Here is a 72,089-nt window from a genome sequence, read left to right as displayed (position 1 = left end):
CATGGAAAAATGTACGCCTGTCAAAACTACCTGTCAAGCATTGTAGTTTGTACTACAGTGCTTGAGAGGTAGTTTTGAATACTTTCAAGTGTCCGCCCCCCTCCTCAGGCGGGCAAGGAAAATCTACCCCCAGAACCTTTAGCCAGTTAAGAGGGTAGAAACCTTGAGAGGGACCACACATGAGGGGACCTCCTTCTAAGGCTGTTTGGAACATGGGGGCCGCAAAACAGAAATTAGTTAAGAGCTGAATTTGCAAAATCACAGTGGGTTCACAAGTGTAGTTGTTGTAAATTGTAGTCCTCATTATATTTGATAGTAATGATGTGAACCTACTAAACCACTGTGGTCCTGTGTGGATCTCTTCTGTATATGTCTGTATTTTATGATTTGAGAGACATGTGCAAAATGAGGGCAAGTGGAAGTGGAAGAATTAACATCTGCCAGATTCAAATGGGTTGTGCCTTTTGCTGTAGCACTAATGCCCAAAACTGGCTTTTCTGCCACTGGCTTGACTCTTGCTCTCTCTGTCCACAGCACACGTCGTCCTCTGCTCCTCTCTGGTGATACGTTCCTCTGAATCTTCTTCTCCTCTGGTTCCTGGACCTGTGGTGTTTCTGGCCTTGCCTTTTTTTGCCATTGTGTTCTGCTCGCTGGAGACCTGCTGCTGCTTTTTTCTTGTGCCACCTTCTTTTTCACTGGTGACCCTTTCCCGGGTTCAGGAGACACATCTTTACCTCTGGTTTTATTCTGTGTGATCTTTGGTAGAACAAGCTTATGCGTAACTATTGGTACTGCGGTATGGGATAGTTTAGACGGCATACAGGCTCCTCTGGCTTTTGATGCAGAGACATCTGCAGGTGTGGAAGATTTCTTTTGAATTGGTGGTAGTATGGGCTGGCGTATTTCTGGCATTTTCCTGACATCATCAGTGGTTTCTTTACTCAGTGGCAGAGTAGGACACCTCACCGACGATACTCGGCGTGTCTTCATGGTGACATCTGAAGGGGGTGGTAAAGTCTGCCTTTCTCCTTTAACCACAAGGAAAGGTGGTGGTACGTTCTCTCCAGACGGTCTTCCAACACAGGGAGGTGGTGTTGGCTTTATGGGAGTTGCAGCTGACTTCTTGTCTTTTTCTGACTGTGCATTTATTCTCCCTCTCTTCTTTAGTTTCTCATCAATGTGTTCAATAGAAGACACCAAATCTGTGTACAGCATCTTTACAGCCTCCTCTATTTCAGCCTGAGATGGGACTTGCATTGATGCTGTCTCTGCAGTATTGATTGGAGTAATTCCCTTCATCTTTCTCTGGAAGTCTTTCTCTGGAAAAAGCAAAGACACGACATTAGTGCACATTACATTCTTTCCAAAACACGTATCATGAGTGATAAAATTCATTGTTTTTAATTATTTTTAGGTATGTCTCAATTTTGCCCTCAATCCTTTGATCTTGTGCCAAAACTTAGACTAAACTAGACCTAGATTCAAATTCATGGTTACTTTTTGATATGTTTTACAGTCAAGAGGGGGTTAACTTTACTTTTTGATTTGTCTTAAGTTTGATATGAGATGTTTAGTGTGGACAGCCTCTTTGATTTTATATGTTGCTGAGCAAATATGACTGTTTACTATTGCCTCTAAAATTCATAAACTCTTTAGAGGATTTACACACCAGAGCTAGCTCGCACAGCAGTAAAACAACACCTGATAAATATCTACTTATTCAATAAATATTGGAAGAAAATTAATCTTATTCACTATTTTGAAAGTAACTGTGGTGCACTTCATGAAATGCTTCTATGACTGTTTCAATCTGAAAAACAGAAACTAACATGATTTGACTGATCCAATAAAAGCCCTTGATTAAATTACCTCAGCAGAAATTATCATTTTAAAAGACTATATGTGATATATTTGAACAGTAGCTTACCCCACAGCTCTTGGTAGAGGAAGGTAACATCTCTGGGATCAGCTTCGGGGTGAGATTTCCTGAAATTAATCATCTCCGCCAAATACTGCAACAAAAATTCTGGGATATCGGTAGGTTGCGATAAGAGTGTTGCTCTGGTGGCACACTGTATAATGCTCTTGAGTCCATATGGAAACCATATCTTGAAACTCATTTTGAAGTCTCTCTTTGTGAAGTTCTCTTTCGTACTGTCGACTCTTAGACCGTCTGATCTGAACTGAGCTTCTCTTTGGTAAAACACTTCCTTTGGAATTCTTTTGTAGAATCTTCTGATGTATGTGTTCTAAGTTCTGATGACATAACAGTTCATAGTTTATGACTGTTCTCTGTGTTTTGTTCAGTTTATTTTAGGATTAGTTTATATTAAGTTTATATTATATATAATATATATCAAAATATTCCCACCCACTCCCTTCTATTGCCTGTCTGTCTATTACAGTTTTAGGACAATATGTAAAGAATTTGTTTTTGGGAAAAAAATCTATAAATAAAGAATGTAAAGAATTTATTTTATTTTTCTGAATAAATTATTTTCATGTGGTCTTAATCCTCTTCCGTACCTATCTGTTAAAGCAATAATTGTTAAAAATGTAATATCATGATTATAGTGACCAAAATAATCACAGTTATCAGTATTATCAAAAGATTGCTAAAATGCTTTGAAAATGTTCAAAAAGTTATCACACACAAACTGAAATAATTTCACTTCAAGTTCTATAATGGAAACCACAGATGAATAATTAGCAGCACTTTTGCATGTTTGCATTTAAACATTCAAATATTAACATTGTTTTAAATGGAAAAGTTAAAGGTTCTGTAAACACAATTAAACACGTGTGTGTTTTATTCTCTGTTCTGTTTTTGTAACCGCGCTGGAAACGTGGGATGTTCATGCTTTTGAGCCCCCCTGTTAACCTGTTTGCTAACAGAATTTCCTCCTCTCAAGAAACCACTTTTTCGTCTAAAAAGGCTCCAGATGAGATGAGACCAGAGCACAGGTCAACTGGCCCTAGTGACTGCTGGCTCAAATCCCGGATGGCCAGTGGTGGGTCAAAACATCCAGAAAGTTTTTGCCCACTCTGTCAGTGTCTTTACCTACCAGCAACAGAAGTGCCTTTACCATCAGTGTAATTTGTGTGACCGCAGATAAAGTCCAAGGCTGAATTCAATCCAACTGTGGAGCCAATTCTGCTCTGTCTTTACTGAGATGGAGAGCCCTGCAAGCTGCTAAAGGGCCCCAGCTTGAGTCTGAGCTGGTTTTTCTTCACCATGTGCAAGCAAATTGATTCTACGTAAACATGTCTGTTTTCATTAGTGACAGCTACAATAGCATGAAAACATTAGCTGACTTGCTGTTAACAAAATTATGAATTTATTCAGCAAATGTTGCTTCGGCTAGCTGGCTAACTGTCAGCATTGCTGTGGAGCATGTCACAGCAATGCTGGTGTGGGTTAATGGTTGTGGATAGATGGTAGAAGGGTTTTTTTGTTGGCTGTCAGGTACATGCAGCAATTTTATTCGGTTGTGCCTCTTGTTGTGTGTTTAGTGGCCTCCTTCACTCTTTTCGAACACCCGCCTGACGAAGCATTTGTTTTGGTCTGAGATGCTGGCGGTCTAGTGTGACATCCAGTGCCAGTGATGATCATTTACAGAAATTCCAACAATGTTGTCACATTATAGTTATGTGAGAAATTCCTTATAGAAGAAGATGATAAACTGGTCTAGACAGTACTCCGTTTCAGCGATGTGTAAATGAAATCTACACAGAATGAATTCTTAACAGCTAATGGGCATTCAGCTAGCTGTTAGGCTAAAGCGAAAAAAATGCAACTTGACACCGGCTCCATCACATTTCAGACCTTGTTCTCTCAGAGGGCTAAAAAATGTCTGAAGGAGCACTGTCACTGCCTTCTGCTATATTATAACTGACACAATACAAACCTTTGTTGTATGCTGTGCATGCATTTGGGAGACTGTTGCTGTTGTTTTTCTAATGTGAGTTAGATTAACCACAGTAATTAACCACAGTTATAGTTATAATTAAAATTTAAACGGTTATATTAACTGTCTGGCATATTTACTGTGACTTAGCATGAAACCAGTAATCATTTCATCTCTTGATTATGGTTTTGTTAGAGTTTGGAAATAAAATTGTTTGAGTTAAGGAAAGGTCATGGTATTAAATGATAATAAATGTTCATTTTGAGCATGATTATATATTTATGTTTTTTAGTCAAAAATATAAAAGCCAGATTCTTTACCACTTTGACAGACACACAGAGGTATTTGCATCTTGGAGGCCAATCCAAAGCTGGATTTGAAAAGTTAATGCAATACATAATAATAAAATAATATAGATAATAAAGTACTCACATGCTTATATGTACAGTGATAGATGACTTAGTCACTGTAGCATCACCTTTTTATGGTGGCCTTGAAAGGATAACTTGATGTGATTGTAGTGTCAAAGATGGGGGACAAAATCTACAGCTCCCAGTTTGTGTGAAAATGCATTCTGAAACTACGGTGCAGCTAATATGAGGCTTCAGCAGTCTGAGTTATACAAACCAACTAGACATCTTTCAAAGTGACAGACTTTAGCTCCCTGTTTATGTCCTCACTGTCTCTTAGTTGGAGAGAAAGTAAACAAAGGGTTTATTTTGTGCTTAAAAGATTTTAACTTTGGATTATACCCACTTACCTACACAAAATTTTCTTGATTTTTAAGTAACACTTAAACTGGGCACTGTTACCTCAGTTGTTCCTTAATTTCAGACTTAACTGTCATTCAGCCAAGACAGCAACATTAACAAAACTTTTATACCAGAACTGTAATGGTTAAACTGTAGCAACAGCCTGTGTAAAATGTACAACAAATTATTTTTAATGACGTTCTTGATGCTCTGGGATATGACGTTAATGGCTGGCATTCCTCGCTGTTGTTGCTGCCTTTTGCCACAAGAAGCTGGCGACGACTTGTGAGTGAATCTAGATAACGGCCGAGTGCTGTGTGATGTGCAGTGCGCAACGCTTGCACATACTTGGAGAGCTGAAAAGTGGGTCACCCAGCCCACTGAGATTCAGCCTGTACCATTCACTGATGTGGAAATAAGTCTCCTGCATCAGGCCCAGCTAGCAAGGCTGCACAACCAAACACTGCCACAGCCAGCACCCAGCTTTGTTGTACACAAAGCTTAACAAAGAATGAGTCATTTTTACCAACATCTTTGCTTATAATGAAGGAACGCAGTCTTTGTTGTGTAATTTTCCACACATGCTTAAAGGATAATGGGTTGTGTTGAGGTAGAGATACATGTTGTGTACATAGATCTGTTAAAAAATGGCCCCTTATAGATTCTCCTCAAGGATTCATAAAAGGACATTCCATTTTTAAAAAAATGATAAACTATTACAATTTAGTAAAATATGACATATGTGATGTAGTTCTTGTGCTCTGGAGACATTTCACCAATAACTGATGACAAGCTTAATTTGTGCACAAAACTTCAATCTAGCTTTTTATTGTGATTATGTAGCATTGCGGTTATTGTCACCAGATGAACCACGTGCCAATAAATGCTATTCTTTGTGCAAGGACTGGCTCTATGACTTTTCATCAAAACCACATAAGTCTGTCAGCAGCACTGGCAGCCAAGTTTATGTGGCTAATTCTGTCTGAAATGTGACTTGAATGGAAAGTCTACAATGTGGATTTAATGCACTCTGTTTAAAGTTTTTTTTCTTGGTTTTGTTGTTAGCTGAAATGCATTTCTCTCTCTGTTTAATGCACAGGCAGACAGAGGAAATGCAAATCAACTAGAGATATATAACTGTTTTGCTAACAGGCATAAATACTGGTAGAATTATCCCTTGAGTCCAGAGGACCTGTGTGTTTATATGACTCTGCCAGGCCTGGTGTAATGTATGCAGAGATTTGAGCTCCTGCAGCTTTGACATCAGGTCAGAGTTGGATATAATGTAAGGGCAAGTAAAACCCTTGTCGGATGACTGATGGCCAGGAGCCAGCACTTCACTCGGAGCAAGCCTTCACTGGCAGGCTACATGCAGGCTTTAATCCACATGCACTGCCCAAAGCTGAAGGTTTTCATTGCCATGGCTGGCTCACAACTATAGCTGGATTGACTCACTGTTGGCCCAGTGTAAAGCCAGTGAGACAGGCATGCTGTCAGTCCATTAGCAGATTCAAGGCATCCCCCTACATGGGCATCTTATCAACTGTGGGCATGCGTAGTTTGGATTGTAAGTAGGACAGGAGAACAGAAAAATGAAGGATAACAGTTATAAAATAAAAACCTAAAATAAAAAACATTACATTAACACTTTCAACAGCATAATAAGGCTCCTGCCTCCTTCATCCAATCCTCTGACTTATCTTGACAAGGGAGTGAAGGACGCATCATTTCTTCACTTTAAATTCGAGTGTAATATCTTGCCCCTGGTTGTAGTGGGGAAAATTGGTATACAGGGGGTTTTAAAGCTGCTTCCTCTCTGGGGTCCTATTGTGGCCAGCCAACAGTGAATGGAGAGCAGCACACAGAACCCAGGGGAGAAAGGAAGCTGGGGCAAACAGTTCACAGCCAGTACCGACAGCTCCCTGGTTTCTCTTTCAGCCATGACCCTGTGAGCTCACCTTTCACAGCTACTTCATTGGGTATATGAAAGCTTATGTAAAGCGCAGGGTTTAATATAATTCCAGAGATATACAGTCCAAATAAAGCAGATGACTTCCTCCACATTCATCCTCCTCTCAAATCCCCCTCTCCCTAACTTCATTCATTTATCTCCCACCTTCTTCTACTTCATTATCCGTCTCCGCAGGCTGTCTCTGTTTAGTTCAGGGGAATATTTGATTGGCAGGTTATAACCTGCAGTAGGACTGACATTGAGAAAATTTCTTATCTGCAAGTAGTGTTATTCCTTACAGTAATTTCAGAAAATTGCTAAATGGACGCAATGCAAAGAAAGCATGGATGTACAGTATGTGCATGCAGAATGTGAAACACTTCAGAATCAGAATAACAATTAATTTTTTAGAAGCAGTGGAAGAAAACTGCTTGAATATCAAATATACAAAGAGTAGAATATATATCCAGAAGTACATTTTAAAAAGAACGCTCTTATGTATTTATATATTGTTTTCTCTGTTTCTTTTTCTTTTTCTTTTTTTTAGAGGAAAACAGTGGGAAAGACAGCAGAGATAGAATGACATTCAGCTAAGGTCATGTGCCAGACCTGCACCCATGATGTCATCACCACATGTAAGACACCATGGGGTTTTTATATGGGTATTTAAAGCAGGAATAGTCCCGAGAAAAGGGGATTGTGGTCAATATAATGCTTTTAGTGTAAGGAGTTGAATTAAGCAATATCTAAACAATTGTAGAAATGTTAGTAAGAAATGTTTTAACAAGTACAGACTGAGTGGGCATGATGTTTGTCTGGCAAAGAAATGCAAGACAGTGTTGGGATCTTATGAAGTGGGGTCGGTAAGGCCGAAATGACCCCATTATGAATAAGAAACATCCATTCATAAATAGGTATTTTGCAGTTTATATTCTGGCCCTTGTGTTGGAGCCTGATATTCTGTTATCTAGTGACTACCTGGCTGAACTATAACCCCCACTTTCTACAAACAAAAAAATCAATTTGCAAATACTTGCTTACCCAGGAGGTCTTCTACTTTCTGCTTTGAACTGTCAGAGAGCACATACAGTTCGGCAGTGAAGCAAGTGGAGCTGATGCTGAAGGTGGAGACTGTAGTAGTGTAGTAGCAGGCGCAGGAAGAGGCAGAATGAATGGGCTGATTCAAGAGCTTCACACAGTTATTTCCCCATAGGCAGCGAGCTCTACCTCATTAGTGCAGCCCTCACCTGACTCTGTGCTCCATTTGCCCGCCCCTCCGATGAAAAATGAGGCATGCTGAACTAGCCCAGAGACCTCTCCGCTGTTGGAGGATGGAAACACCATATACACACTAACAATACAAATTACACATTGCATTGGCAAGCACAGTGTGCGTGTTTGTATTTGTCTATATGCTTGTGCATGGATGTGTGATATTGTATACGTGAACTGTCTCAGACCTCTGGAGAGGAGCCTCACCCTCTGATTAACAGTGATGAGTGGCTGGAGATAGGGAGTCCGACCCCTCTGTCGCTCAGCGAGAGCTTTTATCTAACTCTTCAGGGGATTCTGCCATGTGAGGTCGCCTCAGCGCTCCTGTCTTAAGTCTCTGCCCTCATCTCCCCCTCTTATCTCCATCACCTCCCTCTGTCTTTTTTTTCAGTGTCTGTCTGTCTCTCTCCCCTGTGCACACATACACACACAGAACTACCCATCCATCCAAGACACAGACACAGATGAACAGATGTTTGGCAATGTGCGCATACTCCCAAACACTCACTTTTTGTATTCGAAATGTGCATATTTTTGTAATGATGGAGTAATATTTAAAAAAAAAATACATTTTATTAATTTTTAAAAATTTGCAGGGATGTTGAACAATCTATACATGAGTGCACAGCTATCGTCAACACAGGTGTAAGGTCAGGGCAGCACATGAGGCCTGACACTTGAGCATCAGTCTCTCCTACTGGGAGTGGCACCAGGTTATATGCTTCTTTTCAAGGAAAAATTGGAAATGACCACACTGCCCTCAAGTGGTTAATACAGGAATGGCAGGTTTAAGTATGACTGATTATTATCCTCAGGCTATGCTGGATGAAAAGGGTGGGGCACAAAGCAACTGTGGGCTTGTTACCAGGCTGAAGTGTGTGTCCAGTGGGAAGCTAGGTGGCCAGTTATTACTATGCAGGATTTATTTAATTGTAGTTTGGGCCCTAGAGACATCATATTTTGTGTATAGCCTATTGCTCTTCAATGGAGCTGGGACAGTCATTTTTAGAAAGTGGCTCCATTCACTTTCCTACTCTTTTAAGTAATATAACTAGCTGTATTAAATAACTGTCCTCTAAGAAAGTACCCCTTGTATAATATTTTCTGATTTATAAATGTGGTATAATGAGTAAAAGTTCTTGACTCAGTGACAACACAAAAACGTGGACGTTACAGCATTTAATAAAACAGTTTGACATTTTGAAAATATATTGATATGCTTCTTGCCAAGAGTTAGATTAGAAGATTAATACCACTACCACAGCATTAAGACTGGAAACATGGGGAGCAGCCAGCCAGGATCTGTCCAAAGGTAACAAAATCCGCCTACCAGCACTCCCAAGCCTCGCTAACATGTTATGTATAAAAATAAGAACCGACCAGAATATTTCTTAAACAAGAGCAGAGATTTTCTGGAGTGTTGTAAGCTTAGTGAACTGGCTGTTAGCTGGAGCTTCATATTTACCGCATAAGAGTGCTATCAATGGTATCAGTATGGTAGCTCTTGGCAAGTAAGTGAATGAAGTTTGATGGACTTGGACTCATGGTGACCTTACAAAACATGATTTGGGCCATGTGAATGCAATATCTCGAGAACTCCTCAAGGGAATCCCTTGAAACTTGGCACAAATTTCCACTTGGGCTCAAGGAGGAACTTATTAGATTTTGGTGGTCGAAGGTCAAGGTCACACTGACCTCACAAAACATGGTATTGGCCTTTTGAACATAATACCTCTGTAACACCTTGACAGAATTTCTTCAAATTTGGTACAAACATTCACTTGGACTCAAGGATAAACTGATTTGATTTTGGTGGTTACAGGTTATTATGACAATTATGACAAAATTTCACACAAGTGGTTATTATTTTATATGACTGGATAAACAGAGATGTAATCTGAAACTAGTCTGAGTCATGGAGGCATACAACCGTGATGTGGTATTATAGCTGTTAATTTCATTATCTCTACATAATCATATACTAGGCTTTGCTTGACAGTTTTTCACAGTCAAGAAGGTGAGATAAATTTTAATCTATGCAAACTAGCACAAACCAAGACATCATGCCCTGAGATATAACATAAAGGTCAAAATGAATGCAATATGACAAGATATAACCAATGTTGGCATGCTCCCTGGTATCTAAAATGTCATTTTTAGGAATGTAAAATGCCAGGAAAAGCTTTCACACAGGAATTTGAACTGACTGAAAATTTTTTGTAGACAGAAGCAATAGAAAAGAAAATTAAGGTGAGATTCCCCTTGGGCTGTTGCCTGCACAGTTTCGTAGACACAAGAATCAAACTGAGTCTTGTTTTCCTTTTTCTTTGATGTTTATTTACAGAAGAGTAGTTTCCACAGACATCTTGAGAGTTGCTGTAAGTTTTGACATTTTCACATATGGTAACACAGTGGAAATATTTCTACAAACCACAAGTACTACCTATCCTGTAACTGATTCCTCTGAACAAGCAATTTTTCTATCACAAATCATGGCCACCATTGCCACGACTAACACTGAGTAATGCATCCGTCATTTTACAGACTAAGAAAATTGCACTTCTAGAAATGTAAAGATGACAGCCCAAATTTGCTCATGGCCCAAGAAGAAGTGCTAATCTATTACGTGCTCCTACAATTTACTCCTACAGTAGCGTCAGTGACATGAATGAGGTTCGGTTCGGCACACAATGACTACAAAGGTGTGTGAGTAGCTGCAGAGCATCGCTGGTGGCACATGACCACAGAGTCTGAGTCCGTGCTTTCACCTTCTGTGAAGCACAACTGAGCTGGTATACACAAAACCAGAGAAGAAGATGTACCAAAAAAAGCACAACAATGTGACATCACTGGACAAAGCAGCTCACCACAAAGCACCAGAATGTACAGGGAAAAGCCAGAGACAGAAATACACTGAGTGATTTGTACAAAACAAAATATCATCTGTGCATAAGTGTTTCCTTGATTTACGTTCAAAATGACAAAATTTGCTTTTGTTTGACAACAAATGACATGTATCTGAGTCAGATATGCTGGCATGATCCTCTACAATTTTATGCAAAGATGGGGCACCTGAGTAGAGAAGACACAATTATTTCTAAATGGCTGTCTGCACTGAAAGGGTATGACCTGCCTGGGGAGGACGTCCCTTTAGCCCTTCTCCCTGCCTAGGACTTCAGTCACCTAGGTTGTGTAGAAGTGGTATTCTACCAAAAACTGACTTTTAGGCTGTTATTCATCCAGACATTTTTTTGTAGCAGATGAGTCAACACGTTTTAAACTCTAAACTGTAAACGCTTGGCAATAACTAACTATTGCAGAATAACAATGTAAAAGTCAATTTGGATTACTTCCACTGACATTTTTTACCCCTTCACCACTAGACTAGACCATCCAGGCCACTGTAATGAGTAAAGACTCACACTGAGGTAAAACGAAACAGCCTATCCTGTTTTCTATGAAAAACTTGGCTCACAAAACTACAGGATGCTTACATATATATGTTCTACTCATTATAAAATGTGCAGTATCAAGAAACTGATCAGAATCAAATCAACAAGTTACCAACATGAGGTATACTGTTTTAATAAAACCCTTACAAAAAGAGGATGAAATAAACATAATTAGCAAAGTAATTAACATCTCTAGGAAATGACAGCGTGAGCAATTGTCCTCCAAAAAATCTGATTGTTCTAGCCAACAAAAAGATGAACAAAAGGAAAAGAGTTACAAGTATTTCAGAGACAGAGGTTAAAAGAGCTCCTATAAGGAGAGCATACATCCTTTATGCTGGAGGCAGGCTTTATGCTAATCCCCATTGCAGATCCTCTGTGTCAGCTCCACCCACCATAATAACCCACTACTGCATCACGACCTAAAACACAGGCAAAATGGTGTGATTTAACTGAAATATATGCGGGGAAAAAAACTACATGAAAACCCTAATTTTAAATACTGCTACTAAGAATTTTCAACACAAGATTTCACATTAGATTTTGGCAGCTATATTATCATAAAATGTAACTCCTGCATCACAGATGTGATAGTGTCTTGTGTAACTGACTAGCATCCAAAAGCTGCAACTCACTGGCACAAATCAACTCATTTCCGGATGTGATGAACAAATGTGTGCACTGGTGTCAAGAATGTACTTAATCTATAACTGGGCAGAGGAGCATCAGCAAATAATACATACTTTCTGTTAGTCTACTTGAGTGCCAAATGGCTGTGGTCTGTCTGCAGTGACAACAGAGGCTTTTTCACAAAATGAACACCTTCCATGTTGGACGAGAGAACAGCTGCTATGTGCAAAGCAAAGCTTGCTTTTGACTTGTGAGTCAGAAATATACATGCTAAATAAAAACTGAGTGTATTATTTTCTTCACAAAAATCATAGGATGTGAAAAGTGTGTGCAAGATGAGGATCAACAAGAAAATGATTTGTCGCCATGACTCGAAACACTATCTTTACTTTCCCGATTCAGTGATTGCCTCCAACTTGTTGAAAGTCCAAGCAGTTCTGCAAACACTGCAGCTTAGTCTCCAGTATCTGCAAATGCTGTGGTGAATGGAGGAACTGAACCTAGGTCTGGATGAAGCTTGTCAGAGCAGCAGAAACACAGACAGTGGGGTTTTAGCACTTCTTAAGGTAGCATGGCTGATCATGGCTGACCTGGACTGAGAGAGGTATGTTTAAGATATCAAACTGGAATGCTTTTAAGAATATTATGCTTCTCTCTGGATTGAGGACATACAAGTGTTTGAGGATGATGAGAAACAGTTATCAATATAGAACAGTATCAGTAAAGAACCTGGGTAAAAAAATATGCACAGCTTCGGTGGTTTGCTTTAGCTTTTACTGTAAATAGGGCAAGCAATTCCTCAAACCACAAGGCAGAAGGCTGCGGCTGCATTGCTCTCAATACATTTAAATTGTCATCCGAATCCATGATGCCACAGTAAGTGCTTCAGTGTCACCTGCTCTGACATGACTGATTGGACCACATATAAAACATGCTTGCCACTTTAGATGAACTGAATGGTGCAGCAGCACTTTGCTTTCCACGTGAGCTTTCTTTTGAATTGCTCTTTATGTACCATTTCAATGGTTTGCCAAATAGCAAATATTTGGCACTCACTGTTCAGTGAGTGCCAAATATTTTAGATGTATTTAGGAGAATAAGAAGGTACTTAATAAACATTTCTGTAGCTGACAGATTGTGAAATCTGAATTCTCCTCATGTAGCAAACCTAACTCATGCACCCTTAGATGAACTTCCGATTACTGTTTGACCCAGGTTTGCTAATGACACATTCACTTCTGTCCCTATATGATTGGTAATGCAGTAAAAAAAAACATTAATCTTGTTGTGATGTTAAGTACATACAAGGCAAGGCTAAAAAAAATAAATCTCTTTGAGGTACCAACCATGCAACAATAAAAGTTTTACAGCAAACACAATAATGTTAGTAAGAAACACGTTGAGGATGTTTCATACATGTCATGAGGAACCATTTACATTTCTGTTGCTGATGTATTTGAGTTGAGCTGGTGAGATTTTTACAGTTGCATGGACATGGGGAGAAACACAGGCAGGACAGAGGGGGTTTCACTCCCTTTTCACTGCTGGATGACAAGAGGAAAACCACCTGAGAGAAGATGAGACATCACATACAGTAGGGCTGGATTCAATGTTCTCCTTAAATCTGTCAATTTTGTGAGAGAATGGTATTATTATTATTATTATTATTAACTGACCCCAACTTTTCCATTGTCTCAGAATCACACGCTTGTATGCCATAATACCATCTACAGACTATATCACACTCACACAGAGTGGCCCTGGCCTTTTCTTTCCATCACAAGTGAAATTGGTTAAATGAAATGTCTTAGCATCCATAAAATATTTTTTTGATGGGAAGCACCTATGGGAACCAGCTTAGCTGCTGTAATTTTTACACTTGTGCCACCTGCAGGCAATGAGCGTTAAGTCATGGTCACACCAGTATAAAGACACACTAGATAACAAGCTTAACTCTAAGAACAGCAGAGGGCTAAAGCAGGGCTTTGAATTAATCAATACATTATAAAGCAAATCATGTCACACAAGATACTGAACCTAACCTGTCTGATGAGTGGAATAACGTCTGTTTCAAGTTTGATACTAAATCAAAAACACAGCTGTTGTGTTGTTCTGTTACTGTATCTGAGTCTGCTACCCCACCGTTTATTTATCTGGGAGCACGAGGTAAGAAACCTGTTGTGCAGGTAAAACAGTAGAAGGCTGCATGTCCCGATCTGGTATCATCTTTAACTGGTCCCTTGCACAGCAGAGGGCACCAGCACGTTTTAAATCAGCTGTCATTGTGCTTGTGCCTAAGAAACCCAACCCAAGCAGTGTAACTGACTACAGACCTGCTGCTTTGACATCTGTTATCATGGAAATCTTTGAACGCCTGGTATGTAACCATCTCTCCAGTGTTGTCTTTTCAACACCTAGAGGCCTCTGGCACCTATGAAAGGGTTCTGTTTGTCGATCACAGTTCAGCTTTTAACACTATACCTCTATTGAGGCTGTATGACAAACTCCTTCATATGGGAGCTGAGCAATCCCTCTATCAATAGGTCCTTGACTTTTTGTTGGAGAGGACTGAGCAGCAGTTGAAGGCATCCTTACCGACACAAAATCTGTAAAAGTACTGAATCATGAATCTTTTCTGTAGCTGGTAAGGAAACTGTCAACTTGCTAGCCACAGTTTATTCAAAAGAAGTATTTGTACTATATGCTTCAGCTCTATAACTATTGCTCTTTTGTGTTTTTTACTCTGACACAGGAGTTTAAATAATAGTTAATGGCAAAACAGCTAATAAGCTATGATGGCTTCCTCCATTTTGGACTATCTGGCTATATATATATCATATTCCATAAAACATCCGCTGGGCGCACAAATGGCACAAGTGTCAAATTGCAGGAGCTATTTCTTTTCTTGTCTATAGCTGGTGTCAGTCAAACCACCACCAGCTTGTTTGACTGGAACTGCAACTGGAAGAATTTGGCTAGACCTAGTTTCACATGATTTGTATCAGAGACACAGTATGTTCTTGTTTTCTGTTGGGGTTCAACATAATACTGAGTGAAACAATCTTTCAGTGATCTGAGAGGAGGTTTCAATGCACTACAGCGACATAATTTCCTGCTGAACATAACACAAGAACATACAGTCTGTATAGGACGATTATTTCTGCAAATACCGAAGGCTGTCAAATCAGACGAGAAAAAGATCTTAAAAAGGTGCTAGTTACATATCACTAATAAAACCACACTGGAAACCATCCTGAAAAGAAATGAGGTAGTGCTGTTGATAAGGAGTAGGGATGCACCAGTTCCCCTTCCACACTAAAAACCATACTGACTCGCTCAGTTTCATATTGGTTAATTATGAAAAGCAATATGATCCAGTACTTAACAGCTTACATTGAACAGTTTAGGGTCAAAGTAAAAAAAAATTGGAGCAATTTTTTTTTTTTTTTCAAACTCCTTTTGTATCCGTCTAGAGACTGGAGCATTGTGAAATCTTCCCATATAGCTGAATCAGGCTTGTCGAGTCAAGTTGAATTTCCATTAAATTCAAAACATGGCAAGCAGTTCGTATAAAAAAAAAAAAAATCATACTGAGCTGAAAATGACAATTGGCTCCTGCTACCAGCACAGTATCTAGACAACATATGGGCATTGGTGCATCCCTAACTGGGAGCCAAACCAGAAGAGTGGTCTACAGATGGGTTGTTGTAACATCTCGTCTAGTTCTCCCACCAACATAATTAAACCAGAATGAATATGCAAATACTTTGATTCCAAAATGAGATATCCACCATCTTTATAAAAACACTCCACTTTTCAACTGAGTGTCCCTGGTTTACAAAATCACACCACCTGGATATATGGCATTTTGGAAAGGAATACTTCATGTGTACCAAATCTGTATATTCAATATCTTTTTATATTTTAAGTGATTTTTTTCCTTAATGTTGACATGTGTTTTGAACCTGTTCTGAATATAATAATCCATAGAAATATACAGAGGTTATAAACGCACCTACAATATTTAGGCACCTGAGACCCCCACACTCCAGTCAGGAAATGTGTGTGTTTATGTGTGACCAATTGAGATTCAGTGAGATACCATGGAATTAGCTATGCTTTTACCTTTGAGTGTGTGTGTTTGAGTGTGTATGTGTGTGTTCATGTGTGTGTATGTGCACCCTGAGACAGCAGGAGGCTGGAGAGAGACACAGGTGTTCTGCACTCTGAGAGTGTGCAGATACTCTTTAAGGCTTATTCCTCAGTGCCACAGCAAAGTAGCATCCACACGGCGAAGCCCAGGGAGACCCACTGAGCCTCTGCTTCCGATCCTTCCATCCATGATTATAGCCTGTCCAAGTGCTCACTCACTCAGGGAACGTTCCAGGCTTTTTCTCATTCCTGAGTGGAACAGAGCCACGTGCGACACAGTGGGAATAGCCTCCTTCAATCCACTTCCATCTGCTTGGTTAAGTTAAATCTTTCTGTTCTTTCCTATGGACAGGAAAGGAACCCAGAGGAAAAGTACGGCTGCAATGCTAGAGAAAGCATTCCCATATACAGTACTCTACCACTAAAAATATACTGTATATGTATACTGTATATACATGTATGAAACAATGGACAAACAAGTACTTATAAAAACTTTGCAAGAAAAAGAAAGAAATCCAATAATGAGGTGCATAAAAATAATCCTTAGGGATTCTTCCTGGGTACTTTTGAAAGAAAATCAGTCTTACGTGTCTGTTATGTTAGTGTAAGGGTCAATGCCCTACATGCAGACGCTATGGGCACAGATAAGTGTGTGCTGCTGAGGTAGAGTGGACAAGGCCGGAGCTGACAAAGGGGGCTGGGGACAGCCCGACAGAGATGGCCTTCCCTGGTGCAGAAGGGCAGTGTCTGGAGTCCCCATTCTCCAGATGCTCCGACCTCAGCACAGACCTCACAGTCTTAGGGGAGTGGAAGCCATTGGTTAGCCCCACGTCCTTCTGTGGCTGTATGTCTGCAATCGGCTGGTCTCCTGGGACATCTAGCTCCCCATTGTGATTACCCACCAACTTAATTGAGGGAAAATTTGAGGGGCTTTGCACCAGCGATAGTTTTTCTAGAGGTTCCTCCTCTCCTGGCAAGCTTCGCAGGCTCAAAGGGGAATATCTGTCCTCGGATAATGAGGGTCCCCTGGTGGTGTTAGAATCCTTCTCCCTCTCGCTGCCCTCTTCCTCTTTGTCCCCCCCAGGATCTGACAGCTCAGAGTGAACGATTACTTCTGCCTCAACCTGGTTACTGCACACGGATGTGCACAGGTGATCTTCAAAGCCCTGCAACAAAACCATGTCACTGTTACTTCAGGCACTTCAGACATCAGCATTTTTCACAACAGACTGTTCACTAAACCAATTCTTTGAACAGATATTGTCCAATCATTGCCTTAGCAACTGATACTGGCCCATCGTGGATTTTTCCACATGCTGAAGTGTTGTATATGATGCAGTAGTAAGAGTCATACTCAGTATATTAAGAGTTTTGTGGGTGGTGTATTTATTACTCCTTCCAAAGCCCAAAACACAAATTAAATTGTGTGTTAACTAGCTTACCACAGTAACTACAGTGGTAGCCAAGGAGCATTCATTAACTGGTTTACACATAAACCCTGTCAGGGGTCTGTGTAATATAAAAGATGAGCTATCTCTAGATTATACTCTGCACATAGACAACAACTAACACATCCACTGCGCTGTCTCACTCTCCAGCAAATCCTGCAACCTTTGCAAAGTTACCTGAGAGAGAGTTACATTTGTTGCCAAACACAAGTAGTCCTTTTCTCTTGTAACATTAATCGTAAAAACATAGTATTCAAAAATGCGAACAAATTTGTAAGTCATAAACAGCAAAACAGTTAGAAAGAAACAGTCTGATCTTACCATTTCCTTTATCATACTAATGACTGCTATAAGCTTGTAGCCATTTCAGCCAGCAGAATCAATGGTCATCAACATTTTGCTTATATCTTTGTCTGAAATCAAGCACCCAATGTTTGCAAACATCAGGCAGAAATACCATTTGGCTCAGTGGTGCTAAAGCTAAAGCTGCTTGTCATACAGATACGTAATTGAAATAGATACAGTACTGGAAGTAATTGTACTTAGTTCTTTCATTTACCGTGCCATTATCAGCAAGTAACATGTTGAGAGCTCCATTAATGAGTGTTGGAGAGTCTTCTGTTATGGTGTCTCTGTATTTAGTGATTCTATTGGCCCAGTTATGACTCACAGAGCCGTTCCAAGCAGCCTGCAAGATGAACAGCACAAAGAATGCATCAGAAATTAGAACAAGTATCTCTCTATCAACACATAAAAAATAACAGAGTATCCAAGGCCCATGTGGAAAAGAGATCCCCCCCTTGCATGTTTTGACCTTGGGTTCAGGTGCAGGGGCATCGTCCCCTTCTCCTGGATTAGCACTTGCCATCAGGCTCTGCTCCTCTGGGGCCTCTGCTAGTGGCTGACCAGACTCTTGGCTGCCTGGGGGCATCAGTGTCTCCAGCTCATGGCTATCGTTGCACTCTGGCAAGTTGGAGGGTATGGGGCAGGCTCCTCTTCTGTACTGAGGGGTCACAGCTGTGGAGTCCAGGCCCCCAGATATCTCTCTATGTGGAACAGAAATTAGTTGAGTATAGGACATTATAGAAATTTCAATTTCAGTATAGTTGCCTGGTTTGTGACATGGACTTTCAGTTTGTAAATAAAACTAGATAAATTGGGAAGGGAGATGAGCGCATCAGTACAGTTCAAGTACTCACACTGTAGTGTTAATATACCTGGATTTGCCATTACGAAAGCTAAAACACATGCAGAGGAGGATGCATATCAGTCCCAGACATACACCGACTATGATGCCTGTCACTGCATGGATGTCCAGCTCTGTTACAATGTCAGACAACATGGAAAAGAAGAAAGAAAGAGTTTACACATGGCAGAATCATTGCCGATGCCAAAAATACATACTGTATTCATGTTCATATTTGATCTATTGCCAATAACTATATATTGCTCATATGCAGAACTCCATCTTAAAAAATACAAAGAATTATCATATCTAGGTTAAAATATATTTGAGTCAGGCCTGATGTAAAGAGGCTGTGAAAATGTATTGATTTCTTCATTTAAGTCAATGTTACTTTGGCAAAGTGATATAGGGCAACATTCAACTCAGAAGAGCAGACCTTCATTGGTATTCATTTATGCTGGGTAGCTTTGGCAGTCTGGACATGAAGAGGAAACAGATGGCCGGAGCTCTCACCCACACACCAGCCACCTCAGTCCCATTCACACTGCATACTGGCAACACTATCGCTGCCCATGTGAACAAAATAAACCTGTTACTCTGTCTTTTTATTAAAGGTTTGAGTAAAGATTTTATTAAATTGTGTTCATATATATTTTTCCAATCATCTCCAACTCACTATGCATATATATAATGTCAAATATATGTATATATATTTTTGACCTTTTTTATGTAAGAAAAAAAGCAGGCATTTCATAATTACAAGTACAGCTAAAATGCTGACTGAGGTGGACATGCTTAAACACAGCAAGTGACATGAGAATAAAGAAAGTGCTTTTCACAGCACAATTTGCTAGGTACAGGGAGCAGTAATTCAAAGATCTCCCCTGGGGGTCACTGATGATGCTGCCCCTTTGATATCCACACTTAATATTATCCTCAAAATGCACTAGCATAGGAGGGGGGAAATAACAGTGTCCTGCAGAGCTGTATTTCTCTGCAGGCAGGGACAAATTGCCTACTTTAATAGGAAAGACTGTGTGTGTATGTGTGCATGAGTATGGCAGTGTGTGTGTGTGTGTGTGGCCTTGTGCTGCTATCTTTATGAGGACCAATTTCAGTTTTTTTCATAGTGAGGACATTTTTGCAATGAGGGACCTTTTTGGCAGGTCTTCACTCCTTCAAAGGACTGCTTGAAGGTTAAGACTTAGTTTTAAGTTTAAAGGGTTAGGTTTGGTTAAAGTCAGAATTAGGTTTAGGGTCGCAGTTGGAGTGAGGCATTTAGTTGTACTGAATACAGTTGCAGGACAGGGAATGCGTGAATGAGGGTCGGCGAAAGTCCTCAAGAGTATAGAAAAACAAGGGTGCGTGTAAGTCTTGCGCAAAAAAGAATGAAAATGAGGAAATAATAGTAAATGTGTTGTTACTCGTGTTTTCTATGTACTGAATGAAAAAAATATCATAAGAAATCATTAATCATCATTAAAGAATAATTGATGAAGGTTAGATAAGTTAGTTTTATGTTTTTGTTTCTTTCCCACACTGACAAAATTCCTCTCTTAGTGCCTCCTCTTCCTTACTGCAAGTATTACTTCTTTTCCTATTATCATTTTTACCTACACATCTACCACATAATATGTACCATATTTCTGAAGGGGAGTGTGAACATCCTTTACAGGTGAATAAGGCCCTGGCCCCACCTCTGTAGATGCACCCAACCTAAAAAAGTAATGAGTGCCACTGGACAAACCCTGGACCTCCACGCTGGTAATGCTCCCTGAAAAAACAGGCAGAGAAATATTGTCAAGATACATCTTCAGTCAAACAGATTTTATTGTACCAAGCATTCAGGTCATTTCATGGCAGTCAGCACCCACCATCCTGAGAGAGATTTGTCCACAGATGCTCAGGCTGGCTGAGGTTGCCACTGTATAATATCATGTAGCTGGTGATGATACCATTAGGCTCCAGTGGAGGGCGCCAGCTCACCAGCACAGATGAAGAGTCCAGAGCACTCAGCTGCAGCTCCTCTGGAGGTGTGGAGGGCCCTGAAGGAGAAAGCAGGACTAGGTCAGTAATTAGAACCTAGAAATGAGACCTCGCAGCTGGGGCCTGTATATTGCCTTTGTGGGGGATTTGACATGTTGTGCAACAACCATCTGCGTCCTCATGTCCCCACCACCTGGGTACAGGAGAGAGGGGGCAAGGAGGGCAATGGGGGAATGGGCTGGGGCTCAGGTGATGATACATGGTAGGGGAGAGTGTGACGAGGTGACTGGATGTAATAATGTCATTAAAAGCGCCCCACTCTACACTCGCCACCCTTACTTGGCTGGCAGATAGAGCTGCTGGCCAGCACAAGAGACAATGCTACACCTGGGTGTTTTATTACGGCCAGTCATCGGTCATCAATGCCAACTTCTAATTCCCATGTTCACTGGCCACTGACCAGCGGACACACTGATTTGCACAAGCGATTACACAAAGCTGGCCAGACTAAACTAGGTGCCTGCTTAGAGCTCCCGTGGCCACCAGAGGGACCCCAAGGGTGCTTGAAATGTCCCACAAGAGAGCTTGAGACAGGCGGCCCTATGTGCTCACTACGCAAGTTATGAAGGGCACCGCAAATTACACAAGGGCCCTGTCTCCCCCTCATTTCAAAGTGGGTGTCAGTATCTATAACTTCAATGAGAGGATGAGGCAGAACCCTGGTCACAAAAGAGAAAAAAAAACACCATGAGAGTTAATTGCAGGAACAGCAATCAGGCAAACATGTTCTCTCCTCCCAGAATTTGGATGTCAGCAAATAACAGTAATGTTAAGTTCATGTGCATCTCTCTCTTGTCTGTCTAACCTAGCCGAGCAGTTTATCCCTTGGTCTGTCTTTGTCTTGCTTGCAGCCACTTCCAGGCCTGAGTTCTGTGATTATGAGAGTGAAATACAACTATTTATTATGTTTGATAAACGCCAACAGGCAACAGTGTTTATAAACTGCAGCTTGGAAAAGACAGTCATGCACAAAATGAATTCTGTGCTTTCCCACAGCAACCTCTGTGGGGACCAGTCCAGACAATATATGGGTGTGATGGCACTCGTCCTCATAGGCTCAAATAATTTTAAAACAGGACAATAATATTCTAGTCTCTCAGTCAAGGTTCTGTTACAACTCCACTCTAAGATGGAAACAAAGGGATTGACACTTAATATTGATTAAATATTGAATTTAACCACAAGTATTCATCCAAGCCAAGGTATGAAGTTGGTTTACACGGGCTCACAGGTCAGGTAAGAGGGCCCTTCAGCAGAATTTTGCGAGGGGCCACAGGGAGGTCAAGACTAGCTCTGTGAACACACATGCACTTGCATGCACAGGCACTAAAGCTCACCCTCACACACGTATATCCCAGCATTTTAAGACTTCAAAAAGGAAAAATTGAACATGATTGCCTTGGTAGCTTGAGACCAATATTATAATAATCACTTAAATCATATATAATAAATCTATACATAAATCTATAATTTAAAAGTCCTTTCAGAGGCAATTCAAAGGGAATTTGAAGTGACTGATGAATACCCTTAAAATTTAAGCTCATACTTTTTTTTGATTCAAACAGAAAATGTTCACTCTACCTGATTTTATTCCCACACATATATACACACGTGCAGATGGTGGCTGGTAACACTTTCCTTTTTTTTGTGTAGTTCCCTTTGAGCAGGTTAAGTGATTTGTTCAAGGGCACTGCAGAGGTTTTGAGGGAAAGGAGTGTTTTCATTCATATGTATCACATGAGTGAAAAAAGATTTTAAGCACGCTCGTGAGTGAATTCTCTAACCAAGTATTCTCTGAATGCAAAAAGTGTGTGTCAGAATGCTCCCAACTACTGTAAGTACACTGCGGATTACTCATCATGTTTTAAAGCCTGGAAGGAGATCGTAAGGCTTTTTGAATGCTAGCTCATTAAAAAGGTAAAGACATTAAAACAGGAAAGACAGTTAAGTGACTAAATTGACAGGAGCACAGCGCAGACTCACGGTCAGACAAAGTGGACTCCTCCACTGTGGTGCTGAAGGGTCCCCCAACATCCACTCCATTAGACTGTACTGCCAGCTCATAACGGGTGAAGGGCTTCAGCGCCCCGAGCAGTATCTCCCGAGCAGAGCTGAAACACACAAACAGGGGAGAGTCTTGAGTGTGTGTCGTATATTTTATAGTCTACATCAACAGAAAAATGATTCATTTAATTTAGTCTTGTTGTAATCGTGTGGACCACTCTAGTCTACAATATCTATTAACTTTATAGTTTATACTTAACTCTTATCACCTGTTTGCTGCTTGGCAATTGTTAACTACATTATGCTTGTGAGTTTTTGAACACTTTTTCAGCCCAGAAACTCCATACCCTTGCCTAAGACAATTCATACAGGTGTATAAGGCAATATCAATGCAGAACCTATGTTATGTGCTGGTTGCTGGTGCCTCTTAGACACCTTATACTGACACTTCACTCTGACTGCCACAAAAATGATGGTTAATAAGGGTCTACTCAATGCTATTCAAAATATAATAAGAGTTTTCACGAGAAATAAATGCATTGGTTTGTTTGGTGGTGGACAGAAAACATTTTTAAAAGAAAATAAAGAGGCCAAGGTGCTGTTCAAGATGAAAAAACAGTCAACAAAAAGAAACATTCTTCTGGCTCTCTTAGGTAGAGCAAGGAGAAAAGCCTGAACTAAAACCCTTTATTTAGGGGAGCAACTCAATGACTTTAACCCCAGACAGAAATTGCCATCGCTGGGTATTCACTAGTGTGAAAAAAGCAGATGCCCATCTTAGTCAAGGAACAGCTGAAGAACATTTCTATCTGGTGACCAAGTAAAATCATGTTACTTGGTGTTTAATTAATCAGATTCAACATATTCAATTCAACAAAGATGAGTTTACACACAAGGACAGTGGCGCTGAGCTTTGTGCTGTAGACCTTACTATACTAGGTTATGCAGAAAGTAGTATTGTAGCACTGGTGTTCTGACCTGGTGTGGTAGGAGACCAGGGAGGCGTTTGTGGTTCCCGCTGGGCTGCAGCGCACCGTGTAGTTGATGATGCGTACGTTGCTGAACAGAGGTTTCTCCCAGCGCAGCCAGATGGAAGTGGAACTGTTGGCTGTGGCTTGGATGCTGCTCGGGGGCAATGGAAAGGGGTCGGGGGGTGGGGGCGGTGGTGGCGGTGCTTTAACACACACACACACATACACATTACTTGCCTTGAATCTCGGAGAGTGTAAATATCTTTTGTTATTATTTGTTACACTCATTTATTCACGTATACATGCACACGTGTGAAGAGATATCTCACTTCTGTCATGGGCTTTGTCTGTTCTTCCCTTCCACACTGCAGCTGCTCCATCTATCTGCTTGTTGAATGCCCAAACCCTCACCTCATACTGTTGGTCAGGGACTGACACATACAAACACACAGTGAGAGAAGAGGATGGAGTGAGGGGAAGAGAGGGACGAATAGAGAAAGAGAGAAAAGGAGGACAAACAAATAAGATTAAGAGATAAAATAATTATAGTCATACTTGCTGTATATATGTTCCAAGTAAACCTAGAGAGCATCTTACAAAGACAAGACTTTGAAGTACTGTCACCTGTCACTAGGCCCTAGATGTAATCTAAATGCAGTCAGTCCATTAGAGGTCTCTCTTGATGCTGCACCTGCATCGACCACGAAAGGCAACTGTGCTACAACCTAAATTCAAAAACTAGCATGCCATAGTGTCTGTTTGCTTATTCATCCTTTCATTCATTCAGTCCAGTTATTTGTGCATACACGTTCTAACTGCTGTCATTTCATACCTGCCTTTCTTGCCAGTAGAATCACATGACCTGCTCCTCCTCCCCACTCACCTGGTCCCCATTCCCTCATCAGCTTCCTGCTATATACACTGGTCTGTTTCTAGCTTCTCTCTGTGAGGTTGTCTTTGTGCCATGTGCCTTTGCTTTCTGCTGCTCTGTTCTTTACCAGCCTGTTTTGTTCCTAATTGTGTACTGGGCATTGCAATGTGTTTTTTTGGTCCTATGTACTTTGTTTGCCTGCTTGGACTTTTGTGTCCTTCTTTCTCTTTTAAGTAAAGACTGTTTGTTTTAACATCTGCCTCCTGAGCCAAGGTCTTGGGTCCCTTCTCTTAAAATGACAATGCAAGACAGCTTTTGAATGAGATTCTAAATTACTTACTATTATTCTTCATAAGAAATAACCTGTCTGTCTGTTCCTTGATTTTCAAAACTTAGTTTTCCAAAACAGATTTCTAGGAAAAGAAGTCTTAGAGTGAAATAGAACACACTTTCTGCCAAGGACAACAGTAAAGCAGCATTTCCCTTAATCAGAATTGAAGCAAAACTATCTCAGAGCTAGCAATAGTGTAAGTGTGCAAAAATAGCTGACTGAGTTTTTTCAGACAATTTTTTAAAGCAAAGTGGGCATCATTTGATTTAAAGTTTGCCAAAGGAAGCTAAATGCAATGTTAGAAAAGATGACCATGAACATGGTGCACTGTCATTGCAATCTCACACAACTGGAAAAATAAAGCAGAATACAAATTTCATTTCGAGAGGCCTCTGTTGACAACTCACCCAGCCCAGTGAGCAGATGATACCTAGCCTTCTTACGGAGCCTGATGGTGTGGGTTTGTGAGGTCCTTTGTCCATTGGCAGACTCCTCAGCCTCTACCTCTCGACAGGACAGCTTGTAACCAGAGACCAGTGTGTGATTGGGTGAGGGATGCCAGGTCACATTGAGTGTGTTCACTCTGGCTCTGACCCTCAGCTCAGTCGGGGCAAAGATCACTGAAAAATCCAACATTACAACTAAAAATGAGACTTTATCTCTGGCTCTATTTTGAACAGTCTATACGGTACTGACAGCTCACACATGTCATATTGTAGGGTATACATCAATTCATAATGGTTGTAAGCCTAGGTAACAGAAATTGTATCTTAGGCTGTTAAATGACATTACAAATGACCGTTAGCCTGCGTGTTATACTGTACGTCTAAGTGAGTCATGGCAAATGTTGATGCTTTTAATGCTCCTTTCTTTTATTAGTTGTTTCATGATGATGTGTTGATCAGGAACATCATGGAAAAGCATTCTCAGACTGAGCCTGGCCATCAAGGTGAGCCTAGTACTTTTCTACTTTTCTTTAATTTCACCCTCTTTAAAATGGCTGCAAGCCTTGTATCAACGCTTTAGGCTGCTGGTGGTGGTGTAATGGTGTGGGGGATATTTTCTTGGCACACTTTGGGCCCCTTAGTACCAACTGAGCATTGTTTAAATGCCACAGCCTACCTGTGTATTGTTGCTGACCATGTCCATCCCTTTATGACCACAGTGTACCCATCTTCTGATGGCTGCTTCCAGCAGGATAACACGACATGTCACAAAGCTCAAATCATCTCAAACCAGTTTCTTGAACATGACAATGAGTTCACTGTAGTCTAATTGCCTCCACAGTCACCAGATCTCAATCCAATAGAGAATCTTTGAGATGTAGTGGAACAGGAGATTCGCATCATGGATGTGCAGCCAACAAACTGGCAGCAACTGCGTGATGCCATTATGTCAATATGGACCAAAATCTCTGAGGAATGTTTCCAGCACCTTGTTGAATCTATGCCATGAAGAATTAAGGCAGTTCTAAAGGCAAAAGGGGGTCTAACCTGATACTAGCAAGGTGAACCTAATAAAGTGGCTGATGAGTGTATAAAGAAGCATCATAGTTACCAACTGAAACATTCAAAAACTTTAAACTTTCACAATTTGAATCATTAGGTTCCAAGATATATTTATGCACTATGAGTCAAATACAGATATTGTTTTCATGTCTATCATGAACCCAAGCTGGATCTGACCAAACACAGGATGTAGCCAGCTCTCACTTTATAATAATACATTTTATTTTATTCCATTTTATCACCAAAAATGAGAATTTCAGAAATGAACAAAGTTCTCTTGTCTTCCTTACCCATACTGTGGTCGCTGTGGTTGTAGTGGGCTAATGTTTGGTGATAAGCCCACTCAGATGGGATCCCAAATCCAACAACTGTTCCAGCTCCTATCCTCAGTCGGTAGGCCTGGTTAGGCCGCAGCTCTCTCAGTGTAAATTGAGTCTCATTACCCCCCACCTCCACTGTGAACACAGTGTCTGCTGTGGGAATACACAATATAAACACACAATATAAACACACAAACATTCACATATTCATATATATATATATATATATATATATATATATATATATATATATATATATACTATATACAATATAATAATAAATATACTATATGTATGTGCACGCACACACACACACATACACACATGTATGCATCTCCACTAATTTTTTAATGTCCTGAGTGTTATTTAGAGAAAAAGCAGATCTGTATGTTTTTTTCTTGGAAGTGATGATTCAACAGATAATATGAATTGCAAAGGAAAAAGTGAGTTCTTTACTGTTTTGTTTTTGCAGTTACTCAAATAAATTGCTGTATTTCAAGGACAAACTGGTATGAAAACAACTCCTTTCAGAGTGAGCTTGATCTCTCTGTACATTCTGGAGAGGTGGGTATTCACAATAAATGACTCTGTTCTGCACATACACTTGTTTTGTCTAAATATAATTAACCCTATCACACATATTTGCAAACCTCTGCACTCTTAAACCAGTATGAAATATTGCCAGAAACAACATAAAATCAACATGTTGTCAGTCTTGTCCAGCAGGCGTTACCAACCCTGATCCAGAGAGCTGTACTCAATGCGGTAGCGGGTAACAGCTCCTCGACTGTACTGCGAGGACAATGGATGCCACATCAGCCTGATCTCTGTGGGGGAGGTGCTGACTATAGACAGCTGAGGAGGTGCACTCGGCACTGCAGGAGGGAATGAAAAAGGAGATACTGAGCTGTCTGATGATGCACATTCAAGCCATATCCTACAGATCTGTACAGTTGTAGAACACACTATGTCTATAACTAATCTTTACTTGGTTTTCTTAAAGAGTTAGTCAAGTTTATCTTCTTCTACAATAAAACAGCTTTTAAAAACAGCTATAAGGAAATACTCTTGTGTCATGTCTGTACTGAGCAACTCCTACTTTTTAAATGGTTACAAAAAACACTTCATGACACTGATGATTTATGAGCACTTAACAATCAAGTTACCAGGTTGGCAAGCTAATGGTGTCTGCTGTGTGACTCAGTGAAGCATCCCAGGCTGGCATTATTTTACCTATGTATCAGTTTGATAACTCACCATCCTCCAGCATCTCCACAGTAACAGGCAGGGATGGGCGACTGGCACCCATGGGAGAATAAGCGACCACAAAGAATCTGTATGCAGTATGAGGGAGAAGGTCTTTGAAGTGATACTCTGTGGTGTCATTGTTCATAGCAAACTGGTACTCCACGTTATCCAAGCCTGAAAAGGATAAAAAAAAATATTCAAATACTTTATTTTTGGAAATGTGGCAATGCTTGATATATGGTTACACACACAAACACACACACACACACACACACACACACACACACACACTGAATAGAGACACACCTGCAGCGCGCTGGCAGTGCACAGAGTAGCCGATGATTTGGTCCGAGTTGTACTCAGGTTTCTCCCAGGTAAGCAGGGCTGTTGTGCTGGAGTAGGGCATAGCAGACAGGTGACGGGGAGGGCTGGGCAGACCTTCCCTCACAATGACCGTCAGCTTGGCAGTGGCACAGGCCGTGCCCAGCCCGTTGTCTGCTATGCACTGGTAGTACCCCGTATCCTCCAGTGCCAGCTGGTTGATGAGCAGCACTCCAGGACTTTGGGTCTTCACTCGTCTGAATGACTTCATGGGTTGGCCATTCTTCAGCCAGTGCAGCACGGGAGGAGGCTCCCCAGAGCTGTTGCACACAAACCTGGCTGTGTTTCCCCGGGAGAGGGACACTGATTCTGGGGACTGGAGAATCACTGGAGGGGCTATTGGAAGAAGGAAACAAGGCCTTTACGTGTGCACTATAAATTAAAGGAAGATTTAGTATTGCACTTGGATAAAGTTGAGGATCTTGTGAGACAGATTTTAAAAGGAAAGTGAAAGTGAAAACTGAATCCAACATGGTAGCATCTCTCTTTAGATCTTGGAGTGCCCCTTTAAAGAAGGACATTTTATTTTAGATTAATAGGAATGGGCGTTACCGTTGGTATTTTATTGCTGAGTAGCAATTGTAAGTGTAACAATAAAAATACAAATTTTGGCTGAAATCCTACAGTTATATATATAAGTATATAGTAGTATAGTAGTAAATACGTATATAAATATAAGGTAAAAACATTTTTTGTGTATTTTCATATGAAAATTCCTCACTTTTCTCTTCCTATAAAGCATTACATATTTTTGATGATTCATCTTTAACTCGGGAGCATGCAGATAAATTCATCCAATCAAATGTTTGGTCATGGTTCAGGGATTCAGCATCAAACTCTATAAGCTACAGGGGCAGGCGGTTATTTCTACCAGCAGCTAACCTGACCATTAACCTCTGTATTTATTGAAAATGAATGACTTGAAGATACAAGATTATGCTTAATTCTAACTTTCGTGCATAGATATGAATAAGACCTTGAATTCAGACTTCAGACAAAGCTGGTGACAGAAACTAGTCTCAATGAATCAGCTCTGTCTCATCTACCATTATCTAATGCACATTACTTGACTCATACCAGGCACATGCAATTCAGCAGCAGCAGTGACAAAGTCTCTGGTCTTGGGCTTGTTGGCCCGGCACACATAGATGCCGGCATGGTGACGCCTTGTGTCCCTAATCACCAGGTTTGTTGCGAGGACAACCACATCAGTGGAAATGGGCTTTCCATCTGATGAAAGGAGAAAGTGACAAAGAACAACAAAGGACAGTGCCAGATCATACAGATGAAAAAAACAAGATTGGCTTTGAGTGGAGATCATTTCTCTGGCTTTCTGCTGCCTGAGAAAAACAGCACAAAGGAGGGAGGCAGCACTTTGAGCAGCAGGGGATTTGACCTGTAATCACACAAGCTGACCAACAGGTGGCTCTGTGATTTTTCTGTCTGGGTTCACTGAGCTGCCTGCATTGGCACACTCCTAGGCTGTGAGTGAAATCACTCACTATTCACCATATAGACCACTATTTAGTGGATCCGCCATTTTGTGGGGTTGTGGGATTTTCTACAGACATATGATCATTCGTTACAAAGTGAATTAACTCACAACAGCACATACTAGAAAATGGTAAGAAAGATATAGTCATTATGCACAAGAATTTCTAATGCAGACAAATCAGAGGCTGTAGAAGTAATTCCAAATGTGTCATTCCCCCCAAAACCTTACAAGTGTGTGTGTCTGTATTTGTGTGTGTTCATGTGTTTATGCATCAAAGTTGTGGAGGTGTGAATGAGTCAGTGTGACAAATGATCTTATGTAAAGCATGGCTCAAAGCACAATAGAATAGCAGGGCACTGACTGAGAAGAGACAGCTATTATCACTACAACAACGGCTTTACAGCCACAGGTATGCCTGTGCTGCCTATCTGATCCTGACATATTACAGTTTCTTCTTGGTGTGTGAAAAACAGATAGTTACAGAGCAAAACACAGATATTGAAAGTGCAGCAGATGCAATTAAAAGAGAAAACCAAATATGACAAGAATAAGTAACCGCATTTGCAAGTATTACCTTTTCTGCTCCAGGACACCAGTGGTTTTGGCTGGCCCTGTGCCATACACTCCATTACAGCTGGCCCGCCAAGCACCACTGTGGCATTCTGAGGTGGTGCAACAATCACAACTCTGTTCAGGGCTTCAGTTGAGCCTGCAACAACAAAATAAGTGTATACTTCAGTGTGATAAATATTAGGTTAGTTAGTGCTTGTAACAGACTTCAATATTCAGTGGTGAAGTGACACAAAATGGCAAATCCAGCCTGGTTATCATGCTACAGTATTGTCCCATGTTTCAAAAAATTACTGCTGAAGTTTCTGACCATTCCTCGTTTAACACTACAGCAAGAGCAGCAGTGAAAGAAGTGCTTGTATCCATTTTGCATATCAATACCACGGTGTAAAATACTCAAAAATACACAAAAGTATTAGCATCAAAATTAAACTCCTTACGCAGAATGGCACATTTCAGAATAAAATATAAATTATAAATTAGGATTAGTAATGTATTATAAGCATCACATTAATTTGCAGCTGGTAATTAAATACTACTAATTTTTACACTGCTTGGTAGTTTAATCTATGATAATGCATAAAAATGTATTTGTTGTATATTTACAAGTATCTTAAAATTGTATTTAAGTGCATTTGACATTTGACTCTAACCCCTCTAACGTCAGACCGATGTTAAATTTTAGTTGAAAATGAAAAACGGGTTGATGTAAACACCCAACATTCACTAACTGACACTGTGATGTTTAGCTGATGTTTATTAGAGGTTGGGTTTTGCTCACGACTAGAATGTTGATATTTTTTCTGTCAAGATTACCTTGACATGAGACATTTGGAAGATGTTGGTCAGCTGTCGTCAGTATTCCACGTCAAATTAACTCTGGCATTAGACGTTGTCCTGACATTGAATTTTGGTCACCTGACGTCACACCCTACATTCAACCAAATACCAACATCTAATGATGTCAGTGGCCAGCCTCGTGACTGCAGGGTGAGTGAGGTCGTGCTAAAATGCTTCTAGACACTCTACTAAGGTGTAACCAAAGCCCAACTAATCATTGCTGATGAATTATTAGGTTAAAGAGGATGACATAAATAAAGGAAGGTGGTCACATTATTGGTCCACAGTTTTCCTCATTGAGGTGTGGTGAGGGATATCTCTCATTTCAGGGTAAAATATTAAATATTATTGTACAGTTGGCAAACAAATTCACTTTCTGCCTTTTACTTACTCCTGTATGCACATTTTAAGTTGAAGTTCTGTAGCCCAATACAAGACATATTCATGCCCGGTGAGTGGTGGCATACACATCTTGTGCGGGCTGCTAACTGCCAACACAGAGTAGTCGAGTTACGCACTTCCTGTTTTCTACAAATGAAAATGAACAAACACAGTACGCTCACTGTGTGCCTTCTTTTAAGCTGATAAAATGACTGAAAAGAAGGAGAAATGCTGATTTTGGACACATGTACTACTGACCCTCTGTCCTACAAAACATATTGGAGGTGAGAACGAAAAACTGACAATCTTAGCATTAGCATATGCTAGTATGGTCTGCACAACTGAGTGGCAATTTGTATTTCAAGTAGAGATCTCAGTCGTAATAACGTTCATGCTGTAATGTAAAATCTGTGTACTATATGAGAAGATAGGCCAGGATTTAGAGAGCTGACTTCTGAGGAATTTTTAGTGACTCAGATATAGATTCATTTCTAACACAGCATGTCGCCTCATCATGAAAACTGTCTCTGTAGTTGGCTAATTGGTATCTGGTAGAGGCTTCATCAACTCTTTTTAGATGGTGGACGTGGATACGACCTGAATCTAATAGGAAACCTTGATTAGAGAGGTCGTGATGTGTGAGGATTTGCTAGGAATGGATAGAAGCCCTTAAGGTGCAAATGAATATTTACAGGTAGCACTCCCCATCTGAAAGGATCCCTCACTAACACACTGCAAATATACTGTGAAAACCCACAAATGATCCTTGAACCGAAGAGCCGATTGAGGGGCAATGGTGAGAAAGAGAGAAAGTGATTTTTCTAAGTGATGACAGACACCTACTAGCGCAAAGAGGTGCTCTGGGACACTGGAACAAGAGGGAGAAAAAGAGACATACAGACATAACAGAACAAATGTATCTGTAAGAGAAAAGGTAAACTATTAAGTCAGTTGATAGAATGACCTCATATTATGGAGATGAGGCACATCTACTTAGTGACTAAAGATGTCAGTCAAAGCATGTTGTTTATGGGTTGAAGGGACCACACACTCATTTCTTGAGTGTGTATCAGTCCCCAAGGAACTGCTGATGTGAGAGGTCCCTTCTTGCAATGCTCAGCCCAGGCAGTCTCAGTAGCACATAATGCTAATGATTACCACAAAGAGCCCTGGCATTCTGTAAACACATTATAAATTAAACATTCAGATTACATACTGCAACCGTTGCTTTTGCATAGCACTTTAAGTGTGTCAGTCTGCCTTTGCAAGGACTGCAATGCAGGGTGCACCTTTGTAGGGGTCTTGTGTGTGAATATGATGGGTGTGGTGGTAAAGAGGTAGTAAAAGAAAAAAAAGTAAGAAACTAGAAACTGGAGGTTTAAGGCAGCTGAACATTTCATAATTTCTATATCCTCTCAAGTTAAGTATTTGAACCTGATGTCAGCATCAAGCTGTCAGAGCTTGGCTATGAGACTTGAGGTATTCTATTCATAGAACTCTGAAGTGCAAGCAAGTGAAGCGATGGCATTAGATCTGACATCTGTTTCATGTAATGGCTCACAATGGAGCCTTAAGTAGTTTCCTTGGAGAGTTCCGCAACAGCAGCATGACTGCCGAGAGAAAATAACATGTATAAATATATACATTAGGGGTGAACAATTAATGGAAATATTATAAGTGCAATATTCAAATTGCAGGTGCTGCAATTTTTTTGATAAAGGTAAAATGTGTCACAACATACAATAAATGAATCATTGTGGAGCTACAGAGATGCCTTGACCTGCAAATCATATTCAAATCATAGTCTCCAGACGTAAATAAATCATGACTTATATCGCAATGTCAATATGATTTGTTTCATATATATATATATATATACATAAATTTCCTAAAATGCTCATTGTCTATTCAAAAAGTAGTGCACCTGTTGTGCAAAAAAGAGAGGATGCTTTTCCCTCTATTGTATATTTCATATTCAAATGTCGACTGAAGCATGAAAACAGAAGCATCATTAAACTGAGATTTGAACTGATGTGAAATTTAAACTTTATGGCGACAACAGGAAAATTAAAATGAAAACTTGAGAACTTGAAAGGTGGCTGTAACAACTGTGTGGAAAGTTTAAACATAAATGTGCTGCATCTGACCCACGTTGGTCTCATATGTCTCTCCTCTCTCTCTTCTTCCCCTTTTTCTTTTTGTCTTTCTTTTGAAGGACACAAAAGCGGTGACTCAAAAAGGACACAATGGTTTGTTTCCACAGAGTAGCCAATTAAAGGTGACTGATCTCTAACTAGATAGTGACAGAGGCAGATAATGTGGTCTGGCTTTAATGTGGGCAGCCTAATGGTGAAATCTCCCACAATACTAGCAATTGATTCACTGCATCATGTCAACACCAATACAAGTCCTTGTAGGTTACTAGGTTTTGATCAAAGGTGTATGCTGATGTCAAAATAGTCAAATGCTCTACAGTATGCTGATCAGACAGCGTTACTTATTTCATTTTTGTTAGTATGCAGTTTCATTGATTCGAGCACAATTACATCAAAATGTAACATTTATCCTTTGGTTATTGCCATGTAATTCTAAACTGATCTGCATGACATTTGATCATTTGATTTCCTCTCGTCTGTGCACTCATTTTCATCATCGTTAATTGAGGCATATCACAGAAAGCAAAGGCTATCTAGATCACAGATGCCGTTTAAAGTACTTTTATGAAAATAATTAGCAGACAGTGAAGGGAATGTTAAATAAATACTTACTTATTACTTAAATAAAGTTGAATTGAATTGGAAAATTTGGATTTGTTATGCTCATATTTATTCACAGAGCTGAATTACTGAAAAATGTGCAGTTCTTTCAGACAACAAGGTTTTATTGGTGGTTCACAAGCTGATGAAAGTGCAATGCCAGACATTTATGTAAGACAAAATTAAAAGTGTAAGCCCAATGTCAGCAGCCATACAGAGGTTGAGAGCAGCCAATCAACACTGAGAGTTTATTAATCCTGCATGTATTGCAGCAAATGAAACTTGAAGGACGTGGTAAATGCACTTTCATTTAAAACACAGTATAAGCTTAAGTACCTTACATAATAAAGATGCTTTCAGAGAGAGAGGAGAGGAAAATGAAATATATAATAATACACAAATAACACTCCATAATGGCAATGGTCGCTGAAGTAGTCAGAGTTGATAAAAGAAAATCAGTTTTAGTTACACAACTGAATACTGCTTCGATTTATTTTCATTAACCAGTTAAGTGTCCCCCAGATAACCTGAGTGTCAGACAGCACCGTGGCTCTAAACATTCGATCCTTTTCAGTGAGTTGAGTTGAAAAATGCTTAATTGTTAGCTGAACGTCTTCTTATATCCAAACAAGGTTTAACACTTAAATGTTCAAATATTTGACACATTCCCAGGTCCCTAATCCTCATCACGATACACAGCAATGCTTGAGTAATTCTATGTAGTTATATCAATGCATTATTTTGATCATATTACCCCTACTCTCTTCTCTTCTTTCTGGTTATATTGTAAGTGGATGAAGAGAGAGACTGGGCTATATGCTGTACTATCACTGCAGCAACTGTACGTGTGCAGCATCAGCTATTTGTATAGTACAGTGACTATAGTCCTGGAATAATCGAAGCACACATCATTTCTAAATGTACTCTCAACTAGGACATATTCACTGTATTCTGTTGTATTCCATTATATATATTTAATTATTATGGAGACCTGTTATTATTATAAAAGTAAAAAGTCATAGTGAAAAGTATTTACCAGCAACAATACCGTTTGATTTAGTTTAGATGAATCACGGTAGTTTCAAACACACAACACACACAACAAACACAAGGTGAGATTGTGGCACTTTTAGAGACTGGCCTGGCAGCTCCCAGTGGGGCCTGGCTGCCTTTTCAAACACTATAAAGCACTGCAACAGACCTCACCTGAGGTGACAGTGAGTCTGGCTTCATGACTGATGTCCTTCCTGGCAGAGTTGGACGCAACACAGCGGTAGGCACCCTCGTCCTCCTTGGTCACCTCTAGAATCTGGAGCAGCCCGTTAGGAAGGGAAATGAACCTGTTGCACAGGGCGCAACAGGTGAGAGGTGGCAGAGAGAGAAAGAGAGAGAGAGAGAGGTAGAGAGAAAAAACAACTCAATAAATAGCTTAATGTCCTGTAGCATGAAATTTGGCGATGATCCTGCTGGGTCCTCACAGGACTCTTTAATCAACAGCAAGACTTTTGTGTACAATCACTAATATAATAATTACATTTACTATTTATACAACTCAAAATGTAACTGAAATACATTGATGTTTGTGTTGTATCTCCTGTATCTATTCCTCCTCTGGATATTTACCCTCTCTTACAGAGATCATTTGCCAGACATATTGCCACCCTACACCCTACTCGTACCACCTGTATCATAGCCAAATAATCCCACCAAAATGTGACCAGTGGCTGCTTGTTCAGGAGGGAGGAACGGAAATGTAATGGAGGATAAAGAGAGGCAGTGGATGAGAGAAACAAAAGAATAAGAAAAGAAAAAAGATAGTGAAAGGTAGACTGAAATAAAATTGTGACAGAAAAGAAACTGAAATAGAGATGGAACAGGGATAATAACAAGGAGACAGAGCAAGAGAAGGAGAGAGGACAGAGAGGAAAAGGCACATTAGAGCAAGAGAGAACAGAGAGAGAGAAAAAAGCCAGTGATGTATCAGCCGTCCTTTGGCTCATCTTTGTGAAAGGCCATTAACGGCGCCTGAGGTGGGAGAGCCACATCCCACCAATAAGACCTTATAAGCAGCACGCTGTTTGCGGGTCATGCAGGGCTACAACAGCCATTAGCACTTAGTCCTGTGCAATAAGGCTGGAAACAAATTCCAAGGCGACGGGGCCAGTGAAGCAACAGTGAAATGTCAATATTGTTAAGTGGCCCAGTAAATGAGAATATTTGTGAGAGAGAACTGACAGAGAGAGAAACCAGGCCAGCATGTGGCAAAAGGCGTAGCCTTAGAAATTGTTTTTTTTATCTGTAAAAGCACAGAAGGCCTGTATTGATTAGCTTGTTTTAAACTCAAGGCGATTCCTCAGTGCTCTTCTTAGAGCTGTTAAAATCTTGAATATTTACTTTGAAAACAGTTCTATGCTTAGATTTATCTACTCCACTTCAGATCTAGATGATAAACATGAGTGCATGTTCTGTTAGTTGTTATTGTTATTATTGTTATTAATAAGTCTTGCATTGTATTGTCAAGATAAAATGAATGCGTTTAACTATCTCTGCCCTCTGACCCCTTACCTGAAGCATGTAATTGCGTACAGTATGTGCTCCAGAGGAATATACAAAGAAATAATGCGGTAATGATGAGACTGCAATTAAACAGCATTGAAACGATTTTGCATCTATGTGAATGTTTCATACCTTCATTGAATGTAGAGGTGACATTTAAATGTCAAACTAGACAATGCAATGGTTTTCCGATATTGCAGGTTCATCTTGTAGCTGCCGTGCTCTCAAATTCACAACCGGGTATAGATGTGAGTGTGCATTTGTGTGTGTGTGTGTGTGTGTGTGTGTGTGTGTGTGTGTCAAAAAGTATCTCTCACCCTCTGCACCACTGTTTATATAACTGAGATTTAATGTTTTATTGTAGACAAGGTGGATAGCCACGCCCAGCTTGACTTGTACAGTAGGACTGATCACATTCACTGAGCTTACATAAAATTCACACTTGTGTAGTGTCCTATGTTCCATATGCCATGTGACTTCCTGGGTTTTGTATGTTGTAGTGTCTTAATTTCCATATGTTATGTGACTTCCTGGATCTGGTACATTTAATTAGGGGCCCTAGGTCAAAACGACATGGGAGATGAGTGTTTCTTTCTCTTAGGCAATGAGGTCCATTTAGATATGGACCATATATCTTGTCTCAGCTTCATGACAAGAACCAACCTATATAATCGGGTAGTTAGAACTGTTATGCAGAGGAGATTCATATTGGCTTCGACTCCTCTCTCAGGCAACCCAGGGTGCTTGATTTGATGCTGGACTTCTTTGTAATAAACCTCTTTATATACAAGCAAGACGGTGTCAGTGGAGTTTCCTTCATCACCTTCACATCATCGCTATTTAAGAAACAACACTTGTACACATGACTGTGTTTCTCACAGAAAATCCTGTTTTTCTCTAAACTATGGTTTACGTTACTTTTATAGGAAGGAAAGAGAAATTTTGAGATGTGATGTAATGAGCAGTATGAGGACATTTATGAGGAAACACATAATGAGGAAAGTATCAGGTAAAATTACTACTACTACAACAATTTAAAAAAAGCACTCAAAATAATTATTTTGAAATCCTTCAGACAAACCTGAATTATCACATTGCCTCTTCATCAACAATATTGTAAGATAATAAAAAGACAGAGGACAACAACAGATAAAGAAGGCTCACCTTGTCTCCTCAGGGACAGCCACTTTGTTCTTTTCCCAGGCAATAACAGGTGTGGGTACTCCCTCAATCTGGCACTCGAAGCGGGCAGCTCCCCCAGCTGGCACTGTCTGGGGTGATGGCTCCTGATGGAACTTGGACAGACCTGGAAGTTACAAAATGATAGAGATCAGGGAGGGTAGAACTTTATCGAGGCAGAACTGGCATGATTGGACAGACACAAAAAAATGGCCAATCTCTAAACTAATGCTTATGTAACTGACTTTTTTTAATCATTTGAAATGTGGTATGATGAATAGTGTTTGATGCAGGTCACACATGATGTGACAGACTGCAATTATATTGTAACCGTGGTCCACAATTGGTCCACAGCTTCCTTTCCATCAGTGTCAACATGGATGGCATTTGAGCACATACCAAATACACTAAATTACATGGACTGCAAAGCCAGTGTGGTCGAGGTAGAAGGGGGTCCATACACTGATTGTTGGCTGAAGCCTTAACATAAAAAAAACTGACCCCATTCACAACTTTTATTTAGATAACCCAATTATTGTGAGTTTCTTTATTTCACTTGGTTGAATTTAAAAATAGCTCAAGTAAGTTCAGAATCTGTGCATTACACTACTATAATCTCTATTTTACAGACTTCTGATTATTGTATTCAAACCATTTAAGGGCTTTTAAATGTACCCTTTAAAATTTTGTAATTTAATTAAAGACCATTTAAATACCCTTGAATATTATGATTAGGAGAAATTTGAGGATTTAATCAGGCTGGCTAGATTATTTCTCTCTCCAGGTTGGGTCTTGGCAGAGCTCCAATTTTCTCACACACAGGCAGGAAAAGCGTCCAACTGTAGGTAATGCTGAGCACCAGGGAGCAGCAGTGAGCACTGTCTGAGGGCCTCTAACCTCTGACCCCAAACAGGCTGTTGGAGAAGAGAACAAAACTGGTTGGCTGTCCCAGCCACTTCGCCTGCAGCTCTGACTAAGGAGTAGAGAGCGGGGGGTGGATCAAAGCAGAGAGCTGAGGAAGAAGACAGAACAAGGCAACCAAAGGCAGGAAGAAAGCAGGAAGGTATAACTGGGCTAAAAAAAAACAGTATATACTGTGTGTAGTAATGGAAGAAAACCAGCATTAGCCAGACTGTAAAATGTATGAGATAAGGTGTCTGAATAAGCTTAATGATTCTGAACACAAAAATAATTAGTAATCAGTCATTCTTCCTGGTTTCTGTTTCCCTGTTCTGTTCTCCATGTGGAGCCAATCGAAGAACCGATACAGACCAGATTTGCGTAGTGTGAAAACATAGATTATCCAGCTGTGCCTCCCAGGAAAAACAAAGCTGATTCACACATTTGCTGATTCACAGAGCTGCTGGAGGCAGAGGTACTGTTTTCTTACATAAGCGATTAGATGTGAACAAATTACTAAGGTATCTTTTTACATTAGTTTATTTAGATCTTACTTAGGGGTAAAGTGTAATTTGCTTACTAATTTCAATTACCGTGCTGATATTTCACGTCAGTATGACGCCGCTCACCACACTTGATAGTATTTTGTATCAGTAAGATTTTCGGTTTCTTCTGCTCATATTCTGTTCAAGCTTGAGAATCGAATCACTGGACAAATTTTGACCTGATTATGGCACCAGTTGAAAAGTTAAGGAATCAATAAATTTATTGAACTACATGCTGCAGGGAACATAAATGTCTGTACGAAATTACATTGCAATCCATCATCAATATATCTAATAGTTGTCAAGGCATTAAGATCAATACCACAAATGTCAACCTACTTGTGTAGCTACAGGAGAAGTCATTAGGAAAGATTATGTGGGAACCATGAGGGCCAGTTTAGTAGATATTGAGTTATTTCACTGGATGAGCGAAAACCTGCTGGTGGCACTGGATGAAAAGTCAGGGAATCATCACAGTCACTAGCATTCATCCTCGGAGCACCATGGTTTTAGCAATATTTTTGATTTTAGTCAGTTTTATTTGAGCAATTTGTGTGGTGTTGTTAAAGGTGAATTTCTTGGCAACCCACTCAATAGTTGTTATTTTCAGTTAGGAAAAAAAAAAGGGTTGACTGACTGGATTGAATGATAGATGGACAATAACCTCCATAGAGCCATCACTAATATGGCTAAAAAGCTGCATAAGAGTGGAAACACAGTGACATGTCATCTGACCTTAAGCAAACAAAACTATGGAAGGGAGGCCTGAGAGCAGAGACCGACACTGTCTCTCCAACTTGTAGACAGGAGCAACCATTTTCAGGTTAGGATGTTCTCATACTTGCAGCCAATCAAATGACTACCTCAAGTTTTCCAAAGATCTTTTGGACAAAATTTCCTCGAAACCACTGGGAGTTTGAGGACACACTGCTCCCAAGCCCTATCATACCAGCTGTTAGTCATGGCAACAAACTGGCCTTCTGTGTTTTCCTACTGCACTGAAGGAACAAAGTTTCTCACTGAGTACACAGAGGCTGACACACATGCTTGGCCATAGCAGCAGAAAGCCTTTGATTCATTTCAGAAAAACTTGCAATGATTGTTGCGTAGACTGTTGCAGGAGTAGTTGATGATTAACCCCTGCCACTTCCAGCCATTACACACTGTGATGTCCTCATGTAAACACACCACCTGTAACACTGCCAGAGAGCAGCTGACAGGGTGCCAGACCCACTGAGTGTGTGAGTGTGTAAATTTGAGTGCATGTGTGCAGAGCTACTTGTACCTCAGTGTTTACTCTAGTGTGTGTCTCCATGCCTGTACATAGACTGTGACTGCATTACCAGATCACTGTGTGCATGTATGTGCACGTGTGTGTTCAGGGGATGGGGGGTTGGGGGGGTTCTGTACGTGAGTGGTGAACAACAGCTGATCAGCGACGCAGATGTTAATGCAAAAGGGGGCAAGGGTTGTTCAGAGGAGACACTTTGCCTATGCTGTGATGGAACAATGGCATCTAGCTGTGCTTCCACCTCCGCTCTGTCAAAGCATAATCATATTAGTCTTTTCCCAGGACTCCGTGAGTGTCCCCAGGCCTGCGATGAAATTCCATGGCAGATCCATCCAGCACCATGCAGAGCACACACTCAGATTTTTCAAAGCTGACACCGTCCTGCCTGGACTTGTGCTGACATCCGGGGCAATTTTTCCGAGGAGCACTCCCAGGGAAGGTGACACATCAAGCCACAGGGTCAAAAAATATGTCCAACTGTTTCCTAGCAACAAGATCTTTCTATGTTTTAAAGGAACATTTTCAGGCAGCTCCTTGGGCCCATCCCTGTGAAAAGTGTGTAACCCTTCCATGTGCTACAGAAAGAGTCCCCATCTTGCCTTTCTTTGCTCTCTCTCTCATTTTTTCTTTTTTCGTCGCTTCTCTTCCCTCTTTCTCTCCTGCCCTTGACTTTACCCCAATTTTTTCTCTGTCTTTGTCTGTCCCTCTATCTATGCCCCACTCTTTGGCCCCAGAGCTATCAGATTGCAACGTTTTTCCCCTCCCCTTGTACAAGCAGATAATTCTACCCATGACCTCGTTGCTACCCAGCTTTCAGGCAGAGTAACAGTGTGGAAACCCATCAAGAATGCCCCCGGCCTCAACAGATATTTGTAACAGCCACTGGAAAATATGCACAATATGAATTTTTTATTTCCTGTTTATATTATGCTACCACTTTTAACTTAATAGAGGGACTAGAGGTGCTCAGTTCTGTCATTTTTGACATGCATGCAGGAATTCCCTGTCAAATAGCAACATCTGTGGCATACCAGCAATACATTGCAACACATTTTTTCTCCTAAAACTCTAATGTGAGAGGCATAAAGACACAGAAATGCTCCGATGAAAGCAACAAATTAATTTAAAAAAAATAGTGCGCTCAAAAATAGTACAAAAATGAATCTCTGTTTCTGTTTTACTTTGGTCATGGTAATATGAAAACACACAAAACCATGATGAAGACTAAAAACTAGAGCAGCTTGGTTGCCTGGAGGAGAGAGGCACCCTTTTCAGTTATGGCATCAGCTTGTTGATTGAAATGCATTGAGAAAGCTGGCAGGAATTAAAACATACTGACATTCACCCCAGCAGTCTCATAATCAGAAAGGTTAATTGGTCTAATTAACACTAAAAGCTGCTTTTTTTTTCCCTAGCGTCATCATTTACCCATGTATTTATTTGGGAAACGTGATGTGCTCACTGAATGCCACAAGGCTGAGTTAGAGCCTGAAAGACTGTAAACCTATTTAAATTTTTTTGTCTGCATTTAAAGTAAGGAGATCTTTCGCTGTCTTTTCTCAAGCGCCGACATGTCCACATGTTTTTAGACAAGGTCACATGCATCATATACAGCGAGACGCAAACTGGAGCAGGTGGCTTTCATAATGTGTTTTCACAGATGTGATCTGTGCTATGTTCTCTTCTCAGTCTCATTTCTGGTCGTGAGGACACAGTAGGAAACGAGAATGCCCGCTCAATGTCAATGTTGAGGCAGTTCGGCTTCGATCTCCGGGGCGCTGGTCCCATCTATCTCATAGCCTCTCACTGCTGATTTAATTCAAAACCCGCACACACATACATGCACATACACACGCGCGCAAACTGAAGGTCATTCTTAATGGTCTCTGAAGCCTTTCCTTTCACCATCACCCCAAACTCTCCTCAAACCTTTCTGTCTTCCCAGCATTCATCCAACATTGCCCCTCCCTCCTTTACTTCTTATTGTCCCTCAAACAAGAGATCCTCATAAATAGGCCTGTGACAGCTGACAAAAGCAGGGGCATCCACAGAGGATACAGTCTCATTTTACACAAAGCTAATGACTAAATAAAGACTACCACTTAGGAGTGTGTGAGAGAGTGAGGCCTCCGTGGAGAGGCGATTGAAAAGCTACAGCCTGTCCTCTCGTCCCTCACACTCACATCTTCCTGTTCTTTTCCTTCATTTCCAGCCGCTCTTTCTCCTTCACTCTGTGCCTTTTAACAGACTGTTGTTGAAGAGTATACCTGTTCCCGGGACACTTGTTAGAGCTCCACTAGAGGATAAGTCTCAGGTCTGTAGCAGAGGAGAACCAAGTTCATCTCCATCCATGCAAAGGAATTCCCTTGACAAATCTGAGAAATCACATTTCTCAGCGGGCAAGTGTGTGTGTGTGTGTGTGTGTGTGTGTGTGTGTGTTCATACACAAATGAATGCGGATGAATGAACAGACACAGGTCAACATGTGCGATAAAAATGAAGTGGCATTAGTTAAACTAGACACAGCTACATACAGAATTTTCATAACTGTGAAATCACCATTTTCCAGGTATTAAAGCAGTAGTTCAACTGAAGTAAGAAGGCTCATGTGCTTTCTTGCAGACAGTTGGATGAGAAGATCGATAGCCTACTCTCTCACATATGGACGCTAAATATGAAGCTAAGCCAGCAGCCAATTAGCTTAGCTTAGCATAAAGTCTGGAAACATGGGGAAACAGCTAGCCTGGCTCTGTCCAAAGGTAAAACATCTGGTGCTATTTTTAACACATATTTTCTTTGATTAATCCAAACAAAAATTCAAATGTGTGTTAAATCTACCCATCCATCTATCTATGAACTTTCTACATGTATCCTGTTCTGGGTCATGAAGATTGGAGCCTTTCCAAGCAGGCATTGGGGAAAAGGAAGGGTTCACCCCGGACAGATCACAGGACTATCACACCCAGAATCACAGACTACATATTACTTCTGTGGACATTTTAAAGTTTCCAACTCACCTAAACAGCACATGTTATAAGTATGGTGGGAAACCAAATTTACCAAAATAAACCAAAGGGTTGTGAGTGTTGCTGAACACCTACTTGCCAAGAGTACATTCACAGTCCGGCTGGTCAGGGCTCCAAGGGCACTGGCACTCACACAGCTGTAGCCCCCCTCCACGTCCTGGACAGGCTGGCCATCCTTGGAGGTCGGCAGCAGGAGGAGGGATCCATTTGCCAAATACTGCAGATAATCATTGCCCTCCAGGGGCAGGGTCCTGCCATCCTGTAGCCATGTGATATTGAAAGGTGTATCGCTGGCCCCCAGATTGCAGTCCAGCAAGAGGGGCAAACCTGGTTCCAACACTACATGGCTGGGTCCAGCCCCGCAGCTCAGCTCCACCGAAACAGGCTTTTCTGTATGGGACAAAGGAAGAGAAGCCTTTTAACTATGCACTGTACCTGCAACTAAGTAGGTTCAGCTAAGCTCATCTTTATTCTAAAAAACATGTCCCTATACACCGGTATACATCTGTGTAGAATATATAAACAGAGTCTCGATGCAACCCTTTGTAGGGACCTTTTTATTGCGGTGTTAATACTCACAGCTCAACCTAATTACTACATGTTTTTTTTATTTATTGATCCGATTATTGTTACTTTATTACATCTGCATCATTTGTCATATTTGGCTATTTTTGTAGCAAAACTTCAATGGAGTCAGTAGCGCTGGCAGCACAGATGGATAGGGTTGGTGCATTCCAGAGGCAGGGTGTTTTGGGGACAGAGAGGAGGCCAGACTCAGGAGGAGGAGGAGGAGGAGCTCTGCAAATGAAATGGGTGTAGAAGCATGAAGGGATTTGTATGTCAGCAGCAGGACAATAAAGTCTGAGGGAGAGGGGAAGTCCTGGAGTGAGAGGTTGATGAGCTGGTGTGAGATGAGCAGCCACATAAACTGCAGTCAAAGGAGATGTTTTTTAACCACAGACATTTTACCCTGCTGAAACTTTCCAATGGTTTATTTTTTATTTTAACAATTTAATACGGCTCTAAAATTATAAGCATTTTATTAAGCACAGCATCATTTTTAAATAAAGTTTCAGATAATTAGTAGTGCAAATGAATACACCTGAAGTGAACTGTCAGTTTATTCTTCCCATGGCACTGTGCATCCAGATATTTTCATACACTCTTACACACTTTTAATTTTCCTAATCTTCCTAATACCTAATCTTTATATCACTGTATCTAACCTATACAATTTGATATTATCTCTGTTTTCTCCCTCTCTTTTAAAACAGTAAGCGCTGTGTTAATTCTTTTCTGTAAAGAACAAGATGAAGAGAGAGAAGGTAGTAAAAAAAAGTACCGGTAGAGATCTTAGGAGAAAAGAGAATCAGTGAAAAACTAAGAGGGGAAAGATCAAGCCAAAATCGGAGATGAGAAATAAATGGACCTGAACTGACTTAATATTTTGACATGATGGTACTTAATTATCTGTCATGAGGATGGGTGGATAGAATTATAATAGATAGAAACATAAGGGGAAAAAACTGAAAGTGTAGGGGCCAGGTGTAGCTCTACATTGCATTCCTTCCAGTAGACTACACATATTATCCTACACTTGATGTGTTGTTAATGCTTTTAATGAGCCCATACTGCATCATACATTATTCATTAACATCTGCTTTGTATCTTATCTGTGTAAGACCAGAGGAAATTCTTTTCCATGTTAAGTGGACAATAAAGTTAGATTACTATAACAGGAAAAAGGGTTAGACAGAACTTAAACAATGTGTTTCTTTTAGTGAGTGTGTAAATTGTAAAATATTTTTATGCCTGTAATGTTATTAAGGAAAAATTTTAAAATTACAAATCAAATTTTTAAAAGAACTACTTTCAAGAGGTTAGGTTAGTAGCAATTGCAATACAACATACAGTATTATTTACAGCACATTAGGCACACACAAGATGAACTTTAAAGAAATGAATTCACTGCAAATACAACATCCATAGTGTATCCATCATTTCACTGTTATGTATTTGTTCCTCTTTGTTGATGCAGTGTCTGTATTTCACATGTGTATCATGATTTTTAAAACTCTCCCCCTTGATATGATAGATAATTTAGTTTTAGCTTTTTGACTGAGGCACCTCCACTTTGACAGAGGAAGTTTAGTATCTTTGGAACAAGTTGCCTCATATTGCATATGCTGTATTTTTATTGTCTGACGTCCTCTACACACAGCCTGGCAGCAGATTTATGTTTTGTACAGCCGCCAATACTGCTGTTGCCGAATTCAACAGAACACATTTACACTGACAGTGAAAGTAGACATGTTTGAGTTGTTTACAGCTGGCAGTCATACCCTCCAACAGATGACGGTAGTCTGTCTGAATGTGGAAATTATTCAGTCTCATATCACTAGTTAGAAATTAGTTTTGACAGAGCCCTTGGAAAAAAAACAACATCCATAGATGTCCACAGTCAAAAACTTGGTAGCTTGACAATGTAAATCATGAAACTTCCTCATGTGTGCCTGTGTAAGTCATCTCATTTAATCAGAGGAAATGCATTTAATACAAATTGGTAACACACAGTACTCTAAAACTGGAATGTCAGCCAAGTAATGTCTACAAGTACCCAGCTAGCAAGAGATATGTGGGCTGTGCGGCTGCCTTGTGGCTAATCACTCATTCTAGCAGACTGTCACTCACTCTTCTGCATGCCACTCAGTATGTGAACAAAACATGAAGATTTTATGGAAACAGTTGCAAAATATAAGGGGCTTTTGGCTTTTGTTAGATTATAACCACTTTTGACAATATTTTTAACATGTAAAAATTTCTATAGTGCTTTTGAAGTGAAATTATTTGCAGACATTAAAGGGTTATATATGGGTTTACACATGAGGTTTACTTCTGTCTACAATCCAAATTTCTCTATAGGTGACAAATACAATGAATTGAGGTTAAGTCACTTTAAGTATCTTTTACATTAAGTCATTACATGATTTCATGTGTGCCTGTGTAGGTCATCTCATTTAAACGTCCCCCCTATAGCTCATTTGACAGACCTCTTTGAGAATCCAGCTTAAGAAACACTGTTTTCTCACAGAGGTGCACACACATGGACATACACACAGGCCGCTTTCTTTCAGCGTCTGTGGCGTTGGATTAATTAAGTTAATGGGAGATGAAATTTTTTCCTTGATTAAATGAGGCCTGACCCCCCACCATCATTTCCTGATGAAGAGGCTGGGTAATGCTGAGAAAAGCTGCTGTACTTTGCTCTGCCTCACACAAACACACACATACACACACACACCTGCCATGGAGACAAGATATTCATGTACACACTCACATGCACCTAAAACCCATACAAACATAGACACACATGTAAACACACTCAAACATGCACACAGTCTTGTAGGAAGAAAAACACTTGCACACACAAGCCCACCAACACACACTGATGCAGATCACCTCCACTGCTCCTCTCTTCCTCTCTCCCATTTCAACTAATTAGGTCTCATTAAGTCATTAAAACGTTAGCAGCCATTTCCCAGCTCACTGCCAGTGGTTTCACTTGGCGAGAGGTGGGGATCCTTCTGCGTTGATATGGAAGCCATTACGCCTCAAGAAACTGGATGGAGGCGTGATTACCAGTGTGAAAAATAGGGAAAAAAAGCAGGAAAACACTAATTTCCATTTAGCAAGGTTTAGATGTGTAAAACTAATTAATATGATAATAATAATAATTATTATTATTATTATTATTATAATCATGAGATTAGATGAAATGAAATGTTGCTGTTACTGAAATATGTTTAGAACCAAGGAGTAGCATGACCTACTATCCTTTAAAAAGTAGTGCTTATTTCATTTGGGAATTAAATGCTTGATATTCACACACACACACACACACACACACACACACACATTGGTGCCAGGACACTCGACTTGCCCTTGATTTGTGGACACGAGCAGAACACACATACATATTCACACACTAACATGTACCCACGCGCACACAAACACCCATATCAACACACAGACATACACTCCCGCTCCATAACTGTCAGCATCTCATGAGGACACGATGCCGTGAAGAGGGGGGATCTGTGAAGTGGCCATTTTGCCAGTTTACTGACAAGTGGGTGCTACTGGAAAGGACGGGGTACACACTCTGGGATATGGTAGTGGCTGTGCGGTCTCACTGAGCTGTACTGAATGGATTGTGATGGCACTGTGCCAAGAGGTTCATAGCTGACGCTAAGTAGAGAGAGGACAGTGGTTCACAAAAGGGAGAGAGGATAAAATAGAGACCAGCAGACAACAGGAGATGATCAAACACATAAAAAAAGAAAAAAAAAGCAGACATATCACACTTTAAAATGATACACTGCCCCTCTGCCTGAGCAGTAACAATTTTGACAACTTAACTGAATTTATAATAGCTCTCTAACTGTGCCAACAACAGTGATTTGGATAAAGTAAGAATACAGCTGATATATGGCCCAAATGAATTAAAATTTTTTTAGCATAGTAATTATTTAAATCTCTTTTTGTTAATATGGTGTTATTTCTGTTTTTGGTTTGATGTATGTTGTATAAGTTATATGCGAATAGATGCTGCAACACTGCAATTTCCCTTCGGGGATCAATAAAATATCTATCTATCCATCTAAATCACATGCGTGGTGTACCCCTATATTACCGTCATATATCAGGTGGATAAAATGAAAGACCGAAGGATGACTTGCTATCCTATTCACAATGAAAAGCAGAAAAAACAGAAGAGACAGAAGAGAAACAAAACAAACACAGACAAATGAACAGACTGTCTCTGTCACTCAGGCAGAGAAAAAGACAGAAAAGCCAGGAGAGATGGAAAAGTGAGGAGGGCAGTGCTCTTCATACCATCAACACTTATTCCGGTCCATATCTGTTAATGGATCACCTATTCACAAAATGTTCGGGAAAACAGAAGGAGAAAGAGGAGGAGCAGGAGGAGGAGAGTGTCCCAACACAGTGAATATTTCACCCGACCCAGCTCACTGTCAACAGACTGGACACCCCATGACCCTGAGGCCACAGCTCAGGTTTCCACAGCCTCCCAAGTGAAGTGATACAATACCTCATGCCTATGAGGAACTAGAGATATGCACAAAGAGACTCAGCTTTTTGTGGAATTTTAGCAGTGTTGCAAAGTCATTATGTTGTCCTCATGTGCATTATGCTGGCTTCTATATATTTGGCTGTTGTTATTACCAAGCTGGTGATATACAGTGAGAATTAATGAGTTTGTACTACAGAGAGCCATTAAAAACAAGAGGAGGTTTTACAGCCATGTTATCAGCTATGTGAGGCTCGCACAGCGGTGATTTGAATTAAATGCTAACGTCAACATGCACACTGACAATGTTAATATGCTATTAAGCAGGTAATGTTTAATATGTTAGATACCAGGTACCAAAATTAAACTTCTAGCCCAACGTATGCCTGAGTCCTTGGCCTGAGCCTGGCCCATACACTTCCACATATGAGCTGTTTGTGGCTTGAATAATTTTGCTACTTATATCTATCTTAGTTTAACATATTAAAAACATCTAAATTATACATCAAAACAGCTGAAATTAAATCTAATAGTGTTTGCTAGATTCTTTTAGCAATCCACGACAGTTTGTTCAATGAACTACTTCAGACAAAGGCAATTTATAGAGCAAGCTCATATAGATAACAAAGAATCATATTTTCTCACTTACCCCTTGTCAAGCAGGTGAAAGTGAAGGACCTTCAATTTTTGTATGCACCGTGACAAATAGACAAACGACACGCTAGCAGCTCTATGAGGCTGTGCGTAGGCACAGCAGTGCGCTGAGCTAAATGCTAATGACAGTATGCTAATGCCACAATGCTAACATGCTGATGTTTAGCAGCTAACATTATACTGTTTGCCACATTTGCCATCTTAGCGTATTGTGTTAGCACTGAATACAAACTATACAGCTGGGGATAACAAGAATGTCAGTTCTGTAGGTATTTGGTTATAGATCAAAATACAAAAGTTTTGGAAAAATTAAGAATTAAAAAGTTAAAGTCAATGCATCCTGAGCGGGACACGGATGTATGTGTCAAAGTTCTTGACTATCCATCCAAGAGTTATCAAGATATTTCACGAGACATCAAAATAATCAAGGGGACCATGAATGTCTGTACTAAAACATCAATCAACATCTATCCAATAACTGCTTTATTTTGGGCAAAGGTGGTGGACCAACCACCACAGCGATATTGTTGTTATCCATAAAACTACACTGCTAGCAGGGCTAAAACTATAAGTTATGAAGTTTTACATGAACAAGAGCTAACTTAACTGGAAGAGGCCTAAAACTTAAGGGGAGGAGATGTGAGGGAAGAAGTGGAAAGAGAAGATGTAAGACCACGAAAGAGAATTATGGAATGAAATAGAGGACTGAGCAGTGCAGATATGATTAGAGCTGCCTTGTGACTCAATTGAAAGAGAGCAGTGAAATGTGATTACAGACGATTTTGTGAAGAGGGACCACTAAAGCACTCAAATGCAGTGATAACCAGATCGCCTTGTACATCTTTTAAATTGACATAGCGGCAGTAGATAATTGCTATGAGTTGTTCCTGAATGATATCAGCAATGTTTTGTATTTTGTACCTTGGCAGTATACTGGTCTCGGACAAAACAGGGTTGTAGAACATCACTATGCACTGAAACCTAAATACAGGCAGAGTAGACAGGGACAGATGGTCTGATTGATAGCACTGAGCGGTTTGCAGTAGGAAACTGTGTGTGTGTGTGTGTGTGTGTGTGTGTGTGTGTGTGTGTGTGTGGTACATCTGGATGCCACAAACCAAACCTCAAACCAAGCTCAACTAGTGCTCAGCTGTTGTTATACTGTCTTTCTTTGCTAATTCAATTACCTTACATCGATAACCACAGAGTGAAAAATAGCCCTGGCACTTACATGTACTTGTGGCCAAAAAAACTACCCGGCGTGTGAATAAATCAATATTTTGAAGCCGCAGTTGTGATAATCTGAGCAGAGAGGCCGCTTGCGATAAAACCCTGCGGGGAAGCAGAGACTCTCATGTTTCAGTATCCAGGTGGAAATGCCTGTGCAAGAACAAGAAACTGCTAGTCTAAATATTTAGGCTTTTATCTCGTATCGCTTTGTCTCTGGCTTTTCATGTTAAAGATATTGCCTTGGGTGTTGGGGTCTTTCTGTTAACATGTAAAGCACCATCTGAACCCTGCTAAACATTCAAACCTCTTAAGGATCCTTAGATTGTTTACTAATTAAGCAAAGCTACAGACAGAGGGCTCAACATTTCACTGGATCCACAGTGAGGCTGTGAGTCACTCAACAATCTGAACAGCTGCCGTGTCGGGTGTTAACCGTTCCAGTTGTGTTTCCTCCCATGATGATACTGCAGGGTTGTTCTCACACCATCCACACAACAAACAGACTCTCACTTCCACTATCATAGAACCAATAAAATGAATCAAATATTTTATTCTCACCTTGAGCACGGGAGGGTTGGTGGAGTTTAGGGCTGCAATATTAATAGAAAACTTTATTTACTTTAGTGGATGCATTTTTTTCCCTGATGGAAAACTGTTATAAAGATATCTTTCTAATATTAATCTATCTATCTATCTATCTATCTATCTATTTTAAAATGAAATTAATTGCTTATTTTCAATATTGATTGGTTTTATTTTGTTCAATTAATCCCTTAGTTGTTTTCTCAGTAAAATACCACAAAATTGACCAATAGTAAAAAAGATGTTAAAGTTACTATCATAGAAGATGAAGAAAACCAGTAGAAATTCACGTTTGAGAAACTGGAATCTATGAATTTTGGGCTTTTTTTTTTAATTAGTTAAACGATTCTTTAATACAAAAATAGTTGCTGACTGGTTATCTTTCAATCGACTTATTAATTAAGTAACCAATCTTTCAGCTCTGGTTTCCAACTTGTGATGTTTTTGTCAACCTGCCTCTGTACTTGTAATGCTGCACCGAGCTGTACAAAAGCTCTACTGTCGAACGTGAAATACAAAGTTTCTATGTTCTGCATACAGTAATGAACTAGAAACTTGACATTTCCACTTACAATTAGTGAGGTCATACAGTGACTCTCCTCTCACTGCCAGAGCAACAACAAATGACATGAAACTGCACAATGAATAAGAGGTTGCGGTGAGACAAACACGGCTGTTATGTCCCACGAAACTTGTGTGTGTGCGAGGGGGGGGGGGACAGGGAGCTGAACAAAGAATGAAGCGTAGAGAATGAGGGAGGGGGCATCCCAGTGCAGCCCCTCATGCCTCCTGCTCTACGTATAGTGCTCATTCATCCTGGTCTGGCTTCCTCCAATCACAGAGCGACGGTCCCGCAGGCAGGGCCTACCAGCAGCGTGGGGCCTCCACATGGCCATGTCAAGGGCCAGGCCCACTTGCATGAGTCAACATAGCGAGCAATAAAACTAACATGGGAGTAACATGGGAGATCTGAATCACAATCTGTTTATTCACGCAGCAGCACAGTGAATGTCCAGGAATGTGTGCTCACAACAGTGGGGTACAAAACTGGCAATACAAAGGTTCTCGGTGTGCAGGGCAAAAGGAAACACTGGAAGATATTTGATGGAAAATAGACGACAAAGATGCAAAGACAGGAGAGAAGGCACAGGCTGAACAATCCAACACCTCTCTCTCCCTCGACACTGCTCTTTGAAGTGAGGCACATGTACATTAGGCCTTTAATGCTTGTGTTTAAGGATCAGGATTGAACATCTTGTACAGGGTCAGGATGATGAATGAAACTGCGTGACACTATTTGGAACTTCACACATTATGCTCGCACTGGGTTCTCAAAAATCCTCCGTCACTGATGTGAGAGGGATGTGCTGTGATCTGAGTAATAAACTGCAGTTGAATGACCACGGAGGGGCGTGTGTCCTCAGTATGAATGCACAAATGATTTATAAATGTATGCTCTCTCTTTTGACTTCTAGGCATGCAGATTTCTTGAACTCCATACCCTCTGCAGCATGTTCTCATTAATATAGCATAACTCTACAGTTAAACTACAACTCAGGGGTGACATTGCAATATTTATTTATAATTACCTACACACACACACACACACACACACACACACACACACAGCCACCTCATGTGACCAAGCTGACAGCAGGGAGGAATGGAAGGAATGTGAATGCAGGTTAGTTGACCAAGTGAGCGCCACCAGTCTGCTGCTTCTCTCACAAAGCCACACACACACACACACACACACAAACAAAGATAACACTACAGTGGTAGAATAAAAGCCATGGTAATTAACACATAGTGAGTAATCAAGCTGTGCCATCTTACCAGAGTGATAAGTTGACTATCTTCAAAAATCCAAATAATCCCTGAGTATATTTGTGGAACGACAGAATGACCATTACAATAAGGAGCCGGTTGACTGGCTCGCTGCAATGTTCGGTAACCTCATTACACACAGTATTGCTGAAGCTTCACTAATCAGTCTTAACGTAATGTTTAAATGCAGATGATGTTCAAGACTGGGCTATGGGTAGAGCTGGTGCTGGGATTCAAATGAAGTTATGATTAGATCTTGGAGTGAGGCTGATGCTGGATACGGCTCAAATAATATAAAGCATACCACCTTCAATGCAACTGTGACTCTGACCTGAGCATTTCCGCAAAATCCCATCATGTACAGACATCAGATACAGTGTGGCAAACCTCTATGACACAGTAAACCAACAGGATGAAGTAGCACAATCCGTCTCAGTTGCATCACTGCAGTTGTAATATTAATTTGTGCTCCCGGGATCAAAGAATTAACAGGGAGCAGCGTTTCCAAAGAGCAACCTGGAAATAGACTGACTCACCAACATTTGATCTCCATGTGCAACTGAGGTGCAACTCAGTGCAAAAGCTGAACCGAGAACAAGACCGTTGAGCCTGCAGGATATGTTTTACATGTTGCCATCATTTTAAAAGGGCTACCTTGTGAATAAAAGAACTTATATTACCAATAAAGATTACATATATACTGTATATATATATATATATATATATATATATATATATATATATAGAGGGTATGGCATTTTGGCAAATAGTGTGCAAACCAATGGGATTTGACTATGAAGTGAGGCTTTGTGAGCTATGTAAGCAACAATACTTTTGTAAAAATGGCTAGATAGACACATGTACACAGATACATACAAGTAAACTTATCATTAGCGCACAAAGGCTCATTTTTTGATATTTCTTAGAGGCCATGCAATTTAAAACTGAAAAAAAAAGCACTGGCAAAGTGAACTGAACACAATTCTTGCATATCCCAAGAGACGAATCATTTGAATTCATAGCAGACAAAATCGAGCTCAAGACTTCCTTTCCCTTCATACAAACACCTCCGTGCTTGAGACTGCCTCCCTGGCAGCATGAATAGGCGCACACAGGGCACCATAAAAATCAACATATTCACTGTACAAATATACCCAGTTGAAACTCAGCCCAAGGCATCTTTAAATAATATGCATCCTAATTTAGCATGGACTCTCTGGGGAGGAGATCAAGATGCACTCACAAATCGCAGCTGACACACCCACACTCTCACACAAGCAAGCAAACAAGCACACAGACGGGCACACGGGGTGTATGTACCTCAGCAAACACACATGCAGATACTTAATTTACTGCTAATATGTAATGAGCTTTTCTCCACAGGCGCTGCTGTCCAACGAGCTCTGGTTTCAAGTCTCAAGAGGGCTGAGTGTGTGTGTGTGTGTGTGTGTTCACAGAATTACTGAATAAGAAAATGGAAAGTGGTAAGCTTGAGCGCAGGAAAAGTTCAAATGAAATAACAACTGCATCGTCATTAAACACACTATTTACATAAATACATCATCTACAATTAAATTACAAATGCAATTACATGAGGCCATTAAGATGGTGTGTTGAGAAAATGGAGAGGATCATCTGCTCCAGAACATCGAGGAAGAGAAGGTGATAGTGAGATAAAAGTAGATCTTTTTTATACATTCAGCCACTGCATTTACTTGTCAGGATGAGACACCATAAATGCAACGTAAACACAGAAACAATTTTAGTGACATCATAGCAGTTACACACTGTGTACAGTGCAAGGGCCGATGAAAAGACATACTGCAGACAGCATACATCCCTCAACAACTTCAATATTTAATATTCTGTAACTGCTGCTATATGGGAGGGTGAACAGCTGGCCCTGTGGCATAGACACAGCAAACTGGAGCTGAACAGACTTTTAACATTCAAGATGATGGTAAGGTTTGGATGAGAGCAGCAGATATTCTTCCTGCAGTGGCTGAGGAAGTTCAACCTGCCACAAAAGTTCTGTTTGTTAGTCTGTGTGGTTTTAAGTACGAGTTACACCAACAGCTCTTTGGATGGGGATGCATCCTTGGCCAAGTTCTGATACCAGTTTCATACCAAGTATGAAAATGTAGGATGAAGGATAACCTCCAAAAGCACCAGCTGGAGGACAACTAGTGCCAGGGACCAAAACCAAGCTTTAACGGAAACTTTAAAGCCGCTCCGCTAATTTGGTTTACCACTTTTAGTGCCAATCTACAGGATCATCAGCTGTTCGTTCGCTGCCTGCCCAGTGATACAGTGACGCCCTCCACTTCACTGTGCTGCAAACTCGTATTTGTGCATTTAGTGGTAAAAGTTGAACTTTGAATTTCACGTCAATTAACCTTGTTCAGACTTTTTGAAAAAATGATACAATATTTGTAACACACCAACCTCACTATATTCAAAATATCTTCCTCTGACACTGCACCAAGCTGAAAATGGAACCCCTTGTGTAACTTTACATCTCCATAATATCTCAGCTACAGAATGGACTTTGCTCCACAGTACCCCAGTGCAGTGTGTGGAATAAATGGTTGACTCAAAACACAGTTCCCTCCCACCACGTGGCAAATTTTCCTCGGCTATTGCATGGAAATATTCAATTTCATGAAACAAGCTGCTGAGATGACACCATCTGACTGGGGAATACCGGAGGAAAAACAGTAGGTCTTTTTGCCTAGAACAGAAACAGACTGCATGTTCTATTTCACAATAAAAGAATATAATTAATCCGTCTCACAAGTGGTCACACAGAGGTAATCTAAGGCGATTCCAGAGCTAAAATTATGACATCAGTGGCGTGGTGTTGTTGATGGGCAGGCTCACACCCTTAACAGGCATTTACAGAGCACATGAGCAAATGCTCCTCATTTAGATATGAGAATATGATTTTCTATTTTCTATCTGTATAATGTTACATTACGGCTTAATACAGGGATGAAGAGGCTGTGATGAAAACATAATGCAATCATAGATACTCTAATTACTGCAGACTGTAGAAATGTGGCGGACGCTGAGCTTAAAGATGACATTAAAGGCATTTCAAAAGCAATTAGAGTAAATTGTTCTAAATGTTAATAACAAAGCAATTAAACAGTTCTTTTGAAAATGGCAGAGTATTAACGTTCAACATTAAAAACATTGTTTTTAAGCCACGCCACTTTTTGCTGGATATAAAATACTGAGATTTGTCTTTATCGACAACATGTAAGGAGACACCGGTTGTGAGGAACCTACAGACTTATCAGAGAGTTATTGCCTAAATGTGCTCCCCTCAGCTGGACAGAGCTTCACAGTGAGTTTAATCTCACTGTTCAGACGTCTGACCCTCAACTTTACTGTTTGCTTCACTCTCACTGCTTTAATAAAGCTGTTTCCACTGATATCTGTGAAAAAAGCTCTAAAAAAAACTAACTGTTGGTAGAGACCAAAAACAGAGCTCAAACTGAATCATATTTACCAGATGCCCTGAAATACGACTCCAAATGAATGATGGTGTTGCTCCATAGCTGCTGGAATTGTAAATAAGGAACAGTTTGCTCGGGGTGTTGCCTTTCTGTGTGTTGTTTGCATGTTCTCTCTGTGTCTGCTGTTTGCTGCAGGTACTCAGGAGTTTCTTCCACTGACATGCAGAAGATGCTGGGAAAGGAAATTAATTTGAAGTATTCCTCGCAGATCACACTGTGCTGCTCCTGTGGAATTGCAAGAGACTGCTGTTGCTCTGGGCATCTCCCAAAGTTGTAACTGTGTGAGTATAAATCCATCACGTGAGCTCGATCAACGCTGGCTGGTGCACAAAAAGTGACAAGGAGGACTGAGAGGAGATATTTAATAAGAGTTCATGTGAGCTGTTTGGCTGTTAATGCAAAAGTTTTTCAGAACAGTGTAGAGACATTTGGGAAATAGACAACCTCATACTCCTCGCCTACACTTCATCTTGCAACAGTTGCTGTGTTAACAATTTTCTTGTGCATATAAAAAAAGGCCAAAGGCGTTACAATAATCAGATTCATTTGCTCATAAAGTCTCGCAGGACTGCAGATGTTTTTTTTGTCCATTATTAACTGAGCAGTAAGGACTGTGAACACACAGACACCCAGGCACTCACACTCATTCATTTTCTTGTGATGTGTTAAGTGAGGCTGACATATTTTCATTTGATCTTTAGAATGGACAAAACAAGTTCTTTGTTTGTGGATGTAGCAATGGCCCTTGCCCTCAAATTCGCCCCACCAGCACCCGCCAATTCATCCCTGTCCCACAATCGCCCCCAGCCCCCACTCACCACCAGCCTCAGTTCCCACAACCACCAACACCCACAACATTCATGCTCCAGTTTCAAAACCGAACAAAACACATGCAGAGGGAAAGAGAGAGAGGGAGAGACACGCACACACCAAGCCGCCCTGTGCTGTTTACTGGTCTTGATGACTAATAACAATGCAGTGTAATTATTGGGTAATAATATATGATAAATATTAATCTCTTCTAATGATCATAAAGCAAGATGCAGCCATCAGCAGAGCTCATGAATGCAAATGTGAATTTCGCTCTGAAGCAAAACATTTTTTGATGGCAACTATTCAATATTACAGTGGATTTTAGTCTGTGATTCCTTTAATGTTCTTTTAATCCTTTTTTGTAAATGTGTTGTTTCACACACTCAAATGCTCAAAGATACCAAGCAAACTGTCAAAACTTTGGTACCGCCCTTTAGTGATAAATCTCGCAGTGTAAATAAATCAGGTCCCTCCTCACTCCTATCACAGACAACCTCCATCACAATCGCCATTTACCTGCAAAAGATTTCATCATCTGGATGTGATCACCCCCGGTGTGACACTCACTCTCCTGTCAGGAGAATCTCAAGGGGAGTAATTCCTTATTCTGCCTCAGCTGGAGTCTGTGGGGCATGGTAATCTACCTCAATATAAATCGTATCCTCTGACCTTCTGCTACTATATCAGATGGAAGTCAAGGAGGCATACCTCTAGTTGCCTCCCTTTTAAAGCCTCTATTTGCATAATTGAACAATGAATAACAGAACTTATGCGATAAAATTCTACAGTATCTCAGAGGGAGATGGGAGGTCTATCAGGATGTACTTTCAAGTTTCTGAGATATCCATTCTGCAGCGCTTCACTTTTCACCACCACACCGGTCCTTGCTCACAGTATTGCTTTATTTCTCAATCGCTGTTGGTAGCAATCACTGCAGAGCATGTCATGCTGGAGTTGAAGCAGCAGCACGTCTATGATGCAAGTGAGCCCCAGGCACAAGAGGGGGATAAAATTATAAATGGAAAAATTTTTAGTGCTGCTGCTGTATTGGATATAATATATAAACACAACCACACAACAATATCTACACATACTGTGTATTACAGAGAAGATGTGGTAGTCTCTCTCTCTCTCTCTCTCTCTCTCCCTGTCAAACACATACACAGTCACACTTCCCTCCATGATACAGATACACCTGTTAACATGTTAATTGCTTGGTACTTCAGTCTCGAACACTCACACAGTTAAAACTTGGAAGCAGAATACTACAGCTACATTATGACGATTGACCTCAGTTCACACAGTCTGATGATAGCTGGTTACATTTCACACCTCTTTCACTCCCCAAAGCTCTGTAACAAAGACAATGCGGGCAATGTGCTTCACTCCACCACTGTTACTTCTGTTCCCTCTTCACCTGTAGCTTGTTCTAGTGATTTCTTACAGCCATGCAGAAAACTTCTCAGGACCACGGTGGGACAAAAACACATGTGTAGGCTTTGTTCTGTGGGACTCCTTCAAGAATGAGTTTTTAGGAAAGCAATGCATGCCCCCCCCCCCCCCCCCCCTCTCTCCAGAGCATTTAACTGAGTAACCTTATCTGATATTCTGCACAGGTCTTTGTCATGCAAATGCTGTGGCCACTCGTCGTCGCCTGTGTGGGCAGACTTTGCTCTCCCACCAGCCCGCTTCCACTCACTGGAGCTACTGTGCATCTTTCTCTAGCACCTCCCAAACTATTTCTTTCTGCAACATAAGACCGCGTATTTATACATACATACATATATATATGTGTGTGTGTGTGTGTGTGTGCGTGTGTGTGTCCTTTTGATGACATTACGACTCTTTTCACATATTCCTCCGCTCAACTTTACGAGCCGGTGGTTACAACCACACGCCATGCGCACAGTCGGTTAAGATCGTTAAACTGTAAGAAAGAAGTTCCGACTTTTTGGCAAAGCAATCGACACATGTGAGACTGGTTTGCTTGCAGGGCGCTCCGCTCTCATTAAGCACCACATCTCCGCTGACTGAGCCCAAACTTCCCCGGCCGGTTCAAAGCCCCCTGGCCGCCCTGTGGCAACGTTCAGGGCTGCTCCTTGGGCAATGTGCTGCAACTTCATAACGCCAAGAGCTTCCAGCGGGTCCTGGGAGAGGCACCGGTGAAGTAACCGTACACCAGCGCCTCATAAGCGCCGGAGAGGCCACATGGGGTGAACACAGAACAGTACGGAGGAGAAATAGCGAAGGACCGTGCAAGGTGCAGAATCGCCCAGTAGCTCTCCCCTATCTTTTATAACAGCCCACTTGTGTTGCGAGTTACTGCACTTCAGCGCAATAAGAGTGGCCCGCCGCCTCGCACATGCACTCCCCTGAAAAGCCTGCAAATGATGAAAGTGAGCGCTTTACCTTGCTTGGATGGACCACAAAACAGCGAAAGAAGACAGAACAGCCAAATTGTACTCTCCACCGCCATGTACAGCCTTTGATTTCCACCAGCGGGGTAGCAGCGTGCGTCTGTACAACCAGCTATACCGTTATAGCTACATGCATATGTCGGAATCCGCTATTGTTTCCGCCGGTGCGTGAAAGAGTCTCTGTGAATGTTTAGCTCTCTTTGGTTAACAGTCCCCTGGCTTTCCTAACAATAGGGTTGCATTAGACGGAGGAGAGCCGTCGTGTCTCTCGGCGCTCCAACGCCATGTTGCGAACGAATTTTAAGTGTGTGTTGGCTGCTGGTCCACACACACACACACACACACACACACACACACATGCGCATGGACGTGCGTGTGCACCAGACACTGGCAGGTCGTCGCTGGAGTCCTGAAAAGCAGTCGGTGATTCTAACACACCCCTTCCTCTTCCTTTTTTGTTCAGCTCCATGCTTTCAACTCACACTTGGAGGAGCGATTCAAAGCGGATACACCGTAGAGACACTTGATATCACATTTGTCAAAATATATTTTACCCCAGGCGCCCTCTCTGCCCGTCTGTCTGGGGCGATGGATTCGTTAGGGGAATGCTTCATTCTCTGCTGGAGCAAAACGAAGTGTGGAGAGTGGTCTGGCTGGGCGGTTATCTGTAATGACTGTTAATGTGTTGCCCTGAATGAACCCAGTGTCGGAAGACACTACTTCATACAGTCAGAAAAACGTGTTTCAGTGAGAACCTTGGCTTCCAATCATGAAAAATCTACGCTCATTCATTATTACAACTTGTGAAATGGACCGTGGTGTGTTTCAGATTTCATGCAGCATGCACCTTTGTTTATGCACATACATGGACATGTGTGCTTGGCTGCATTAATGCTACCGTGTGATAAAGCAGGTCTGAGTAAAAAAAAAAAAAAAAAAAAAAAATGGAGAGCAGGAGAGGCACATGTGCTTTCTGAACAAGAACAAGGAGGAGGAGGAGGAGGTGTGTGTGTATATGTCTGTGTGTGTGTGTGTGTTTGTGTGTGTCTGTCTGGGGGGGTGTGGGGGGCGTTGGTGGTGTGCATCCCAATCAATCAACCAGCCTGCCTCCTGCACTGAGTGCTAAGGGGACCCGCTGACTTTTGCATGCAACCACATAGCAGGAGCCAGCTGGAGCCCAGCCTCACCAGATTAGACAAAGACTCCTCTCCTCTCACCGATATCAGCAGCATCCCCACATTCACCAGCACACACAGACAGAGCAGGAGAGAAAAACACAAAGCCAAGGCTCCAGCCAGTCAGATACAGCAGCTCACATATCCATCAGAGCTGCCGCTTGCTCCACTGTAATGAATTGCTCTTTGAAGTTCCAATGTGCCATATCCACCTTTTGATGATGTGACACTCATAAATTGGTTGTTGGCATGAAAAGAACGCCTATTCCACATCATTAAGGAGTCATCTTGCACCATTTGATTTTTAGTGTAACATCTGTGCTTTTGAATCCAGTCTCCTTTTGTTTCTTTTTCTTTTTTTCTCAAAATGGATCTACAGCAAGAGTACAATGCTTTGCATTTTGGCTTCAACATGAAGAAGAGAGACAGGGAATCATAAAGGGCAGTAATGAAGGACTTCCCTTTGATAATAATAGCTTGTCCAGCCAGATTTCTCATCTCAGCGTATTCATTTAATACTGATATAAGATTGATTTGAGCTGATGAAATGAAATGGGACGGATGCATTTCCCAGGTGTCTGATTAAAGCAAATGTCTGGGCCATTGGATTATGTGATTGCATTGGAAAACTAATAGCTTTGCTGTGTCCTCTGTGATTGTGGTCAAGCTGTAATTTCCCTGCCTCTCCTTTTTCCTCCCCAGCTGCCATAAAATAATGAACACAAACTACCAGCTGCTCGCAAATCACAGAAAAGCACTATGATATCAGTGCACAAACCATCTAAAAGAACTAGCTTCTAGTACAATTTCATCATAAAATGTTGACACTTCACTATTTGCCGGTGGTTTGGCTGTGTGCCGCTATCCATCACAGTACCAGTGTACAAAGCAGGACATGATATGTTGCAATGCCAACAGCCCAGACAGACAGAAATTAAACAATTGGTGTCCCGTAAGAACCTCAAAAGCTGATTCAGTGGAGGGTACAACCTGCTCCCCGTTATCTTCTTAATTATGAGTAACCCAATTCCCTCAAACCACAATCCAACAGAGCAAACAGCAACAGTTGAAACCCCATCTGCAAACCGTTACCCCCGACAGACATGGCTGGCCATGCGCTCTAGTTGATATGTATCATGAGAGTGGTGGCTCTATGATTGAACATTGGCCTCTCATTATCATATTTAAAGCAGTTTTGTACGACATAAAAACACTGTGCTCCAGGAATTTCAGTGCGAAACGGTCTTCCAACAGCTTTCTTTCACAGTCAAAGAAAGAAAGCCATGATAGCCAGAGATAGACCGGCCAATTGCTGAGAAAATTATTTACACATTTGATGCTCCGTCCACTGAGACCAATTAAGATAGTAAAGTTGTTTGGCTTGAGTCAAACAGCGAGTGGTTTTAGTAGTTTCTCTTGGCAGTAAGAGGTAGGTTGGTGGTGTTGTTTTTCCACTGAAATCAAATTAGATTTTTCTACTACAGACAATATTGTAATTGGTTGGTGAGGAGCAGAGCAACTCTGCAGAACTCCAGAAAATGTCTTATTAAGTGCTGTAGTGATATTAATATAAAGATACAGTTTTCTTACGATAACACGGGATGAGAATATTCTGACTCAGCTGACAGAGAAATACAGTCTGCCACCAATATACTGTCACGCTCATTGAGTTTGTTTTTTCTGATGTCAATATCACTGTAAAAGTCAACTTTAAAATTCAGTTAGTAATGATTATAAAAACTCACTAGTGTATTTCACACAAATATTCATTATCTAGCTTTGCTTTCCATAAAATTTACGAGCTCAGAGTATATATAGCTTTTTTTAAACCAGTTTACACGGCACTAAAGGAGATTAAATTGGAGTATTAGGGACATCAACCAGGACCAAACACAAAAGAAATTATATAATGAATAGTACAGATATATTAACAAGATTTTATGTTATCTTTCTATGAGCTAATTGCACATTATATGTCTAGCTTAATGATGATGACATGCTCATTATCTATGACATTTATTCATAAAGAACGCATACTGTATGCTTCAAAATAAATTACAGTCATTGTTATAAGAGATTATTGAACTATTATTATTGAATTGAATTAGTGAACCTTCATACATTTAAGCACTTTTTTGATCTCATGTTAACCACAGACAAGTATCTTGTCCGTAGTGAACATGAGATCAAATGAGTGTATTTTTCTCTCAGTAATGGTGAACTGTAACGAAATATATATTGATGTTTTCATTATGAGGTTCATTAGCCAAATATATGACAAATTAAAGGCACATTAAAGGAAACCCAGAATAGATGAGCAGAGACACATAATGAATGCAAAAGCTTCCACACAGGTGTGCCGCATGTATACAAAATGAGTTTGATTTCGTATCGAGATGGAAAGAGGAAAAGATCTAAGTAACTTTGACAGATGGTTCAATGTTGGGACACAAATGGCAGGGACTTTCAGTAGGAACATCCGCATTCAGATCTATGGGAAAGACGTCAGTAAGTAGGGTTGGAAATAGTGGCTGACATTTGACGATCATTGCATCAATGTGATATGTAAAGACAGCCAGAAGAGCAACTGTTCCTAAGGAGACAGAAAATGGGAGTGCGTGGCATGATCAAATTGTGTCAGCAAAAGCAGTCCATCAGCAATTACATATAGAGGGATATTATTGTATAGTATAGTCGCAGTGCGTAAACCCCTCAGTACACATGATGAATGATACAGATGAATGCACATTTGAGAATTCTGTGGTGCAAAAACCATAGGCACTGGTCTACATAGATGTGGAAAAAAGTGATATGGTCAGATAAGTTGTCCTTCAACATATTCTCCACAACTGGGCAAGGGCATGTGTGGTGTGCACGAAGAGAATGGTACAGGCCTGAATGCTTGATCCCAAACAATACAGGGGGCATTTTGTCAACATGGTTTGGGATCACGTCTTCCCTGTGAGGGCATGACCATTGCAAATCAATACAAAGTTTTTATGAGTGATCACTTTTATTCTACGATGAAAATTTCTATTCTGATGGGAGTGGTCTTTTCCAGCATGATAATGTCTCTATCAATAGGGGATGAGGGGCTACTGAATGGTTTGAGTATAAAAATGACATGAATCTTCATTCATGGCCTTCACAGTCATCAGATCTCAACCCAATTGAAGACCTATTAAAGATTTTGAACCGACGTGTTTGACAGCACTTTCCACCACCCTCATCAAAGCAGAATGGTTCAGTGACTTGTAGAATCAGTGAAGATTTAGGGGCTCATGGTGACACTTAATGCTGGCTTTTCCTTCAATTTGTCATGTGAAAGTGTAGGGCCTCCGTGTGAGATGATATATATATATATATATATATATATGTGTGTGTGTGTGTGTGTGTGTGTGTGTGTGTGTGTGTGTGTGTGTGTAGTACATATGCCAGTTTCTGTGTTAAATAAGTAAACACAGAAATACATATGTACCTATGTGTTCATGTGATGAGTTCAGTGATTTTAAAGCAGTACTTTTCATTACTGTCATCATCACAGCAGTGGGTCCTGCTGTTTGAGAATCAGTGCTGGAGTATAAAGCAGTCAGTGTGACTGCATGGCAGTCAGTCACTGCCACAGTTACTGCCCCAGTAAAATATGCTTAGCTGCCATTCTGTTTCTTTATTTCCATTGTTATTTGGCCTGTTAATTAGTAGCCTTTCCACTTCACAAATATTTATAGGAGTGAGAACACTATGCTGTTTCCGTGATATTGTTGTACAAGCTTTATTTATTCTGCTGTATGTCAGATGTAAAAAGACATAAGTGCGTAAACTACAAAAATACCAATTTTGAGGAAGTAGTCCAGAAATTACAGCAGTTAAAATGTGGTCAGAAATTTAAAAAATAGAGCCACTTGTCAGTTCTTTATTTGTGTCCTTGTCTCTGGGCTACATGTATTACAGTGGTGAGTCAGTGAGGTTTATGTATTTGAATTCTGAGTACAGTAGCTTCTGTGGTGGCTGTCTTTCATCTTCCTCAAGGTCAGAGACACGTTGCTCCATGTGACAGCAGAGCTTCTCTTGAATAGGTAAGGAAATACCACAGACTCACTGACAGACAGATAGAACAGTGCCCCCAGCTGGAGGTGCGGAGGAGCCACCACATCATGCATCATTCATGTCCACTGTACAAAGGGAGCAATGGTGATCAGAATGCTGAATGAACCCAGTGTACAAAGACAGATATTTTCTACATTCTTCTCTGAAACTTCCCTTTCACCTGATTTCTTTAACTTTCCTGTATTCTCACAATTTCAGAACCACCCTTTGTGTTATTAAAAAATACTAATCATCATCAATAATCATGTGTCGTCCATTTCCAGATGAGTTTAATCAACTACTGTGAAATGTTTAGTGAACAAACACTGCACGCTACGGTCCATGGTTCATGTTTAGATATGTAAATGAGGTTGGTGTATGATTGCCTTGCCACAATGTTATTCCACCTCCTTCCGCTGGAGGGGTGCCCTCCACATACTTGGCCTGGAGGAAAGCGTCTCCATAGAAACTAAGACAAAGGTGGCACATGGACTTAGAGGGTGACTGGGCAAATGGTCTTTCTTTCAGAGGACAATGACACTGGGGCGCATTGGCACTGGGCCGCAATTGAGAGCATCAAGCAGGGATATTGAGTGTCGAACAACAGACACTTATTTTTACCTCATTTAAAGTGCATTTACTCACCTAGTGATGAGGACAAATAAATGTATTCAATATGAAACAAGTGGACAAGTGGAGTTGTGTGTGTGTGTGTGTGTGTGTATGTGTGTACAAGTGTTTGTGTGTGCGGTGTTGCAGGACCTCCACATTCTACTGACAAGTTTTCTAAAATTTCTGCTCAAAGTGAAAACAAAATGTTTTACATGGCAACACATATTAAGATGTTTGATGTACTGTAGATTGTAAAGAAATGATCAGCTTCTTACTGAATTTAAATTAATTGAGGAAATTTTGACTGATCCAAACAAAACTATACACTTCAATAACTAAGACGTTATATCTCTCAGCTTCTTACGCTCAATAAATGTTGATGCTAAGATGTTCTTTCACCCTTCATTTCCTCTCTTCTTCCTTCTTTTTTCCACCCACCCTTCTCATTCTCTCACCGTCTTTCTCGATACTTAATATCCTGCTTTCTATCTACACCCCATAATGACAAAGCGTGCAGCAAAGAGGGCCCAGAAAAGACTCATTGTGTTGCATCAATTTGTTGGCAAAGCTTACAGGGGAAAATCTGACTTTCCTATTCTAATCTATGCAGAGTGAAGCACTGTTGGTGAGCTGGAGTGGGAGGGAGTAGGTGGGCTTTGTTTATACAGAGTAGGACCATTACACGCTGAAAGAAGCAGCCCTTCTTCTAACTAGCTTGAAGAGTAGATTCTGAATCGGAGTCTTGGCTGAAGATTGCAAGGTGTTAAAGAAAGGAGCTCATCTCAGCGGTCCTGTCAGTGGTGGCCTTGTTGGTTGTAGAGACAAGAGTGAGAAAGACAGACAAAGAAACAAGAGAGAGAAACCACGTAACCCACCTCTTCTGTGGATTTATGTGTAAGGCATGATGGCCTTAGAACAACTTGTCAGACACTTGTCTAGACTGAAACTACTTCTGATAAATATTAATGGAGAGAGGAGAAGAAAAATGAGAGAGTGACAGGAGTAACAGCGTGAGATAAGGGGGAATGAGAAGGGAAAGCTTTCCCAGCTTTCTGTCCCCAGTGACCTTGATTTGACAGACAGTAATTTGACAGTTGATTAAAGATATCTTCTTTTTATTACCTGTTAAGTTATAGAGTCATACAGTACAGCTTTCATTCTTTCTTGTCTCGATGACACTGCAGTGGACTTCATTCTGGTTTCAGGCAGGTCTCCCTCTGCCGGTTCAGACTGTAACCGCTCAGATATTTGGCTTCCTGCTAGGTTCTAGACTTGTCACTGATTTTAACTTCAGAGCCAGGCCTACTGAAGGTCTCTCTGCACAATATGAGGGACCCATAGGACGCTTACCAGGATAACTGGCTTGGAAAATGGACAGTTGGATAAATGGCTGCTCCAAGCGACCTTGCTCATGCATGCAGCACCTTGTATGGGCACCTGTAAGTGACACATGACATGAATATTCAGTAGGTTCAGCAGGTTTTTTCATTTTTGTGAATTCTTATTTTCACTACTTTATTTTTCACTACTATATTTTAGCTTTCAGAGTAAGAACTTACAACATCAAATGCTCTAGCTCCAGCAGACTTTCAGTATTAGTTCTTTGTTGAAATTACAAGGATTGTACTACTCCTTAGACACCCGCCCTGCACTGCTGAATTCACTAATGGGTGTGAAATGAAATGATGACACACTAGGATACTATTCATAGTCTACATGAAACACTGAAACTGACAAAAAGCCTTGTATTGACTGTTGAAAACATAAGTCATAACAGCACATCTGAAAACTGGCTTCTCAGTATCTAAATAAAGCTACAAGTATTTACTCTCAGCTGTCACATATATTTCCAAGTTTTATTCATTGTTCATTTCATAAGAAGTGTTAATGATTACAGCCTGCGAAGAATAATCTGCAATACTAGTACATGCTTTTACTTTGAAAATTTGAAAAATTTGCATGCTTTTGTTACTGTAGAATGTAAATATAAAAGTCTTATCATCTTGACACTATTTTCACAGTAAAATCTAAGCCCTTGGAATACACACGCTTGAATAAATGAACATTTCTGTAAATTCTTAGTTATATGTCTTCTATTTTTACTAGAGTAATGACAGTTCTTTCAAAGGAAATTTAGTAATGGAGGTCAGTTTACCAAAATCTGAAATCATTTTGAGGATATTTGGTTTCAATGTTGAAAAATAAATAGGTCAGTAATAGCAACACTATTTTATACATTCATAATAATACATTATCCTCCATACATAATGTTGAGCAGGTTGCTTAACCTACTGCTCAGTGGCAACAGAATACTGTGGATGAGTGAGAACTTGATTTGTCACACAACTACAGTCATGCCAGTCTATTTGTACCAGAAAGTATTCAAGACAGAGAACAAGGTTATTGAGAGCCAATTACAGTGCAAGTTACTGCAAGTTAGATTTGATTTCTTCTGATAAGCAACTGAAAACATTATCTACTTAAAACAGAAACGACTCCAAAAACACTGGTGGTGTGTTAAACTTATTTTCACAGATTACAGTATTGCAAGATATTTCTAATATACCTCATACACTAAATGCATAGTTTAATTGAAAACAGAAAGTTGCGGGAACGTCAGTGTGGGTTACATTTGGAGAAAAGCCCAGGGAAAAATTAAACTGAATTGAAATTGTCTCCAATTGTCTGGCCAACGGTTTGAGCTGATCACAGTGCATTGTGTCATGTCGTGTAATGTAAATGATCACCAGAGGAAAAGTCCTTTGTTTTCAGGAGGAAAACTACGTTCAGAGATGTGGTTATTATAGTCTTCCTAACAAATCAAAGAAGTGTGATAAACCAGTCAGCAGGCTGAGGGAAGAGCTCACTACAGTGGAACGTATGATGATGAAGGTATGAAATATTGTTCAGCACTACTGAACATATGATGTAATCTGAAAATATGTCAGTGAGAAATGGTGGGTCTTGACAGTAATGATTTAGTGATTCAATGCCAATAAGAGAATTTCCAACTTACTCTCTGTCAGCGAGCTCATCAAATGTCATCGTAACAACATAAATGTCATAAAACGAAACCTTCACAAATCCTTCTGTCACATTGTAAATTAAGTGTGACCCAAGAAAAATGTGTGATGAACTGATTGATATGCAACTGGTAATCAATAACACATTTACACATTTGTATGCACACTGAGCTATGACAGTTGCATCCTTACCACATCCATAATGACAACAAACAATGCCTCATTGGGCAAGATCTGCATAGCACACTGAGGATTTCATTTTCCATTTGTATTTTGGCATCAATATTAATTTTTGCATACAAAAGTATAAATTTTTTATAATTCTTGCTTTTCTAATTATTCGTATTATCACCAGTATCACCATTATCACCAGTCTTCTAACTAAATGATAAAGGGTTCCTCTTAAAAAAGTGAAAGCCAAGTCAAGGTGTCACAAAAAAAGATTGTTTGGTTGGTTATGCTTTCCCTCCAGAGTCCCTCTCAGCAGTGAAACAGCAACCCCAGCTGGTGAGCCAGAGTCCACTTAGTATTTAGGTCAGCATCAAACTCATATTCTCACAATCAAGTTTGGATTGTCGGTACGATCAGAGACCTCACTGATAGTATCATGTGGAGTGTGTTACAGCTGAATTTGAACAATATAGAAAAAAATCACTTTTCTAGGGTTAGGGTTCCACTTTTCTCAGGGAATCAGGGTTACAGTGGATGACAGGTCATTCAGGTTCTTTACTTAAGTAAGAGTGCCAACCACAACTACAAAAATATTCCACTGCATGCAAAGGCTCTGCATTGAAATGTTCAATGCAGTGAAAGGAACACAGAAGCACAGGCAACAAGTGTAGTAAAAGTACTCCATATTCGGGTTTGCCGCTGTCAGTATTATATCACTGGATCATTATTATGGATGCATACATGTTATCATATTGTTTTGTTTTGTTTTTTTTGTATTTTTGTATTTTTGTTTTTTTTAAGTGGAGCTGTGGAGTAATTGCTGTAGAGTAAGGAGTACAGTACTCCCATGCAATGGATAATGAATGGATAGCATATAATGGAAATGCTCAAATATAATACAGGTGCAGTGCTTGAGTAAATGTTTTTAGTTACACCCCAACACTGTACAGTCCTGATATTTCGTTTTATTTGGGGCTGAAAACAGAAAACCCTCAGATATAAACCTACTATTTTTTATGTAGCCTACTATGTATGCAAGTCTTTTTTGTCATGAGGCTATAAATATGAGGCTGTGTTGTTTCATAAATTAAGGAAATATCAATCTATGAAACAACACAGAAATGAACTGTAAATGTAAGTGTAAGTGTGGTTGTCAGCCACATTGTGTTAGGTTACCTCGGTTGATTAGTTGGTTTCAGCACCATGGACAGAGAGCTGAACGGTGATTGGGTCAACGATACAACGCCAAGGATTAGAGTAATCCGCCTATTGGTCTGAATCAAAGTGACAGCAGAGTGAAATACGTTGATTGGTCGAGAGTCAGGACAGTCAGGATTTGTCGCTCTATTCATACCGTTCATAAGAAAATATAATAATTGTCTAAGAGTTTGCATGTAGATATCGTCCGATTAGCAGCCGTGGTCTATTCACCGCCTCTCAGAAGCCTTCACCGGAAACTGTGCGCTGTCAAGAGAGAAGCGGCTGCTCTCTGGAGGAGGTAAGCAGATTAGGTTTCCCCTGGAATCCGTAATTCCTGGCTATGGTGGCCAGCTCTCTGTCAAACTGTCTGCGCACATGTAGCGAAAATTGCTGCCTCATTTCACCCATCAAATGCAGCTTGGATTTGATTGCAGCCGGCGTGTGTTCCGGGCTCCCAGTTTGTGTGTGTGTGTGTGTGTGTGTGTGTGTGTTTTTCCACTTGTTAAAATCTTATCACCACCATTGAGACGTGCCTGTAGGGCTCACATATTAAGTCCCCCCCCGGCAGGATGTCTCAGTTTAGCTTATAGCACCCTTTGTTAAACGTTTATGTTTTTACTCATAAACTACTGTATGTGGTTTGGCAGCAGTGTAGTGAGATGTGCTCTTATACATATGAAAATAAACTACAAATGACAACATATACAGGAATTATAGAAATAAGTCGCAACCTGCAGTTTCTCCTTATCTGACAGGCTCAAGAGACTGAAGAAGCAGCGAATCTAAGGGCAAACTTGACACTGTATCCACATGGCAGGTCAGTAATTACATAGACATATACTATACTGGGGAAAAAAAAACAAAGATTGCCGTATGCAACCAGCCATTTCTAACTAATATGAAATTATACATTGCAGAACCCAACTTCCCCCCACTGCCTGGATTCATTCCACTCAAGCCGTGCTTCTATCAGGACTTTGATGAGATCCCGGAACAACACCGCAGCATGTGCAAGAAAATGTACAACCTGTGGATGTGTGAGTGGCTTTGGGATATTCAACTTATTATGTTACATTGTTCTTAGGTCAAGCTACTCTATGAAGTTTGGAGTTTGTTACAGCTATGACTTTCTGCAGAGGCTACCCGAATCTGCAACAGAACAACAGAAGCCCTTAAAGGGGATTGAAATCATCTGAATTCTCCTGGAGGCCCCATAAACTGTCTTCTCCTCTGTGCTTAGCTCATGATAAGAACAATGTAGCAGAAGGGCAATGGTTTACAAGGATCCTTTTGGCCCAATGAGATCTATATTTTTATTGGCTGTGACTGTGATACCCTGACTGGTTTATTTGCTAATGAGTCATAGCGCTGACCAGATGGCTTTGGTTTGAGCAGAGCAGTTAACTTTGAAATTGTGTTAAACAATTTTTGCCAGATGCACTTTCATCAAAGTTTATTACACCATAAACAAGCAGTACAATGATATTTGTGATATTGCTCTGCCCTGGAAGCTCCCTACCTGTTTGTGAAGGCATGTAAGGGAGTCCAAGGCAGGGAGGGCAGCAAGAAAAAGCCCAAAGCTGCTGCAACAGTGATATGTGTGCTGTGACATTAATTTAGCAGGTAGGAATAGAACAACAAGCTCAATACTAATAAAAGAAAATAACATAAAAATAATAAAAACAAAGCTGGGATGCTGAAGCAAGGTTGCAACTG

At 40.5% G+C, this 72,089-nt stretch overlaps 3 protein-coding genes and 1 long non-coding RNA gene across 5 annotated transcripts in view; 2 read left to right on the top strand and 2 right to left on the bottom strand.

Moving 5' to 3' along the window:
- The window catches only part of LOC139628155 (uncharacterized), a 2,916-nt gene extending 725 nt beyond the window's left edge, over window positions 1–2,191 (bottom strand). The window contains exons 1-2 of the mRNA XM_071489547.1: window positions 1,928–2,191; window positions 1–1,319 (exon numbers count right to left, since the gene is read on the bottom strand). The exon at window positions 1–1,319 is cut by the window's left edge and continues 725 nt beyond it. Of these exons, the coding sequence (XP_071345648.1) occupies window positions 304–1,319; window positions 1,928–2,120 (1,209 nt within the window). The 5' untranslated portion in view covers window positions 2,121–2,191 and the 3' untranslated portion in view covers window positions 1–303. The remainder of the gene's footprint in view (window positions 1,320–1,927) is intronic.
- A 13,264-nt stretch (window positions 2,192–15,455) lies between these two features.
- igdcc4 (immunoglobulin superfamily, DCC subclass, member 4) lies at window positions 15,456–60,720 on the bottom strand. Of its 2 annotated transcripts, none has more exons than XM_071488857.1 (20): window positions 60,099–60,720; window positions 44,046–44,360; window positions 38,194–38,335; window positions 35,680–35,813; window positions 30,501–30,635; window positions 29,509–29,661; window positions 28,357–28,767; window positions 28,060–28,224; window positions 27,540–27,677; window positions 26,773–26,952; window positions 25,382–25,594; window positions 24,102–24,203; window positions 23,780–23,975; window positions 22,781–22,908; window positions 20,626–20,796; window positions 20,391–20,525; window positions 18,783–18,885; window positions 18,380–18,611; window positions 18,125–18,253; window positions 15,456–17,283 (listed from the first exon to the last, which is right to left on the bottom strand). In XM_071488857.1, the coding sequence occupies exons 1-20, from the start codon at window positions 60,163–60,165 to the stop codon at window positions 16,750–16,752; spliced, it is 3,783 nt and encodes a 1,260-aa protein (XP_071344958.1). In that variant the 5' UTR covers window positions 60,166–60,720; the 3' UTR covers window positions 15,456–16,749. The 2 variants fall into 2 exon arrangements, with proteins under 2 accessions (XP_071344958.1, XP_071344956.1); XM_071488855.1 differs by having other exon boundaries at window positions 26,773–26,955; window positions 60,099–60,719.
- LOC139627765 (uncharacterized) lies at window positions 25,622–27,644 on the top strand. The gene is made up of 3 exons (XR_011692623.1): window positions 25,622–25,923; window positions 27,275–27,366; window positions 27,516–27,644. It is a non-coding gene; the product is annotated as an uncharacterized lncRNA (long non-coding RNA).
- A 9,764-nt stretch (window positions 60,721–70,484) lies between the features above and the next one.
- Window positions 70,485–72,089, top strand: part of scamp5b (secretory carrier membrane protein 5b) — a 6,846-nt gene continuing 5,241 nt past the window's right edge. The window contains exons 1-3 of the mRNA XM_071490034.1: window positions 70,485–70,671; window positions 71,129–71,190; window positions 71,291–71,410. Coding sequence (XP_071346135.1) covers window positions 71,184–71,190; window positions 71,291–71,410 — 127 coding nt within the window. The 5' untranslated portion in view covers window positions 70,485–70,671; window positions 71,129–71,183. The remainder of the gene's footprint in view (window positions 70,672–71,128; window positions 71,191–71,290; window positions 71,411–72,089) is intronic.

Source organism: Trachinotus anak, unplaced genomic scaffold (genome assembly GCF_046630095.1).
Source record: "Trachinotus anak isolate AG129_WGS33_773 ecotype Australia unplaced genomic scaffold, CSIRO_AGI_Tana_v1 ptg000011l, whole genome shotgun sequence".
Taxonomy (NCBI): domain Eukaryota; kingdom Metazoa; phylum Chordata; class Actinopteri; order Carangiformes; family Carangidae; genus Trachinotus; species Trachinotus anak.
This window is presented reverse-complemented; position numbering and strand designations above follow the sequence as displayed.

Bases quoted from the DNA above. Each gene is read 5' to 3' on its own strand.
- igdcc4 (XM_071488855.1), bottom strand. From the start codon at position 60,165: ATGGCGGTGGAGAGTACAATTTGGCTGTTCTGTCTTCTTTCGCTGTTT. The intron at 44,361-60,098 runs GTAAAGCGCTCA...TGTCCCATACAG, and splicing joins TTGTGGTCCATCCAAGCAAG to AAAAGCCTGTTTCGGTGGAG. The intron at 38,336-44,045 runs GTAGGTGTTCAG...TGTAACTTCCAG, and splicing joins TGTGAATGTACTCTTGGCAA to GTCTGTCCAAGTTCCATCAG.